Source organism: Miscanthus floridulus, chromosome 17 (genome assembly GCF_019320115.1).
Source record: "Miscanthus floridulus cultivar M001 chromosome 17, ASM1932011v1, whole genome shotgun sequence".
Lineage (NCBI taxonomy): Eukaryota > Viridiplantae > Streptophyta > Magnoliopsida > Poales > Poaceae > Miscanthus > Miscanthus floridulus.
The window spans coordinates 8,400,399-8,472,487 of NC_089596.1; the positions used below are offsets into that span (position 1 = coordinate 8,400,399).

The 72,089-nt window shown below is 44.9% G+C and overlaps 1 long non-coding RNA gene and 3 pseudogenes across 1 annotated transcript; 3 read left to right on the forward strand and 1 right to left on the reverse strand.

Annotated features, from left to right (window-relative positions):
- Nucleotides 1-17,833: 17,833 nt before the first annotated feature.
- On the forward strand, nt 17,834-22,778 carry LOC136515167 (phosphoribosylformylglycinamidine cyclo-ligase, chloroplastic/mitochondrial-like; annotated as a pseudogene).
- A 1,121-nt stretch (nt 22,779-23,899) lies between these two features.
- Nucleotides 23,900-26,991, reverse strand: LOC136515168 (replication protein A 70 kDa DNA-binding subunit E-like; annotated as a pseudogene).
- Nucleotides 26,992-28,947: 1,956 nt separating this feature from the next.
- LOC136515169 (uncharacterized) lies at nt 28,948-30,316 on the forward strand (annotated as a pseudogene).
- A 12,562-nt stretch (nt 30,317-42,878) lies between these two features.
- LOC136516256 (uncharacterized) lies at nt 42,879-44,110 on the forward strand. Its single transcript, XR_010773978.1, has 4 exons — nt 42,879-42,922; nt 43,082-43,174; nt 43,529-43,631; nt 43,714-44,110. It is a non-coding gene; the product is annotated as an uncharacterized lncRNA (long non-coding RNA).
- Nucleotides 44,111-72,089: the final 27,979 nt, after the last annotated feature.

Consider the following 72,089-nt stretch of genomic DNA (forward strand, 5'->3'; position numbering starts at 1 on the left):
AGAGTGGATTTAATTTCAATTTGATTTCCAAGCTTCCCAAAAATACTAGCTGACATTATTATTCTTCAAGATTTAAAATTGCATGTCCATCTACATAACTTGCTCTCAAATCTTTATTTCCACACTATACTCCAGTTATATTTGGTCGTCGTTTATAGAAATTGTTTTCATGCCAACAATTAACACAACTCATTCTATTTGTTATGCTAGGATTTTTTTATTACCACCTCTTTACGCTAAGTAAACAAACTCACTATATTATTAGATATTCTCTTAGGCCTTAATCTTGGTGCTAAGCGAGCTCGTAATGCCAGAGGTGTTACATACATCCTCGTTGATGGGAAATTATTCCAAAAAAACACCAAAGGTGAGCTCCTTCATAAATGTGTATCCACAGAAGAAGGCGAGCGAATACTTAAAGAAATTCATGTAGGCACATGTGGCAACCATGCAACCTCTAGAACGCTAGTCAAAAAAGCTTTCTGAGCTGGTTTCTATTGGCCATCTGCTGTAGCCGACGCCAAAGCCCTGGTTCGCCGATTCGAGAACTACCAGTTCTTCGCCAAACAAACCCACATCCCAACGCAAGTTTTGCAAACAATACCTGCCTCATGGCCTTTTGCATGCTGGGGACTGGACATGATCGGACCATTTAGGCCTACGCTATGAGGTTTTTACTGGGTCTACGTCTGCATTAACAATTCTCCAAATGGACCGAGTACAAACCTCTAGTCCAAGCCACAACCAAGAAAGCCGCCGAATTGCTTGATGATGTCATCCATCGTTTCGGCCTACCCAACAACATCATCACCGACTTGGGTTCTACTTTCATCGGCAGCGACTTCTAGGGTTTCTGCCACGAAAGGTGCATTATAGTTAAGTATTTCTCCGTCGCCCACCCAAGGGCGAATAGACAGGTCGAGCGCGCCAATGGCATGATCTTAGTGCGCCAATGACTTTTCTGCGCAGATCAAAAGCGGCGATCGCATCGGCTGCTCGATGGCCTGCCACCGAACCCGCTTGGGGTCTCCTCCATGGTCGTCGAAGTCGGCCACGTAGCCTTCGGGGCCACTAGTATCCCCCCTCCGGCCGCTACATGGGGGTACACTAGCAGCCTCGGGGACTTCGATGACCAGTCGAGCTGCCCTACCTAGAGTCACGCCTGTTGATGCCCCCTATTGGGCCTAAGCCTCCATAGGCTGTGCCTCTATAACCTGTCCTCCTCGCTGCACCCCACAAGCCTCTGCCCTAGTGGGCATAGAGGCCGGTGGCATCGTTCCTCTCGGAGATGGCGGTGCTCCTAGCCCATCATCGTCCGATGAGCTAGAGACCACCATTTGGCGTCTCCGTGGTTGTGCCGGAGCATCGATGCTCACCGGCCGCTCCTCCCGGTGGAATAAGCTCGTCATTCTTCTTCTCTTTGGGGTTAGCTCCTCGTCTATGGGCTACTTCCCTAAAACCTTCTCATGAGTAGGAGACATTTCCTCATCCCCACCATCACTATTGTCGCTCGAGCTCTCCCCAGCAGCTTCTGAGCTGGCTCAAAGCTAGGGACTGCTCGGACATGTGTCGACGCCTCTCGGCCAATCTGCCATTGGCATAGTAGAAAAGTATGCTGCTCGGTCCTAGAAAAGGATGTTCAAAAGCATAAATAAGTACAACACAAATGGAAATAACCTAAGCTACCAAATGGTTACTTACTCATGGTGGGAGATGCTCGACGCTAAAGGCCCTCTGCTACCTATCCAACCCCCACCGCCTGGTCACATGGAATAGTGTGACAATTCACTCTTTGACCTCCTCATGGTCAATGTGCTTGGGCACCTCTCAGGTCCCATCGGTTTCGCCCCAAAACTCGTATGCAGGATGTGCCCTCTCCTTGCTGGGCTGGCAACACCAAAAAATAAAATTCGTGGCAACCATGATCCCGTCAAGTCTCCTCCAATCAATTGGCACCAGAAGCTCCCTCACCTGCTCCATCCCACTGGCGTTGGGTCTCTCTAACCACCTAACACTACTAATCGGGATCCTATCAATGTCACAGGCAACCGAGTGCTCCTCCTACGGCATACAGAACCACCGCTATGCCTAGTACTTCATATTCATGATCAACAGGGTCGTAATGTATTGCCCAACCATCCCATCCTGCAGTTGCAAGTAAACACTACCCATGACTCTAGATCTAGCCCCCCGCGAGACTTCAGACAGAAGAAATAGCGGAACAGATCAAAGTGGGGATAAATGCCAAGATAGGCTTCACAAAAGTGGATGAAGATCGCAACATGGAGGATGGAGTTCGGATCGAGGTTGCAAAGACTAATGGCATAATATTCAATCAATCTCTAGAGGAACGGATGGATCAGCAGACCAAACCCGCGATAAAAATAATCCTCGAAAACAATAGTTCATCACCGCGGGGAGTAGGAAAGCTCTCACCGTGGGAAGGACACCACCCTGTCGTGACCCGATCCAGCAGCACCCCATCAATCACCAGCTGGTTGATGGCCACCTAATTGCAAACGGAGGTCGCCCACTCATCCGCGCGATTGGGCTCGCGCGACACCCTGCTCAAAGCGCTGTGGCTCCTCTTGGGAGCCATCCCTTGGATCTAGAAGCTAGCGCGAAAGTGGTGGCGGATGATGGCTACAGTGGTGGCGCACCCCTAGGGTGCTTTGACACAAGCGTAGCAAGGAAGACGAAGCAGCGGAAATGGGGTGAGGAGCGCCCCGCTCCCGCGGCAATTTATAAGCCCACACCCCCGCCCCTTCGGCTTCTAGGGATTTTGGGAAGTTGCACCGGCGCACCGCAAACTGCTCCGAAACAGCCGCGCGATGATGGGCCGCCAAATCCGTGATATGGGCCATAGTGGAAGATCACGATGGCACGATACGACGGAACCCCCCGGCTCCGTGCCGTTTTAGCGGGATTCGTTACCTATTGGCTACAAGATATGCTTCCTGTGACCCTACTACAAGATCACTTCAGCATCTTCCAGCAGGCTCGGGGACTAAGTGTGTACACTTCACCTCACGATGAAGGCAAGGGTTTTTCGACATAACCAATTTGCCTCCGGGCAAAGGGATGGCTTAGTTTTTCTATCTTGACCCTCCTACAAGATCACTTTGTCATCTTTCAGTAGGCCCAAGGACTACATTGTGTACAATGCACCTCGCGGTGCATGCATTTTTCTTGTGGCCTTGGAGAAATCGCTAAATGCTCGACACTATAGTTGTTAGCATAAACCATCGCAACTGGCGTATATGTGTGTGCACTTCACTGATTAAGATTTCAAAACTTTTTTGGGGCTCCCAACATCCTTACGGCAGACCACGAGCTCAGGAATACTTCCTGGCCAGCAGAGCTCAGAGCTGCCCTGTAGTAGCTCGGAAGCACACTGCAACAGCTCGGAGGCACATCGCAACGGCTCGGAGTCAGGCTGCAATGGCTCGGAGGCACGCCGTGGTAGCTCGGATGCTCCTGTAACAGCTCGGACGCGCGTCTCTGCGGTACAGGTGACACTCCAATTGCTCAGAGATTCATTTCGTTGGACTATTGCAGGATATCCGGTTCAAAAAGCTTCAAGGTGGCGCCGCTCGACAGATGTAAGGAGCTCGGGGACTAGCTGTGGGGGTCATAACCTCTAGTACCCACAGGTCTACACTTAGGCTGAGCCGCCAGGAGAGGCCCAGCGCACAAAGCCACACGTGGGCCGAGCTGCCTAGGGAGGCCCAGCATGTGAGGCTAAGTATGGGTGACATTGGTTGCTGGAGTCCTGCTCGTACGCCGCATTCTACAAGGCAACCGATCGATCTTCAGATAGCCTGCCAAATCTGCTCGGTTGCAACAGACCGCAAGTAATCTGTAACTTTCTATCTTGTAATCTTACCAGAAAGGAACTACCGATCTGTAACCCTACCCCCAGCTATATAAGGCGGGTAGGGACCCCCTCGTTTCAATCCAATCTCAAGCAATACAATACACAAAGACATAGGACGTAGGGTATTACGTCGAGTTGACGGCCGGAACCTGTCTAAATCACTGTCTCTTGCGTTCTGTGTCACCATCCAGTTTCCTCATGCGCCCTCTACCGATTCATATACTGCCGTGGGCATACCTCTCGATAGACTGCCGACTGGCTTTCATCGACAATTATAGATATGGGTCTGCTTGGTGGTACATTTTAGCCAAAAAAAAGTAGTTACAGTGCTAATTGAGAAAAAAATACAGTTTCTGGCACTGCAAATAAGCTAAAGTTCTTGAAGTGGAACAAGTCCATACAATTAATGTTGGATTGTTTGGAAACATTTTTTTCCCATCAAATCAAACTAGGTGCCAATGTGCCATGCTCCAAAGTGAATCCCTACAAAAAAAAAGTTACCATGGCCTTGTTTAGATTGCAAGTTTTTTCACCCTCTCTCCATCACATTAAATCTTTGGACACATGCATGGAGTATTAAATATAGATAAAAAAAATAACTAATTATACAGTTTGATTGTAAATTACGAGACGAATCTTTTGAGTCTAGTTAGACCATGATTGGACAATAATTGTCAAATACAAACGAAAGTGCTACAGTGCCAAATACTGATTCCTAACCTCAATCTAAACAAGGTCCATGCTGCAAAGACCACGCGGCGCGAGCGCACAGGAGCAGCACTAGCCATGCCTGGGCGGCTCTGACTTTGCCCATGTTTAGTTCCAACCCAAAATCCTAAAAAGTGCTACAGTGGCCATCACATCGAATGTTTGCGGCCCGTGCATGGAGCATTAAATGTAGACGAAAAAAACTAATTGCACAGTTTGGTGGAAAATTGCGAGACGAACGTTTTGAGCCTAATTAGTCCATGTTTGAACACTAATTGTCAAATAAAAACGAAAGTGCTACAATAGCCCAAAATTCCAACTTCCTGAAACTAAACACGGCGGTTACGATACCTGAGACACTGGGCAAGAAAAAGCTAACTTCTGCGATTGCTTATTGCAGAAAAAATCAAAATACTACCTTCGTCCGTAAAAAAATGTAATTATGTAACTTAACTTTTTTATAACAAATATTATTAGTATTTATGTCTCTAAATAAATTTATTATAAAAATATATTCTATAACTAATCTAATGATACTTACTTTATATTATAAATGTTTGTATTTTTTTATATAAATTTAGTCAAAGTTTAAACTGTTTGATTTATCGAAAAACGAGAATTATATTATTTCATGGACGGAGAGAGTAGACTTTAGATTTTTTTTTCTAAACTCATAGAGTTGGCTCTATGCATCCTTGGGCTCCGTGGGCTAACAGATGATGATCGCTTGCAGAACCTGAACCTGGCACTGCTGCTATGAAACATCAGAAACTTCATGCATAATAGAGTGTCAATGTCGAGATGAAATCGTTGCCTCCCAGATTAAGGGGTGTTTGGTTCCAACTTCTAAACTTTTGTCGTCGTCCCATTAGATGTTGGACACATGCATTGAGTATTAAATATAGACTAATTACGAAACTTAATGCACAGATTGAAACTATTTTGCGAGATGAAAATTTTAAGCCTAATTAGACCATGATTTGACAATTTGGTGCTACAGTAACATGTGCTAATGACAGATTAATTAGGCTTAATAAATTTATTTCGTGGATTACTCATGGATTCTATAATTTATTTTTTTATTAGTATCCGAACATCCCATGCGACAACCCTATATAACACCTCCTAAACTTTAGTCACCGGATCTAAACAACCCTAACATGGAGCGGCTGGGCATTCCAGCAAGATAACAAGCAATTTAATGTTAAGATTCATTCCAGCAGATTAGGGCCTGTTTGGAACGCAGGAATCGAAAACACGGGAATAGGAAAAAACATAGGAATGGAGTAAGTGTGTAGTAGTAAAACAGAGGAAAGGAAAAACGCGGGAAATAACTAGAGGGGTGTTTGGAACGCAGGAATCCATAACACAGGAAAAACGTAGGAATCTATAACACAGCGTGAGTGCAAGCACCGTAGGAAATTTTCCCTTGAGTTCGACTGGATGTTTTTTTCCCTGCGTTTTATACAGCATAGGAATCCTTTCCTTTGGAAATGGATGTATCTTTCCTTCAATCCAAACAGCAATCTTCAAAACATTTTCACAGGAATGCATTCCTTTAATAGGAATCCTTTCCTTTGGAAATGGATGTATCTTTCCTTCAATCCAAACAGCAATCTTCAAAACATTTTCACAGGAATGCATTCCTTTAAAATTCCTGTAGACCCCTTAGCATGCACCGACCGAACACGTACTAACACAAGGCCCTTGCAAGATAATAATAAACATACACCGATTCATGACATGCCGAAGCCATACGAACATAATACTGACTGGAGTAGTAAAACATTTTGTCGTCAGACTCCAAGCCATACACACCTGAACCTTATTTAGTTTCTCCTCAAAACTTTACGCTCTATCCCATCAAATATTTAGAGATATATATAAAATATTAAATATTAAAAAATAATTACTATATAACACCTGACGTGACCTAAAACTTTACCTACAACATCTCGATGTAACACCCGATGTGACATCTAAAACTTTACATCCGAATATCTCGTACAACATCCCCATGTAACACACACCTAAAGCTGAGTACTACAACAGTCCCGGCATTGCTAACGCACCATCCTGATACAACCAACCACCATGCACCCAACAGCAGCTTCACCTACGAATCGCCTAGCGGCTCCTGCACGATCACGGCTCGTCTGCTGAAACAGCACATCCGCAGAGTTGCTGCTCTGAAACAGCACATCCGCGGAGTCGCTGCTGAATCATAAGGGCCCTCAGCTGTGGTGAATCTGCGCAGTCACTGCTTATGGAGTTGGAGGATCGCCGCACGCTTGAACAGACCCGTGACCGTGAATCCAGCGAACCAGTGTAGGTGGGCATGGTGGGGCTGTGATTGTGAAGCTCCAAACCTGAACCTGAACCCTCCTGCAGAAGCGTGTCGATCTGCCCCAGGAGGCGGTGGCACTCAGCTGATGGATTCACCTTCTCTGCCTTGAGAACAATGCACTCCACTATGCCCACTTTAGGGCGCGTTTAGGTAGTAAATTTTTTTTTGGTTTTAACTACTGTAGCACTTTCGTTTGTATTTAGCAATTAGTGTCTAATTATGGACTAATTAGGTTCGAAAGTTTTGTTTCGCGATTTCTCACTTAACTGTGTAATTAGTTTTATTTTTCGTCTATATTTAATACTCCATGCATATACCGCAAGATTATATGACACTTTGGGGACAGAACGCCGTCTGGGGCGACCGTCCTTCGACCTTCAGCTGGAACACATGCTGCTTACACACGGCGCCCAGCAAGATATCGTGCAGCTGTGCAAAACCTTGCTCATTGTACTTCAGCGACTTGAGGTCCCTTCCCCTGCAGCTAAATATCTCCTCCGCAGCCTCTTCACACATCATGCCCGTGTAATCCTGGATCTGAATGCGAACCGACCGCCCGTACTCAGAGGGCTGGAGAAAGCTGTACTCGCAACTCTTACAGCGCCACATCCCGTCAGCTCTAGTTGCCTTAGCATTGCATCGCTTACCATTGACCACTAGCGGGCAGGCAACATAGTATAAGAGCACGGGATTTACAGATGAGAGAGTAGCCTTGACAGTGATGAGGTCTGGCTTATTTGAGTACCCTAAGTTTTCTATCCTTTATCTGTCCAACCAGTTTCCAGACAGGTGGTTTTTCCGATAGAGCAACAGAAGATAGCCTGTCAAAGTTCATATTGTTAGATTGATCTCTCAACCAATAAGCCTAACGGTCTATTGGGCCTTGGTCACGCGTCCTGATCGGGGGCGCCCAACCCTACATGGTTGGTGGGCCCCTGTCGCACTGCGCTATATAATGAGGTGGGGGCCGGCGGCTCAAAGCACGAGGTTCGCCGTGAGCCGCAAACCCCATCGACAAACCCTAGACCGATCTAAGAGGGCGCGCAGCCAGTGACGAGAAGCGCCGCCACGCTACACCGACGACCGCTACACCGACGTCTTCCCCAACCATCGCTGCCCGTGAGCAGACTTCACCGACGAAGCTGATAGAGGCCTCTGGATCCACTCCCTCTGGGATCTCAGGTTCGACACCTTCTCCTTCCTCTAGATAACATTCTAGGTCTACATCGTTATCGTTGTCTACTGCTCTTGATATCTACCCTCTAGACCGACTGCTAGATGATTCTAGAAAGATAACAATGGTACCGGAGCCTACTAGCACGTAGATCTAGATAGGGGTAGAGAAAGAATGAGATCACGATCTCGGATCGGATCTGAAAAAACCCTAACCCTAGATCGGGTTTTGGGGAAAGAAAAGGATGAAGAGGATCACGATCTCGGATCGGATCTGAAAGAACCCTAACCCTGGAAAATGAAACCCTAACCCTAGATCGGGTTTTGGGGAAGGAAAAGGATGAAGAGGGGAACCTACCCGGTCCTCCCGACACCGCCGTCGCGCGGAAAGCTACCACCGTGCGGGTGGTGATCACCGCCGCCATGGTTGGCGCGCGGACAGAGGCCCGGCTCGGCCGTGGCTCAGGGTAGCGGTCCAAAGCCGCTCGACGGCGGCGCGCTCAGCTATGGGCGAGCGCGCGCACCAGCGAGGGGCTTGGCACCGGTGTCGTCCTCTCTTCTTCTCCGGTGACGAGGTGGCCGCGCGCTCCCTTCGTCTTCACTAGCGTCGCCGTGGGAGAGGAGAGGAGAAAGAGGAAATGCAGCTAGGGTTCAGGGAAAAGAACGGCCGGCCGGGGGCTCAGCTCGCCAAGATCTGGCCAACAGGGCATCGTCGAAAGGCTACTCGACGGCGGCATGCTCAGCCATGGGCGAGCACGCGCGCCGACGAGGAACTTCACGGCGGCGCCATCTCCATCTTCTTCACTGCTGCTCGTTCTTGGGTGGTGCAGGCACAAGAAGAAGGGGGAGAAGGGAGAAAGAGAAAGAGGGGCCGGGGGGAGCAACCGTGGAACAGCTACGGCGGCCGGCGTCCTCCGCGGTCGCCACCGCCGCTGCCGTTCTCGGCACTGAGAGAGAAAGCAAGCAGAGAAATGGTCTAGGGTTTCGGGGGGGCGTGGCCGGCCGGGGTTTTGATGCCCCGAGCTGTGCGCTCCACCGCTCGATCTGGATCAACGGCCAGGAGCGCTTGGGCCAAAATTGGCCCAGGCGGGATAGGGCGCGAGGCCGAATTCCCGGCCCAGGCCCAGGTTGCGGCCTGGGCGCGGGGGAGCACTGGCGCGCGCGGCTGGGCCGCGGGTAGCTGGGCCGGTCGTGCTGCTATGGGCCGAAATTGCCGAACAGTGAAATTGAATTCTTTTTTTTTATTTTCCAGAAACTGTTCATTCATATTTGATGAATTCGAACTGAATTATGATGTTGAAATCTATACAATTTTGATCTAACGTCAATTTTGTTCAGAGAATAGTAAAGTGCAGTAACAGTTTCTGGAAAATAAAATTAAAAGATTTATTAAAGTTTCCGCTGCGTACTTAAAAATTGTTGCTTTCATTATTAAATTCGAACCAACAGGAGAATTTAATTTTGAAACATAGATAATTTTTACAGTTATTATAATGTTGTTATTATTCTGACCAACGTTGATTAATAGCAATATTATAATATTGATGTTATTATGGTTTTTTTATTATGCATTATTTCTATTTCTGCCCAACGGTGATATAGATTTAATGTATAAAATAATTGTATGTTTTAATTTTGACCAACGTTAAACTAAGGCATGCAATTATTGTTGTTATTATTTGTGTTCTCACACTATTTGAATTGTGTTTTTAGGAGGATACAACTTGATGAGTTGTATCAAAGAGATCCCCACTCTAAAAGGTGATAACTATATTGAGTGGAAGAAAAAGATAGACCTGGCTTTCATCCTCGCTGAGGTGGACTGGGTTGTCACCACACCGTGCCCCAGAGAACCTGTGGCACCGGTGAGGGAGACAGATGAGACTGATGCTGCATGGCAGAACAGAGAGCGGGATTTTGCTCCCGTAAAGATGTCCTATGACCTTGAGCATAGGAAATGGGTCACTGCCAACAAGAAGTGTTTGGCAGTGATAAAGAACACTATTGAGCCTGCTATTGTGGGCTCAATTCCAGACTGTGACACGATCACAGAGTACCTAGATAGAATAAAGAGTCAGTTCACTGGCTCTTCAAAGACATATGCAACCCAGCTGATCAAGCAGCTGGTTACAGAAAGGTACTCTGGTGGCGGCAGTGGCATTAGAGAGCACATACTGAGAATGAGCAATCTGGCATCTAAGCTCAAACCAATGGATTTGGCACTCAAGGATGAGTTTCTTATTCATTTGATTTTTGCTTCTTTGCCCAAAGAATTTGACACATTTGTTGTTAATTACAACATATAGCCTGAAAAATGGGATTTAGAGAAGCTCATAGCCATGTGTGTGCAAGAGGAGGAAAGGATAAAAGTTTCACAGGGTGGTACTGTCAACTACCTAAAAGATAAGAAAAAAAACTATAATAACAGCTCTTCCTCCAAGTCATCTGGAAAGGGTCCCATGCAACAGTCTCAGAACAAGCAGTTCCCAGTGGAAAAAGACCAGTGTCTCCATTGTAGAAAGACGGGACATTATAAGAAGAATTGTCCTAATTTCCTAAAGATGATAATGAAGAATAAAGGTGAGAACATTATTACGTTCGTAAATGAATCCTTGTATGTAAAGTTTTCAAAATCTACTTGGTGGATTGATTTAGGTGCAACTATTCATGTTGCTAATTCATTACAGGGATTCCGTTCGATGAGAACTTTGCAAAGAAGCGAAAGTTTCATTAAAATCGCAAATGGAGTACAAGCAGATGTTGAGGCCGTTGGAGATCTTCCTCTAGAGCTTCCAGATGGCTTCATACTTTTTCTTAGAGATGTTCTTTATGTACCTTCTTTGCAAAGAAACCTGATTAGTGTATCAAAGTTGGACCATGATGGTTATGATTGCCATTTTGGAAATGACAAATGTCAGATATTGTTTAATAATAAATATGTTGGTCTTGCCTTCCGACAAGACGAGCTTTATTTGTTATCACTTCGTGAAAATGTGAATTCCGTATGTGATGTGAATGAAAATGTATCCTCATTGAACAATGGAAATAGAAAACGAAAGAGAGCTCACGATGCGTTGTCGAAATTATGGCACTGTCGTTTAGGCCATATTTCGAGGAGGAGAATAGAAAGACTAGTTAAGAATAATATTTTTCCTCCATTAGAGCTCTCAGATTTAGAACAATGTAGAGATTGCATAAAAGGAAAGTATGTAAAGAAAATTAAGAAAGATACCAAACGAAGCGCAGGAATTCTACAGATTATTCACACAGACATATGTGGTCATTTTCCTGTGAAAAGTGTGGATGGTTATGATTCATTCATAACATTCACAGACGATTACTCTCGCTTTGGCTATATTTATCCAATTAAAGAAAGAACAGAAGCGTTGGATAAATTCAAAATATTTAAAGCAGAAGTTGAAAATCAGCATGATTTAAAGATTAAGATAGTCAGGTCTGACCGTGGGGGAGAGTACTATGGTCGGCATACCCCATATGGATAAGTTCCTAGATCTTTTGCAAGGTTCTTACAGGAGAATGGTATAGTCGCCCAGTATTCAACACCGGGCGAACCTCAGCAGAATGGAGTAGCTGAAAGGCATAACCGTACCCTGATGGATATGGTGCGTAGTATGATAAGTTACTCCACTTTACCGATGAGTCTGTGGATGGAGGCGTTAAAAACCGCTATTCATATTCTCAATAGAGTACCAAGTAAGTCGGTGCCCAAAACACCGTATGAGTTGTGGACAGGAAGAGTACCCTCACTTAACCACTTGCGTGTGTGGGGGAGCCCTGCTGAGGCTAAAGTTTTTAACCCAAACATTGGGAAGCTAGATCCCAAAACAGTGAGTTGCTATTTCATTGGCTACCCAGAAAAGTCAAAAGGTTTTCGTTTCTACTGTCCTAACAGACATACAAAGTTTGTGGAAACGAGACACGCTGTCTTCCTAGAGGATGAAATGATTAGGGGGAGCATGGTAGCTCAAGAAATTGACCTCGAAGAGAAGCGGGTGTATGCACCCACTCCAATAATTCATGAGCCATTTTTCTCACTACCTGCTGTTGCTGCACCGATAGTACAAGACACTATGGTGCCAGCACCTGTTGTTATCCCGCTTGTGGCAACAATGAATGATGATAAGGAACCTGTGCCTCAGGATCCTATAGAACCTATTGCCACACATGAGGGGGAGCAACAACAGCCTCAAACAGAAAATGTGCCAAATGAGGAGGCCCCTAGAAGGTCTCAAAGAGTTAGAAAATCAGCTATTCCTGCTGATTATGAAGTGTACAACACTGAAGAATTTCAAATGGAGGATGATTCCACCTCATTTGAAGAAGCCATGAAAAGTGATCATTCATCAAAGTGGCTTGAGGCCATAGAAGATGAAATGAGATCAATAAATGCAAATAAAGTTTGGGATTTGGAGATAATTCCTAAAGGAGCCAAAACAGTAGGCTGTAAATGGGTCTACAAAACAAAACTTGACTCTCAAGGGAATATAGAGAGATATAAAGCCCGACTTGTGGCAAAAGGCTTTACACAAAGAGAAGGGATTGATTACAATGAGACCTTTTTTCCAGTCTCATGTAAGGATTCCTTCAGAATCATAATGGCATTAGTGGCACATTACGATTTGGAATTACATCAGATGGATGTAAAGACGTCATTTCTCAATGGAGACTTAGAAGAAAATGTTTACATGGCACAACCAAAAGGTTTTGTTATGGAAGGAAAAGAACGTTTGGGATGCCGCCTAAAGAAATCCATTTATGGATTAAAACAAGCTTCAAGACAGTGGTACTTGAAGTTTGATCAGACAATAAAGAATTTTAGGTTTAAAGATAATGTTGAGGACAATTGTGTCTACGCAAAGTTTAAGAATGGGAAGTTTATCTTCCTTGTCCTGTATGTGGATGATATCTTACTTGCTAGTAGTGATGTCAGTCTACTACTGGAAACAAAGAAGTTTTTGTCCTCAAAGTTTGATATGAAAGATCTTAGTGAAGCTTCGTTCGTTCTAGGGATCGAGATTCACCGAGATAGAAGTAAAGGGGTATTAGGACTGTCACAAAAGGCATACATAGAAAAAGTCTTAAAGAAATTCAGTATGCACAAATATAGTCCCTCACCTGCTCCTATAGTCAAGGGCGACAGATATGGGGATTTTCAATGTCCTAGGAACCAATATGAGATCGATCAAATGAAAGTGGTTCCATATGCTTCAGCTGTCGGAAGCTTGCAATATGCTCAAATGTGTATGCGCCCTGACTTGGCATTTGTTACCGGGTTACTTGGCAGATTCCAGAGCAATCCTGGAATAGAACACTGAAAATTGGTAAAGAAAGTCTTGCGTTATTTGCAAGGAACGAAAAGCCTCATGATGACGTATAGAAGATATGATTCACTCCATATAGTGGGATATTCAGATTCTGATTATGTGGAAGATAATAAAAAATCCACGTCTGGATATGTGTTTACTCTCGCAGGGGGAGCTATTTCATGGAAAAGCTCAAAGCAAACCGTCACTACATCGTCAACAATGTATGCCGAGTTTGTAGCATGTTATGAGGCAACGGGGCAGGTGAACTGGCTAAAGAAATTCATACCCGGTTTGAAGGTGGTTGACGACATCAATAGACCACTGAAGTTATACTGCGATAATAATCCAGCAGTACAGTATGCTCACAACAATAGGTCAAGTGGTGCTGCCAAACACATTGACATAAAGTATTATGTTGTGAAGGATAAAGTCCGGGATCAAATGATAAGTCTTGAGCATATAAGTACCGAAAAGATGCTCGCGGATCCGCTTACAAAAGGCTTACCACCCAACGTGTTCAGAGAACATGTAGCCGGCATGGGTTTAAGGAAAAGCCTATGATTCCTGGACTATAAAAGGCCCAAAAGTTAAAGTAACTATTTCAGATCAGAGACGTGCATTGTAGCTGTTAAATCTATCGGCGATTGACCGTAACGATGAGACATGCTCTATGCATCATCTGTGAAGAAATGAGTAAGGATAAAAGGATTGAAGTTTAAAGTTTAAAGATAAAAGTAATAGTGAGATCAAGGGGGAGAATGTTAGATTGATCTCTCAACCAATAAGCCCAACGGCCTATTGGGCCTTGGTCACGCGCCCTGATCGGGGGCGCCCAACCCTACATGGTTGGTGGGCCCCCGTCGCACTGCGCTATATAAAGAGGTGGGGGCCGGCGGCTTAAAGCACGAGGTTCGCCGTGAGCCGCAAACCCCACCGACAAACCCTAGACCGATCTAAGAGGGCGCGCAGCCAGTGACGGGAAGCGCCACCAGCCGCGCCGCCACGCTACACCGACGACCGCTACACCGACGTCTTCCCCAACCATCGCTGCCCGTGAGCAGACTTCACCGACGAAGCTGATGGAGGCCTCTGGATCCACTCCCTCTGAGATCTCAGGTTCGACACCTTCTCCTTCCTCTAGATAGCATTCTAGGTCTACATCGTTATCGTTGTCTACTGCTCTTGATGTCTACCCTCTAGACCGACTGCTAGATGATTCTAGAAAGATAACACATATCGAAAGTGTTGGGGTTGGACTCCAAAACAAGGTACACCATCAGACCTAAGACCATAACTCATTGATCTACTAGTGCTGAACACCCCAGAGTTCCTTGGCGGCTTGTAGAGCATGAGACTCCCGATCAGTGCGCACTCTGTTTGCAGTATTTTTAACCATGGTCCTGAAAAAGAAAATACAATATATAATAGGGAGACAGGAATGATCAACATAACTTCCAAGCAGTGAGCCACTAGGAAATGTAGACACTGTAGATAAACGCCGTTAGGTTATTGCAAGACATATTCAAGGAAGGGGCACTTTTTTCTCAACTGAATGAGCTGAAGTAAGATTTAGGATGCCCCAACAGTGCCACTCCTTCAGATGCCAGTACCCTGGGCATTCGGTCAGACCGAACCGATCGGTTCGGTTCCTCGGTCATTCGGTCAGTTCGGTCATCAGAAACCTAGGACCGATCGGTCTTTGCAAAAAACGAAGACCGAGGAAGTTCGGTCTCGGTTAGTTCGGTTCGGTCTCGGTCACGACCGAACTAACCGGACCTGAGTAGCAGCCACAAACAATAGCAGAATCTATAGCAATTTTCAACAGCATGCTTGCTATTTGAAGGCAAAAAAATAACAACACAATATATAAAACAAACCACACATTATTATGATAAGTTCTAGCACACAACTTTCTCAGTTCTCACAAATCACAATCACACATTACGAACGAAGTCTACAGAACTACGGTCAGTTCGGTCACTTCGGTTAACCGACACATATGACCGAACTTCTATCGGTTACTTCGGTTAGTTGGGAGCCAGGACCGAACTCATGACCGAACTTTTCGGTCTCGGTCTTTTCGGTCTCGGTCTCGGTCTTTTCGGTTCGGTCTTCGGTCTTCGGTTAATTATGCCCAAAGTGAGATGCCACCATGCTGAGCTGCTCGGCTTGGGAACAATGCCAACATTTAGCTGACTACTCAAGTTGTATTAATATATTAAAAGAATAGAGGGACATCGATGTAAGCCAAGTACTAGAATAGTACAGTAACTGTTGAAATCCATAAGGGGACTAAATGTTGGTATAATTTTTTGTAAGGAACCGTAGAGCACCTGTGGTTCTATATACTCTCCGATAGAAACTAAGCTACACATTTAGTACAGATGCTGCAATTCAATTAACAATAACAGAAAATCGCAGCTCCTGAAAAGACTCGAATCAAAACCTACGGGTCTGTTTGTAACACATGTATTTGACATGCATCCTTGCCTCGTTTAGATTGAGGTTAGGAATCAGTATTTAGCACGGTAGCATTTTCGTTTGTATTTGATAATTATTATCTAATCATGGCTTAACTAGGCTCAAAAAATTCGTCTTATAATTTATAATTAAACTGTATAATTAGTTATTTTTTTATCTATATTTAATACTACATGTATGTATCTAAAAATTTGATGTGATGAAAAAAAATGAAAAAACTTACAATCTAAACAAGGCCTGCTAGAACTTTACAGGAATGGGGAGCCGGGAGGTGATGGAGTGGGGGTGGAGGATTCATGTGTGAGCGAAGTGTTTGTCAGGTGAGGCCCCTGTCTCCTCTTCTGTGACAGGACAAGACGCGGCGGTGTCGCGGATCCCGAGGCGGCGTGGTGAGACGAGGACTTGGGGGACTCCAGCCGGAGAGAACGCGTGCCGTTGCGTGGCGTGTGATGGAAGGGGAGATTCCTTTGACACGCAGTGACCAAAATGACCCTGCTGTTGGTAGAGCAATATCGATGTTGCCATCTCTAGTCTCAAGTGACATATGAAAGCGATTTTCTTTTTTTTTAAAAAAAAACATGAAAGCGATTTCTCGTAACAAAAACTTACAACAAAATCTATTTCACACTTTTATCGGTATATACTAGGCCCTACGTGTTTCGGGCACTAAAAGATAAGCTCGACTAAAATAGAATGGACCGAGCTTGCGAAGACAGAGACCAAACTAGATGAGGTGTATTCGTGCATTGAGCGTGTGTTTAGTTTCACCCTAAAATTTTAAAAAATGCTACAGTACCTATCACATTGAATGTTTGCGGTCCGTACATGGAGTATTAAATGTAGACGAAAAAAAACTAATTGCACAGTTTGGTGGGAAATTGCGAGACGAATGTTTTGAGCCTAATTAGTCTATGTTTGAACACTAATTGCCAAATAAAAACGAAAATGTTACAGTAACCCAAATATCCAACTTTGGGGAACTAACACGGGGTGACTACTTGAAAGATACGATATCAGCTAGATAAGCTTAGGCTGTGTTTACTTGAAAGATACAATATCGGCTAGATAAGCTTAGGCTGTGTTCAGTTCGTGAAATTTGGAAATTTAGTTACCGTAGTACTTTCGTTTCTATTTGATAATTAGTGTTCAATCATGGACTAATTAGACTCAAAATATTCGTCTCGTGATTTCCAACCAAACTGTGCAATTAGTTTTTTTTCGTCTACATTTAATGCTCCATGCACGTATCGCAAGATTCGATGTGATGACTACTGTAGCACTTTTTAGGAACTAAACAAGCACTTAGAAGCCTGAGTCATCCGTAGTTATAGGCCTAGCTCCCTCATTGTTCTCATCCCGCTAATCCTTAATAACCATGTTGTGCATGATCACCACAGCTATCATTCTGTACCAAATGCTCTCTCCATATCCTTCGTTGAAGCTTCTTGAGCTATCGTGAAATAAAATTTCTTCCTCGAAGCCCTTGATTAGCCATGTTTATTGTAGCACCATACAAGCTAATCTTGGCCTAATTATGATTAAAAGTTTCGTCTCACCAATTATTCACTGTTTATGAAATTAGTTTTAAAATTAGTACGGCTTGGTCCTTCTAATTATCATCTAGACATAGTGCTAATTTTTAGCAGGTTGGATAACACAGGTCCTTATATTAGCATAAAAAAATAAAAAAAACTGTACAGCAGGGGGCTAATATAAATATTTTTTGACTGCTATAAACCTTACTAATCCGGCCGACTCTAAACAGGCCGACGCTAAACCTACACGCGTCGCACTTGCCACCTGGCCGATTAGGGCAGGGGCGCTGCGCCGCCGCTCGCTTGGCTGCCCGGAGCCGCGCTCTTGGCCGCCGCCCGTCGCCTCTAGCAAAGCTCTTCCGGACGCCCATCCCCTCCCATACCCATGGCCGCCGCCGATCGTGTCCTCCACTCAGGGGCGGATCTACAGGGTATGCCAGGTCTAGCATGTATAGAGTATATATACATGTATATTTATTTGTAGTAAAACAGAAAAACTTGCAAAATAACTAATTGAGGCTGCGCCGTGCGGCGTGAGGCCTTTTCACTTTAGAGGCTCACGACCTCACCCAGTGACATGGCCTATACCAGCTACGGGCCGGCCTACGGCCACACGATGTCACTTGGAAGGACCCCATACGACAGGACTTTATGGTAGGAGTCCATCGATCCAATGCCGCTGGGTCTCAGATCGCCGCCGTCTCTGATCATCGAAGCCGTACACGCGCTCAGGCGAGGCTCCGAGGACACGACGTCACCACTAATCATGATTAAGATGGTCAAATTGAGGATCCGCCCCAGCTACTTCGCTGCTGCTGGTCGGCTGCTGTGCGTGCACGACTAACGTGCTAGGCATAGATCTCGACTGTTAGCTACCGAGGTATTCCATCTCTGCTTTTGTCTCTTCTCTTTTATTTTATGTAAAAACACAACGACTATTGATATTGCTAGGCAATGGCAATTGTTGATAGGGTATTTTCTACAATGATTTAGTGAAAGCAAAATTAAGAATTTGTTAAGAGGCATTTTTAAGTGAATAAAGATAATATAATCGAAACATTCACATCCCTTAGAAAATAGTTTAAAAAGTCAGATAAGTAGTATGATAAGTCTCTTACTCTCTTTTATGTTTATATTTAGAACTGTTAATATGATGTTCGAACTATTTATATTAAAATTTATATCTTTCAGTTTCATACTTATTATGTAATTTAGTGTGTATATCAAATTACGTTTAATTTTATAATTATTACTGAATTGATAAATAATTTTACCGAATTATATATAAAAAATTTTGAACGGCGTACCTGAGTTCAAATCCTGGATCCGCAGCTGCCTCCGCTTCCTCCGCGGGCCAACAGGCTCTCCGGCCGCCGCTGCCCCCGCCCGCGCGGCTCGCCGGGGTCTTCCACAGACGCGTCGCCTCCACTTCGAGCAGGCTTCTGCGGGGACGCGGCGCGCGTCCGTGTCCTGCCGCAGCTCGAGCACCAGCAGCAGCTCTGGCGGGGAGGGGAGACTGACGTACAAGCATGCTGGCGTGAACGTCGACGCCGGCAACGAGTTTGTGCGCCGCATCGCCAGGATGACACCCGGCCGGGATTGGCGGCTTCAGCGGTCTCTTCGCTTTGGGTAATGCACTGGCATGGCATCACTTCAACTTCAGTAACTTAATTATCCACCTTTTTGGGGGTAAAAGAAGAAGCAGCCTTTTTCTGAGGGTTCTTACTTTCTACATGTGGCACAATTTGCAATTGCAACTCGAGTAGGGAGTAGGCAAAAATATGTTGGGTGAAGACTGAAGAACGGTTGTGGTGATGATGAACACCTTGTTGGGTGCATAGGTGTAAGTTAATTCTCAGTTTTAGCTGGTGAAAGGTGCAAATTTAATGTACTTGTTGTTTGCTCAAGATATGTCAGTGCGACAATTGTAGATGTGTGCAATGCAACATGAAGTTGGATGTTTTTTTGGTTGTGTTGAAACAAACATGTAGTTGGATGGTTCATTTGCTGCTGCTTACTCGATGATCCTTCCTTGCGCTCACTTTCTGAAATTTTGCTTTCCTGTTCCTTTGGCCCCGTTCGCTTCGCTGAAAAAACAAACCGAAACATTATTCCGGCTGATTTGTTGTGAGAGAAAAACACTGTTCCGGCTGAAAAAACAAGCTGAAAAAGATGGATTATAAGAGAAGCGAAATTCTGAACAGGGGACGACTACCTTGCTGCTAGCGCTGACAGAGCGGGACAAACAGCCTGTTCGTTTCGGCTTATTCGCTCGAATCTGGCTTATAATCTACGGCTTGAACAATATTTTTCTCTCACGCCAAACTAGCCAGCAGTACTTTCAGCCGAAGCTTATAAGCCAATTCAACCGAAACGAACAGGCTGAAAGCTGAAGCTTGCTTTCGAAACTGGTATTCATGATACAGTTGGCATTGACCTGGTACGAGAGATTAGCTTCGATGCACGCTGTTTTCCTTATCTCTGTTGTAAGTTGACTGAATGGATTTAGGTCATTATGACAGGTGGCAATGTGCGTCAATGACATCATAACTTCAGGTGCAAGACCGCTGTTCTTCCTAGATTACTATGCAACGAGTAGGCTTGATGTTGATGTTGCAGAGAAGGTACTGAAACTTTATTAAAGTAAATTTTGTCCTTCTCATACTTATTTTCTTGGTCTTTGGCTCATGGAACATTTCAATTATGCCCATAAGCACTTTACAAATTATTTAGGTTATCAAGGGGATTAAGGTTGGGTGCCAACAGTCAGGTTGTCCTGAATACAAAAAGCAAAAAAAGCTATCAGGTTTTGCTCTCCTAAGAGGGGAGGTAAGATTCTTGATTAAATTACCATGACTTAGCAATTCAACCCTGCAGTATTATTGTCATAAGTCATAGTAGCTGTATATGTGTCAGTGCGGAAAATGACCAACACGTAAATATTTGTAGTTTTGTCGTACGTTGTGATCGGATGTGGCCTAACACTCAATGACACAGGGTCGATGATTTTATTTCTGAGCCCAGGTACTCTAAGTTTGTTGTGGGGTTATAAACGAGAGGGAGAAAGATGGGAGTGCAAGAGGTGCGCTAAGTATTCGAGCGTGTGCTCTGTGTAGCTTTAGAGTGTCTAAAGCTAACAGAGGGTGAATCGATCGTTTGTTGTTTGGAGAGTCGTTGGAGTTGTTTTTCTTGGGAGAGAGCACATCCCCTTTTATAGATGAAGGGGATGGTCTTACAAGTGAGATAGGGAGAGAGAGAGAGAGTGTACGTATGCTACTAAGTCTTGTTGCTCACACCGTCAGGTACAAGATGATTGTAGGCGTCCACAATACTGTTTATGTCAGACGCATGTGGGAGGTTTTACCGTATTCACCATGTATGGCAGATGACAGCGCCCACAACACTGTTGACGCTCAGAGGCATGTGGGGGGTTTTACCATGTTCACCTTGTATGAGAATTGATGGCGCCCACAACACTATAGGACAAACGTCGACGCTCACAACACTGCTTGGGTTCTGATATGCCTGGAAGGTGGCAGGGCACCCTTCTGACATGTCCTGTTGGTACTGTCCTGCAGGTGTACAGGGTACGGTCCTTGGTATTGCGATTGACTTGAGCGCCCTGCCTTACTTGCTCTGCCCGTTTTTTGGGTCCTCACCGAGCGGGCGTTCCCGGTCGGTTGGTCCCAGTCGGCTCCGATTGCGCCAGTCGGAGAAGAGATGTAAGCAGAGGTTCGGTGCATCCCCGGTCGGAGACGCGAGTCGGAGTCGGAAGTGGCATTGGCCAGGCCTTCCGGTCGGTGAGGCGGGCCGGAGTCGGAAGCGAGCGCCGTTCCTTCTTGGCCAGGCCTTCCGGTCGGAGAGGCGGGCCAGAGTCGAAAGCGAGTGTCGTTCCTCCTTGGCTAGGCCTTTCGGTCGGATATTGGATCGCCCTTCTGGCCTGTCGTTAGGTTTTTAGGCCGGCAAAGGAGTTGCGTGTCGTTCACAACGTCGCCTGCTGGACCGATCTTTTGCTGGGAAGCAGGTCCATGATGGACCCCGGGTTTATAAACCCGACAATATGAATGGATCAAATGTCTTGCACTGCCGGACTGTCTTTGATTGCTGCATATTATTATCTTGTAATTGTTCACTCGATTATTTATCTGGATTCTTTGGGATAACTCGCTTTACTAAGAAGCAAAATTTTTAATGTTTGTGCTTGCTACATGATTAATAATATCAGTGTAACAATTTTTTTTTGCTTTTTATACTTTTATAATTCCATACAAATTTAAATGAATCCACATTGAAGCATTACACATATGCATTAATTTTATGAAAAGCCAAAAACAGTCGAACTGATTACTGAATAATTGATCATTACAGACAGTAGAAATGCCTGGTTTCTATGCAGAGGGTGAATATGATCTATGTGGTTTTGCTTTGGGTATTGTGGAAAAGGATAAAGTCATTGATGGAAATAACATTGTTAAGGGAGATGTCCTTATAGGTCTTCCTTCCAGCGGGGTTCATTCTAACGGATTCTCTCTTGTTAGAAGGTATTACACCTTCTTGAATTCCACTTGTTTCAAATCTGTAATAGTAAATTTATCTATATATTTTTTTTATCTCTTCCTATTGTTGAACATTATATGTATCTTGTTAACGATGGCTGAAAATCCTTAATTTTCTAGAGTATTGGAGAAAAGTGGACTTTCCTTGAGTGACCAGCTCCCAAGAAATGATGGCATAACCGCATAACAACCACTGTTGGTGAAGCTCTAGTGGCTCCAACTGTTATCTATGTTAAGCAGGTTGGGTTTGCTTATCTATATCTCATATTTCCTTCAGACTTTTACTGATGAACTTTTAATCTAAATTGTTTGAAATGGAAAAAGGTGCTTGAGATTATTAGCAAGGGTGGTGTTAAAGGACTAGCCCACATTACTGGTGGTGGCTTTACTGAAAATATTCCAAGAGTGTTTCCTTCTGGACTCGGTGCCAAAATTTTTACTGGGTCATGGGAAGTGCCTCCTGTCTTCAGCTGGCTTCAACAGGTAAGAACAAATGATCCACGAGATCCAACTACGACTTTCAGCATCTGCATGCGCTGCATATGTACTCTCTGCCTAGGTCTAGATACCTTTTAACATATACAATCATTATGTATTTTGCAGGCTGGGAACATTGATGATGCAGAGATGCGGCGAACATTCAATATGGGCATCGGAATGGTTCTTGTGGTAGGAAGAGAGTCTGCGGACAGAACTATTGAAGAGACCCGTGGAGCAAATCCTGCTTATCGCATTGGAGAGGTGATCCAGGGTGAAGGGGTTCAGTATGTCTGACCCTTTATGCCTTGGCTGCTTGCTTGCAGTGGCTTGAGACTTGTTGGTCGGCTGGGCAAAGCCCAGTTTTGTAACAACATAATATGAGATTTGAGTGGCTCCACGGTAACTTGCCTGTAAACGGTTGATACTGTTATTTGGATCAAAATTACTAGCCACTAATAACAATTGCCATATCAGAGCTTGCTTGTCTTATGTATGTGCTGGTTTTAATGAGGAAATGTATATTAAAAAACCACATTCCACACATATATATGCATAGCTGAACGCCTAAACAGATCCGTGAACTTTGGATGAGTAATAACAGATCCGTGAACAGTGAAACGTTCAGCTCATCGAAGATGATCAGTGAACGTTTGATCTGTGAACAGTGAAACGTTCAGCTCATCGAAGATGTCCAAAATGCAGAACCAATCCACAAGACTGATTTTTCTGGTGCAGACACCACAAAAATGCAGCATTCACCACCAAAAGAGATTTGGTTCAGGAATTAACACCAAAAGTCCAGATCAAAATGGAACATTTTTTTTATCCAGAAAAGTATAGGTGGTTCAGGGAGCCGGCGAGCATGGTGGAGCTGAGGCCGCTACCGACCCTGCTGACTCAGCATCAATGATATAACTAGTTCACACAAGCAGCGTCCTGCATCCATACATACACAATCACTGAAATACAAGACAAGGATTGCACAAATAAATGGCACACGATGTAATCGTTACATAACGTTAAACGGAGACCTTGCAACAATTATCATTACAATTCGAGGACTTGGCATGATATCAGGTAATCCATGGCCCCAAGGAGAACTTGGCACCAGCAATAATGCCGAGTAGAATACTAGCCAATGCATTGTCCTGACGACACACACTGACACACACACGAGTACATGACACAGATTGGATCGTTCATGCAACTAGAGCACATTCAGTGTTTGAGACACCCTACCCTGGATCACACAAAAATGTTAACCCCACATAAACAACTGCCTCCAATCGAGTGTAGGTAGGATTGCCCTTTGCACGTGTGCAGTCTCTAGTTCAGTACCCTGTCTCATCACATTCTGAGCGGCAAATGAACAGCTTCAGTTGAAGCCCTCTTCCCTCCTACAGGGTCTGTCTCTTCTAGTTGCTGTCTGTCTCTTCTGATAGCAGATACGGCACAAGCACACCAGCAGCGTTGATAGCATTGCCAGTGCTGAAGCTCTGCACGCCCTGCCGTAGCCGGGCTTCCAAATCTGAGAAACCAGTTCTCATGCCCACAGAGGTGCGGCACACAAGACGGCGATTTTCAGCTGAAGGATTCAGGGATTCAACCTTGACAATGATGAACATTGGAAGGGTTTCACTTTCATCACTGAATGCCTCCAGGTTCAGTTTTACCTCCAGTAGATATTCACAGTTCTGAACACCCATCACGATCTTGTTATACTGGGCATGATCTTGCTTTTCATATTTCACTAAGTACAGCTCCCTTGCTGTCTGACCAAATATCTCCTCCCCAACCTCTTGCGAGGTAGTAGCATAAATCTCACCTGTTGAATCCGCTAGCTGAACGAAGATCTTGTACCTATAATCACAAGCTACAAAGGTCATGTTGCATCCGTCGCAGTTCCACCACTCATATCCATCGATAGTGATTGCCCCGTTGCATTGATTACCATTCACCACCAATGGGCATGCTGCATAACACAAACTCTCGCTGTTCATAACTGAGAAAGTAGCTTTAACAGTGAACCAAGGAATTTCTGATTTCAGTAACCGTTTTCCAAGGAATTTCTGCTACCATGCCTTGATTAACAGAGGTTGTTCCTGGACACTGCTCCTTGGGTACATTTTTCATCTCAAAGGGTTTAGAATTTCCAATTATGTCGTGCTCACTTTGCAGAATATCGAGTTTGAGAACGACAATGATCCTGAATAAAAGACAAAGACATGCATGGTGAGCTCAACTGATAAGTAAGCCATGAAAAGGTATAAACAAACAAATGTTCAAATAGTATACTCCTCTCCTTTCATAAGATAGATGCCTAGTCAGCTCTACTAGAATAGGTATTTCGATGAATTAACCAAAGAAGTTAGGCAAACATCGATTCTTGCAAATACTCAGGAAATAACAGTGACCCACTTGAGATCTTGAAATAATTCATCCTATCTGCAGTACGGTCATGTTCTATTGTTAAGATACTTTATTAGAATTCTATAATTGCGCATACTTAGTAACGGCCACAAGAATTAAGAATATACACAAGGTTTAGACTTGTTTCAATTTTAGAAAAGCTACTGGTACGACTCATTAGAATTAGAATGCTGGTGACAACAGCATGTGCTGTGACATGTTTCACTGATTTGATATGGGTGTCAACATACATGGAAAATTGCCGATATGTAAGCACTGCCTTACAAATACTAAGGATCATAAATAGCATATGTTATTTATACAAGTATATATAATAATAAAAGGATTAATAACTAATCCTCACCTGCGGTTCTGGATGGTGCTGCAGGTGAACTCGAGGAGGCGGATGATTGAGCCCTTCCGGATGGAGCCGTCCCGGACGCGCGGGTTATCGGCGGTGCCGAGCATGGACTGGAGCGTGTAGACGCCGTCGGAGAGCACCAACCGGAAGCGTGAGGCGGTGCCGAGCATGGACTGCACGTCCACCACCTGCAGCACTGGCTGCAGCGTCCCCATGCCGTCGATTTGCTCCGCGATCGCCGCCACCGCTCCGGGTGTCAGCTGCGCAGCCGCCGCCATCATTCTCAGGATCGCAACCTTCTCGATCTGACTGGATTTGGGCTGGGGACGGTTTCTCAGCGAAATTTGGGGGTTTAGCCGTCTGGGTATCTCCGAAACCCAAACCTACATACTCAAGACTCCAAATCGGATCCCATATGGCCGGACTTTTGAGTTTTTATTTACAGTTTTCCCCTAATTTTAAGTACTTTATTTGTTAGGAGAGACGCACTCTAGTAGTAGCCATATTTTTCTTGGAAATAAAATTGTGTGTCCAAATCTCTCATATGGACCTGTATCCTCGTCCTCGATGAGCGACATGAGACATCTTAAACAAATCATACGGTTAACAAACCCAACAATTACATGCACAAATCAGTCGTGTGATTAATTTCCACAACACGTGTCATTCAAGGCGTATAATAACTACATGATCATAATAACTGCTACATGATCGATTCTGTGGTTTAATGAGGAGACTCGGTTTGCGGGCAGGGATATAAGATAGAGGTCACGTTCGCCTTACCTTATAATCCGCAGTATTCAGCTTGTTTTTTCAGTCAGAATAGTATTTTTCTCTCACAATAATTCAGTCAGAACAATGTTTTTCAGCCAATTCAGTCAAGTTTCAGCAAGCCGAACGGGGCCAGAATAGTGTTGCTAGCGTCTGGACGTTGGGTGCCAGCGTCTCCTGCTCCATTTTCACGCGCGTCCGTGCGCACGCGGGAACCTCTGCGCCTTGCGTCCGGACACCCACGCCCCCTTTGCTTCCCGCGCCCGACGCATGCACGCGGGGCCACGCGCCCCTGCCTCCATCCCCCTCTGCTTCCCGCGCCCGACGCATGCATGGCGCCGCAGCAGCTCTCGTTTCACGCGCTCAGGACTGCTCGTGCCCCTGCCTCCATCCGCCTCCGCTTCCCACACGCATGCACGACACCCTAGCAGCTGCACCAAGTGGATCCCGTTGCAACATGTACCAATACTAGATCTACTTTTGCAACATCAAGATGAACACACTAGCAATATAAGTCCGAAACAGCTGAAATACTCGCAACATACGTCTAAAACACTTTAAAACACACAAGTATAGCCATTACAAAACATATGCAACATCCAGATGAAACACTTCCAACATACGTACAAAACACCTGAAACACTTGAAATATACTCTTGCAACATGCATGTACGTGCAACATCCAGATCTACTTTTGCAACATTCATATGAAACACTTGAAACATACTCCTAAAACACCTGAAGCACTTAAAAACATATGCTTGCAACATGCGTATATTGTCATTGCAACATCATAGATATACTTTTGCAACAACTTGATGAAACACTTAAACCTAGAATGCTTAAAACACCTGCGACACGGCGTCCCCGACGCCCACGACCTACCTGATGGGGAATTGCTGTAGCTGGGAAGCTCAGGTCGGAGGGATGTCGCTCCGCGCGCTCACGTCCGTCGGCGTGGCTCATCGCTCGTCTTGCAATTCTCCCGCGCCTGTTCACGGCATAGGCTCACGCCCGTCGACGTGGCCCCACTACTATCAGCGTCGCTGCTGCTCGGCCACTGTCGTCTAGCGTCGTCCGCATGCGAGGGATGGGGCATGGCTATAACACATTATAAAACAATTGCTTGGAAGAGGGCTAAGGCCCAACGAGCCCACCCCTTCCCTTGGCCCAAGTCGCCCCTCTTTCATTCATCTCCTCCAGACCAGCCCCTTCTCCCTTCTCACGCTACTTCCTCGTTCCTTCTCTCCCATGGCTTCCTTCCCCTAGATCCCCTCTCGACGGGAGCAAACCCTTGGGGGAACTAGCAAAACAGATCGATGACAACAAGAGGAGCAAGAAGAGGTGCATCTTCTATGTAGATCAGCCTCTCCCATTCTCTTCCCACTGCCCTAGGGTTTGTGGGTGACCAAGGTGAATTAGATTCCATCCTTCCCTGCACAAATTAGATGTCTATGATGGGTTTTGCCTTGGGTATAAGTGAATTGGAGGGGAAGAAAAATTGTTGGGATGTCATTCCTTGGATTTCAGTTGTGCAGTTCATGTAACTTTTATTGGGGGAGCGATTAGGGCCAATTGGAATCTGAATTGAATGTTGTAGATGAACTACAAAGTTGTAGAGTACCTTACGATCTGTTAGCTTGTGAAATTTCATGATTTTAGCCCAAATGTTTCGAGAGATATGATTTTTCTAAGCTAGCTGTCATTCTCTGACAAAGTTCTGGATAGAACTGGATCTATAAGGTTTTTGAGAACCTTAGAGGCATGATAGGACTTCATAAATTGTAAGATACTTGTAGTACTTTTTGTTAGCTTTCTAGATTGGTAAAGCTCATGATTTTTGGATAATGGAAACTCAAGGTATAGTTTTTTAAAGTTCAATGTACTGTTTGCTATGTAGGATTTTCACTTAAGATTTGGTCATGCTGAGGGACATTTAATTGGCTCTTTTTGTAAAAGTGCATATATTAAAGTTGTAGGTTATGAAATTATCTTCTCCATCGTTAAATTTCATTAATTTTGGACTTAAAGGATTTCGAGATATGAAAATATGAATTTTAATGTCTCAATTGTCGAGTAGATTCTGAACTCTGTTTTTAACTATGGATTAGGCCATCTTAATATCATGGTTAAAATATAGCTCCTTTGTGAAAGTTGTAGATTATGAAAGCAGTGCGGCACAGGGAGAGGAGCAGTTGCATGTATACACTATAAGAATTGTGTTGATCCGTGATAGTTTTTCTGTGACTAATTTTATTTCCGTCACAGATTGCCCAAACCAGACCTTGGCTCTCTTGAAGCCCAACACTGGGCCCAGAATCTGTGACCAAATTTAAGAACCGTCAAAGATTAGCAACTGAAGCAAATCCGTGACAGTTTGGTTTGGTCATGATGTGTCATTGCCACGTTGGATGCCAGCGTGTCATGCTGACGTGGCCTTGAGCCATTTGTTTGTTAAATGGCTGGTTCAAAAAATTGTGCGGCGCTTGAGAGTCGAACCTAAGACCTCCCACTTCCGTACCGCACGCCTCACCACTGCACTACTTCGTTCTATTGTGTTAGAAGCTAGATTACATATCTCATATTGAAACATTGTTGACTTCAGCAAATATAATCCCTAATCCCTGAATCCCTCCGACAACAGACACACACACCACGCCGTGCCGCCCCAATCCTCGCCGTGCCGCACCAAACCTCGCCGCACCGCACCGACACACACTTCCCCGCCCCACGACGCACCGACAGCACACCTCACCGTGCTGCTCCGACAGCAGACCACGCCGCTGCAAGGTGACTTCCCGCCGCCGGCTGCCTTCCTCCAAACTTGCCATGTACGCCATCTTCTCTTTGATTTTCTTATACTGCAGCATATGAATTGTGTGCACGCTTATTAAAATTTATGCTTCCGCGATGCATTGTCAGATGGATAGAAGTTGCGTGCACAACACATTATTTTCCACTTAATATGTCAATGGTGTCAAACAATTTATGGATTTCATTAAAGAAAAATTTGGTGAGGATGATGAGATTTTCTGCCCATGTACTAGATGCCTTAATCAGAAGTACCTGCACCAGCCCACTGTGAAGAATCACATTTTGATGAATGGCATGGACTGTACATATACTCAGTGGGTACATCATGGAGAGGACATTAGTGTACATGTTAATTAAGTCCCTGCTTCTATTCCTGTTTTTGACATTGATGAGGGTTCCATTGGTGTGGCTGAGAATGACAACAATGGTGTTGATCAGTTAGATATTTTGCTTAGGGAGCTACAAACTGCACAAGGACATGGTAGTCATGACTCTAAAACTGAAAATGGAAACAATGATGGAAACCGCCAATCCTCTTTTTTGAAAAATCTGATAAAGGAGGCTAAGCGTCAACTTTATCCTGGTTGTACCAAATTTTCAAAGTTCTCCTTTGTGGCAAAGCTACTTCATATGAAGTCATTTTATAGGATCACCAATAGTGCACTTTCTGCTTTTATGAAGCTACTAGCTGATGCATTCCCAGAGTTTAATACACTACCAACCTCATACCATGAAGCAAAGAACATTATAAAGGAATTAGGTCTTGGATATGAATCGATCCATGTGTGCAACAACAACTGCATTCTGTTTCAAAAGGATTATTCTAATCATGACAATTGCCCAGTTTGTGGTTTGTCAAGATGGAAAGACCCACAGAGGAAGAAGATTCCACAGAAAGTGTTGAGGCATTTTCCATTGGTGCCTAGGCTACAGAGGCTGTTTGTAACCAAGGAGGGTTCAGAACAAGCACAATGGCACAAGTTAAAGAGGCAGCCTAGTGAGAAGGAAATGAGTCATCCAGCTGATGGTGAGGCTTGGCAAGATTTACACACGGGAATATCCAGATTTTGCTGAAGAAGCTAGAAACCTCAGACTTGGGCTAGCTACTGATGGATTCAATCCCTTTGGCAATTTTAACACGAAGTACATCATGTGGCCTGTATTTGTTGTGCCATACAACCTTCCACCTTGGGCATGCATGGATCAGTCCAATGTAATGATGGCTCTGTTGATTCCAGGTCCGTGTTCCCCTGGGAAAGACTTTGATTTATTTCTATAGTCTCTTGTTGAAGAATTGATTGACCTTTGGAAGGGTGTGCATACTTATGATGCTATTATTGACAAATAGTTCAAACTTCATGCGGTAGTGTTATGGTGCATTCATGATTACCCAGCTCTGGCTACTTTGTCTGGGCGTACCACGAAAGGCTATTTTGCTTGTATTCATCAATGCATGGAACATCGAACAGCTATGTAGCTTTACCCCCAATCCATGCATATACTTACAAAAATTAAGAATGTTGTTTCTGAAATGAAAAACGATTTCTCTTACTGGTTTCGCTACCGCCTCCTCGATCTTTGGTGACAACCGATTGCAAGGGGTTGGGCCTCACTCGAGGGATGATAAGGGTATATATATACCTATTCAAAAACAACCGCTTTGCCCAACCCTTTCTCACATTAAGAATCTAGAGCAAGGTGTACGGAAACAAACGCTAAGTAAAACTGGTCGGAATGTAAGAAACCTACGCTCCAGTGACTACGCCACTCTTGCTCACCAGCGTGATCAGAGTTTTTCACCCGCACCTTGGGCTCTACAGTCTTAACAACAAAAAGGGTCGAAACGCATTAACCTTTTTACACATAAAAAGGGAGAAAGAACAAGTTTGTTTAAACGAAATGAAAGGGCTAGAACTTGTCCGCTCATTACAAATATGCCACCGGACCTATCTGACGAAACTAACCCCTCGAGGGGATGATTTCATCTTCTATCTTTGCAGAAAGGTCATGCGCTAGGGGGGCCACCGCCTCCTCGATGTCGTCTAACTCGGCGTCGGTGTAGATGATCACGAAGCCTTGGCTCATTGTCGCCAAATCAATGTTCTCATAACAAGAACGGGCAATCATGAACGATCAGTAAACACCAAAGTGAAGCCCGTCCCTTGCCATATCACGGTTCACCCGATCGATGGGCCAAGAACCATCGTAGGTAAGTAGGGATACGGACCTAACAAAGCTCCCATGGCCCATTCAGGCCCAGGAGTTCGAAGGTTGGCCCATCGACAGGTTGACAACCGCTCCAAGGCACCTTTAGAGTGAGGGGTGGAAAGGGATGGGCCTACAAGCGGCTAGTACCCGGGTGCACGAGCGCCATGGGCATCCTGGCCCACGTTCGAGTCTCGGTCGGTTTACAATCCATGGTTTTTCCTCGAAGAAAGGCAGAGAGCCCTTGGGACCAGTGGAATGGACTCGAGAACTATATGGATTGGCCATTGAGAATCTAGAGTCAGTCACCAGCTGACCCAAGCCGGACCCCCACGAACGGGAAGCCGGGGCCCCACTCAGACTAGCCCATTAATAGCTCACCGAGCACCATGTTTTGTTCATCGAGGAAAAACGTGGCATGGCTCAGCCCCTCTGGTTTATCGAAAAAACGCTTGAGGGATGACGATCACAAAGACGAGCTGACCCCTCGACCAGACCCCTACAATGCGCGGGGGCTCGAGGGAAGTTGGACTCACAAGGACACTGAATACATGGTCACAGGACAATGGCTTGGATCCTAGGGGAGGGTTGGAATCAAGAGAAATCTTTTCCAACCCCCCTAATCCTACGGTCACATACCCCCAAGAAGTCCGATCGTGACAAAAGGGAAGTGCCATCCTACCAAGACACGCCGTGGGCAACAAAAGAAGGCTAAGGCCCTCAGAGTCCTCCCATCTAGAAAAGCCTCCAAAGGAGTATTCTACTCCACAGGCTTAGGGGTACACTCGCCGGGTGCGCTCGCGCGCACCCACTATCAAGTCGAAAAATCCCCCAGCGATTCTACCCGAATCGTTCGGGGGCTCGGGGGCTACTGTCGGGGACCAATATTAGGGTACCCGAAGAGGAGGAGCTAATGGTCATCAACACTAATTCACCCAAGCAATAAAGTGTGCGAATACGGCTTCAACCGGCCCCTAGGTGCGCAGGCTCCACCTCACTCGAACCGCTGAGATGCGAGCTCCGCCTTGCCCAATGGCTGGAGTACGGGCTTCGCCTCGCCCGATAGCTAGAGTGCAGGCTCTGCTTTGCCTGACCCCTTAAAAGGGATTATGCCTCGTGGGACCCCTAAGGGTCCGGGCTCTGTCTTGCCCGACCCCTGAGGGTCTGGGCTCCGTCTCACTCGATCCCTGGGGCGCGGGCTCTGTCTCGCCCGACGAGGGCCCACACCGCCTCCAACCACTATGGGTCAGAAGGTACGACCCCAAGGTCAAACTTCTGACATCGGGTAGGAAGTAGGCACGTCTCGACGTGACCCATGGCCATGACAGACTCCCAGGAGTTCACATCGCCAACAGTGATGGGTGCGAGGTCATTGTGCTGCCTACTCCCCGTACGGCCGCTGACCAGCACGTCGGTTCACCGCGTCATCCGCCAGGACGGGATGGGACGCCACGACCAGCTAATGATGCCGGGGCATGGCACCAGTGGTGAACAGAAGCCCAACGTGGGGCCATCCCCATCACCATCTACAGTGTCGGCAGGACTCGCATAAAGGATGCCTTCTTCTCCTTGGCTTTTCTCCTTCTCTCTCTGTAACCGGTGCCTTCCCCTTCACCTATAAAAGGGGGAGCCGGATGCCCCAAGGAAAAGAAGGCGAACACACAGCACAATGAGCACATAGCTGAACAAGCTCAGCAAGACTCTACGCCATTCGTTCTTTTCACCAGAGACTTGGGAACTTCTCCCTCTCTCGCCCGTTTGTAACCCCTACTACAAACTAGTGTCGGTAACATGAGCAGCAACACACTAGACGTAGGGACATTCTGCCCAAACCAGTATAAATCTTTGTGTCCTCTAAGCACACCATCTGGGCCAGATGCGCAATTTAGAAATTTATTAGTTGGTGACTCAAAACACTGACACTTGGAATGTAGTTGTGCACAATGTCTTGTGAACTTTTCTGGAACTCCTATCATGCCTAGAATTGAATTTGCTAGTTAACTATGTATGAGACCAATTTGTGAACTATGTGGTTCTTGTCAACTGTAATATGTGATCTTGTGAACTATATATGATATGTGAAAACTATGTATTTCAACACATATATGTCCCAGACCACATATATTTGCAAAAGTGTTGTTGAAACTTGAAACACCACATATAATTGCAATAGTGCACAATGTCACATTAACTTACAATCTGCAGTCACAGAGAACACACACTAAGCACTACAACCATTACACACTACCATCACTTCCAAATGAGGGCACAAAAGACACCAATCAGAAGACCTACAACCAATTTCGCCAGAACAAAAAAATCCACTACAATCTGCCACTTCCTGTTCTCTATTTCCTTCCTATTCTCTACTTCCTACATTGGCACACCTTTTCCCATCTTCATGTTCCAAACTTCAAGTACAAGACTATCAACCAATTGCTTCAGTGTGTTCACTTCATGCCTCAAATCAGCGTCTCCTTCACCAGACATTTGCATTAGTTTGGGTGGAGCACCAATGGCGGCCGCCTCCGCCAATTCCTGGTGTCACTTCACTGCCCACACTGCATACTCCTCCTCAGACTAGATGAATCTATAGGTAGTAGCATCATCCTGCACTAAATCATAGCTACGTCAATCACAAAGCAAGCCTCCATGATCAAGCAACCAATGCAAAGAATTTTTACCTTGACACTATAGGGGCACTTGACGAAGGTCTAATCCATGGTTAATGGCTGCTTGCTCTTGATCGAACCAAAGGGACGAAGCAATATGGGCAATCTAGGAGGTCGAACTGCTCCTCCAATCTGCTGGCGCTCGCCGTCGAGCTCGTCGCCGTCACAGCACCCTTCATCTTACTTCCTCTGAGCATGAGGTCACCACCGAGATGGATGAGCGGGCCATAGTAGTGCTGCGCCGCCGAATCACCACCGCCGCCTAGGGTCTATAGAGAATGGGGTAGGGAAGGAGACGGAATGGAGAGTGGAGACGGCATCCACGCGCTGGGTCACAGTCGGGGTCAAATGCCCCCTTTTGCAGGTGGCTGACAGTGGGCCTACAGTGTCAGTACGAGCAAAAAAAATGGGCTAAAAATGACCAAAAACAATGGCAATTTTTTTTAAAAAAATTGGTGACAAAGGACAGGAGTTAGGGACAAATGAACAAATAAAAGTTTCAAATCTCGATGAGTTGTACAACTTTGTTGTTGCTCACTTTTTCATTTGACATTATTTTACTATGTCAAAATTTTAATCGAACTTATCAAAATTTGAAATTTAAATTTTAAATTACCCAAACAAATTCGGATGAAGAAATGACCAAATCCCAAAATTGTAGGTCTCAATGAGTTCTACAACTTTGTTGTTTACAACTTTTGATTTGAAATCATTTACTCCCCCAAAATTCTGTTCAAAGTTCTTATATATAGAAGTTTTCACAAATCATATGAACAAAGATAGTTTTTCTTTTTAATCTTTGCATAAAACTTGTAACTAGTCTTTCTCCCTCATACGAACTTCAAATTAGACGATTCGTTTTCCTAAAAATTCTAAAATCATGCTCTATCAAGTTCTTATGCTCTTACTACTATTATTTTGAAAAATCTTTTCATGTGATAAAGTTTGAACAATTCAAATTTTGAATTTCAAGAAATAACAACTAGAAGCAAGATTTTTTAACACTAAATGATGTCAACTGAAAAAGTCATGAATACCAAAGTTGAATAACTCATCAAGATCTACAACTTTTATTTAGGTCATTTTGTCATCCGACAAAGTGATAATAACACTGTGGTACCATTTTGACAAGTCTCTCATATAGTTTCTTAAACTATGTGAGTCATTCTAGGATTCATGAATAATGTATACTACCACTTTCTCGAATGAAGAAATGAGCCTAAATAAAATTTGTAGATCTTGATGAGTTATGCAATGTTGGTATTCATGACTTTTTCAGCTGAAATCATTTAGTGTTACAAAATCTTGCTTGAATTTGTCATTTCTTTAAATTCAAATTTGAATTATTCAAATTTGTCACATGGAGTAATGATCAAACAAAAGTTGTACATATCGATGAGTTCTACACTTCTGTTGATGAATTTTTCATTTGAAACCAGTTCTTGTACCCAAAATTAATTTTGAAAGTTCTCATATTGTGAAATTCAAATTTCGATTCAATCAAATGAACTCCTATGGACAAAGGACCAATACAAAAGTTCTAGATCTCGATGAGTCTTACAATCTTTTGTGTTGATGACTTTTTCATAAACATCATATTTATTATGATTTATATTTTCAAATGAAATGTATCTATGATAGTAAAAGAAAAAAGAAAAACATATATCCTTAACTAGGCCTAAAATGAGGCCAAGCCCAACTCCAATTTGCACGGTGGCGCGCAAAATGTCGCCAGTTTCGCATGGTGGTGCGCCTACAATAGGATTTTCACTGGCTGCAAAAGATGCTTATACCCTCGCTTGTTGACCCCGACAGTGTACCTCCTGAGGGGTAGATAGTAATTTTGCATTCCAGGACCCATATCCATCCAAACCCACCCATCCCCTCCCCTCTTGGCGCCGCACTTCCCCCAATCCATCCAAACCCTAGGCCTCTCCTTTGCCACTGTCGTTCACCTCCCCTTCCACCACTGTCGCCCTCCTCCCTACCGCCGCCATCCAAACTACCACCACCATCCCTGCCTCCGCCATCCGCTTCCCCCCAAATCCATCCAAACCCTAGGCCATTCCTTTGCCGCCTTTGTCCACCTCCCTGTTGCTGCCATCCTACCACCGTCGTCCACCTTGCCTTCCACCACCATCGTCCACCTCCCTGCTGCTACCATCCCTGCCTCCCCCATTAGTCCCCTACCACCATCCTAGCCGGTGCAGAAAATCATTGACGAGCAGTACGCAACAAAGCCGACCACCGATTCCGATGGCGCTGGGCGATGGAAGGAAGGGAGGAAAGAGACACAAGACACTAGGTAGTTGGTTTCTTCTTTGGAGCACTTGCCGCTTATTAGCGCCCATATTTTGGTAGCTTTTTCTAGGTAAAATAGGTCATGGTGATGGGTACCAAGATTGATAGGATTTGACCTTGGGCTTCAATCCCTTTTTGTGTGGTGAACGCTGACACAAGACTTTTAGGGTTTAGGGTTTATGATTGATAGGATTTGTACTTTGGTCATTGTGCTTTAATCCATTCCTCCATGTTTCACATGAATAGATGCAAAATTTTGTTGCTGGGATGAGGTGATGGTTTTGTAGATTTATGTTGGAGAGGGCGGTTGTGATATAATTCCTTGTTCTCCTTGTTCTGTGCATGTGGTGCTTTATTCCCTTTGTGTTTCACACAGCTAATGATTCCACTACCTTTTTTTAGAAATGCAAATGCATCCATATGAGCTTTTGAAGCTAAGAAAATGTATGCAAAATAGTGCAAGGATGCAGGAGCTAGGAATTCCTGCATTCGTAACAGCGCTTTGAAATAAAAGTGTGATCCCGCAACATGATGCTACAGCTGACCATAGAAATGATAGAGATTGTGATCCAGACTACCATCTAGTGGCAGAACCACCCAAAATAACACACTTACGGCGGCGCTTGTCTTCCACTAGACACTAAGCACCCCAAAGGTGAGCTATATCAGGCAAGTTCCGTCGAGCACACCCCATGGGAGAACCCTAAAAATCCACATTTTTCCATCAGGATCACAAATGAGAGAATAAAGCTTACAATATTTTAGCCATTTCTTACATCACTTTTCATGCAACATCAGAGTATAATATTTATTGTTTATAACAGCGGAATACAATCATGTTATCAGAGTCTCAGCAGAAATAAAATTATTTAATGACAAGTTAAACATTAACATGATGATCCGTTATATACATCATAGCAGGTTATAAGTTTTTCCATTGTAAAACATTTTGGGTGAAAGTTTCAAATAAACTCTATGTCCGCAACGTTAAGGAAATCCTCGCTGAGCCCACCAGGAGGTTTCCACACACAAGTGCCAGCTCCACATGTTCCTGTCACCTACAATAGGGTAGAACAAACCTTGAGTACTCAATTGTACTCACAAGGCTTACCCGTCAGGAGGAAAGAAAAGACTCCAAGGATATGCAAGGCTATCTAGCTCGTGGGTTATTGCATCTGCAGGAAGCATTACTTAAAGTGCGTCCTTATATTTAATTTCATTAGCAGTCACCATTGGTTCATTAACTAACCATTCTATATAAGCATCTGTGCTACTTTCAAGTAGGTGGTAAGCAATCAGACCATTTTATCATCTTTCATATTCCAGTTCTTACTATGGTGCTAGATCGTAGACAAGTCGTTCCGGATTACTAGGCGATTCGTGAATCAATGTGCCTAGATGGGTACCTCGAAACACACACCCCGCTTGTACCCCAGGCACAAGCAGGACCAACCCACCACTCTCCTATCAAGGGGTCTAGGTCCCCGTCTAAACTTGGACTCCAAGCCCCCAAACCTGAGTCCCAGACTTAGTGTGGTGCTTAGACCTCCACCATCCCCGCCTCCAATTAGTCGGTCTAGAAAGAGTCAGAACCCACGACAAGAGAGCAATGAGTCTTCCCTGCTCCCATAAACAAGTATGTGCTTAGGATAATAAGTAGTGACCTGACTAGAATCCAATGTAATGGCCGGTCCTTAACCGACATGGGTGGAACAAGTGCAATCCGAGCCTCGCTCGAATGCCAAACCAAGTCCAGATCCAAAGTACCATTCTGCCCGGTCTCCAATTATCATTCATATATATATTCCGGGTGAGAATAATATAATAACAATAATAATATCTTCCCTATCTCTCGCGAGTGACAGGCAATCAGTCAACTTCTACCGGAGTCCTATAGCATAGCAATCTACACGATCCTAGGGAAGATATTATTACATATATATATATATATATATATATATATATATATATACAAGTGGGTTTCATTCAACTCCTTAAAACTTAATGCACAAGCATAAAATAAAGTGCAAAATAATATGGGTTATGCACCGGGGCTTGCCTGGGTAAAATATAACCAAGTTAGCTTTTCATCATGGTGGCACGATCATTAAGTCACCATCTGCTTCCGCTACTCCAGACGACTCCGCGATCCAACATCGCTCCTATCATGAAATATGTGGATGCAACGTAGGCACATAAATAATCCACGGCAACCGTAACTCTAAAATACGATTACGTCTCGCAAGCTAACAAGCTAGCTTAATGACTAACATACTAAGTCATGTATCCACATTGTCAAGTGAGACTCGTTTTCATAAAATGTTTTCATTCTACAAGCCCCCAATTATTTTGACATTTGATTGATTAAATATATATTTTCGTAGTAGGGCTCATTTAGTTACCTTAACAAACTAATCCCTATGGAGCTTCAAAAATTACGGTGAGCACCTAATAATGTTAGAAATCTACTATAAAAATTTTGGAGCCAACACTACTTACCAATTCATCACAATAATTCCTATAAATTTATGTTTTAACGATATTAAGTATCTCAATTAATTATATTACTCTTGAAAATTCTATGAAACTATGTGAATAAAACACACTAGAAGATAGATCATGATTTTAGGAACCTAACAAAATAAGTTTCACAATTTTTGGTTAGCTACACAAATTGGTATTGAATTTACAAGTTTGGCTTAGAAACTAAATTAGCAAATACTTGGAAAAAGAAAAGGGCCGACCTTAACCCATCTGGCCTGCCGGCCCAGCATGGGATGTGGGCGTGTGCGCGCCGCGGCGGCCCATTACGGCCCAAGGCAGGGAAAAACCTGCGTGCGCGGCACTTTGTAAAAGAGGACTCGATTTTTAGGATAATCAGGCAGAGCAATAGAGCACTATTACTGCAAACTCACATTTTGTATTAAAGTCCCTAAAATGTGTTGCCTTCGTAACGGGGCGGTCCTCGGCGCGCCTATGCACGGCGATGCGGCACACCAGCGGCGATAGCGGTTACGCCGAACGCGCTAGACCTACTGCAACGGCACTAATAGATCGACCACCATTTATGACTAAACCCATAGCGATGGGCGGCGGTTGGGCACTCGGCGACACCCTGTCGTGGTCTGCCATGGTGAGTGGCGATCTGCGTCGGCGATGAACCTATTCTGACGAAACTACGCATGTTCAGCAGAGTACAAAAGGTGGATGAGTAACAGTGGCTCACCATGGTGTTTGCTGCTCTAGTGATTGAAGTAGGGAAACACGGTGGTGATCTAGCCACGTGCGACCGAGCGGGACGGCGATGCTCCACCATAGACACCAGCGCGTCACCACGCCATCGATGAACGCTCTGGCCATAACAACACAGCACCGAATAGGGGAAGTCAAACCAAGTTTGGGATGGCAAGTAATTGAACCCTCGGGCCTTACCTACCTCTTACCGGCTATGGCGACGCTCATGGCTCGCGGTGAGCGAAGCACCAAATTGCTGACCGGTAGGGCTTACCAGCGTCAGGGATGGGGTCGGATTGCTAGCTGGTTGCTATATCTATCTACTAGAGTGCTGAAGCGGAGGGCGGGCTACGGATGGTGTGAAATCCTGAAAACAGCGTGGCTCCAATGGTGACAAGGCAGGCGACGATGGCTATACGTGGCTCGACCAGCCCTGGCCAAGGCTACGATAAATACGTGAGGACGTGCATGCGGCGCGACTCAGAGGGAGCAGTCGTGAGGTACCAGGATGGGACGGCTTGTCTAGGTGGACTCGGTCGGTGGCAGCAAAACAGAACCCACGCGCTAAGCTGCCGCATGGAGCCAAGGCACAACACGACGCGAGAGAGGGTAGTGACATCGTGACCAGGTCGTAAGTGCCACATGACTATGGAAGTAGGCAACGTCTCGGTGCGTAGGTGGTTCGAGTGGTAGAACGAGTGCCACGTCGGCTAGACGACGACTGCCATGGCGTCGGCTTGGCCCGCTCACGGCCTCACCGGCGGCGACCCCAGCCCAGTCCCACGGAGACGAGAACGGCCCACCCTAGCCCGATGTGTGGCCAGTTGCTTGTGAAGTTGGCCAGTGGAGCAGCGGCCATGGCCAGGAGCGGCCGGGCAGCCATGGCGCCATGCTCACGTGGTGACCGCAACCACGGAAGCCTAATGGCCAAAACGGACAACACGCATGAATTTTAAAGCTCAACAAAAATGACTAATTACCCCACCTAAGGCTCAACCGCTCACCCCATCCATAGTTCACGCTACCCAGTTCCTAGCGAAACCATGGTTATGATCAACGAGCCGCTGAGGAGGAAGATCAATGAGTGCCAAGATCCGTTCTTTGCGGAAACATCGGTTCACGAATAGAGCACCAAGCACATAGTTCACAGCACGTTCTTACGAAGTTTGAGCAATTTTTAAGAGAGCAACGTAACACCCAACACCACTATGACCTATACCATTCTCAAATGCTCACTTAGATGCAATCAACAATACCAAAACATGCGGCTAGTGTCTAAACATTTCTGTTAGAAATCAAATGTCAAGATTGCATTGTCTACCACCTTTCCATACTTAGAAAATCATATATTTCAGTTTTGAACTAACATCCACTAGCGCGTTTGCCTTAATTTTTAAAAGGTCTAAACCTTGTCGATTTCCACTAACAAGCATATCATGACATAGCCCATACTGCATATTAACCCATAGGAGCGAAATACTTAAGCACACTTTAACTATTTTGCTCAATATAACTCATCAAAATAGTATTCTAGCTATAATTTCAACTTCCTGCCGATTCATGAAAAGTTCGAGTTAGAATTTCGGATGATTCAATTTCTGAGCTATCAAATATACTATTGAACAATTTCTACTCACCAAAACAAAAGTTGCATTTTCCTCTACTAAACTTGCACTTCAATTTAGTAATAAATACGAGTTATACTTTAAATTTTTTATAAAAAATGTTTTTCATGCTTAATCTAATAGAACAAGTCCATTCGCTATTTATTTGCTAGAATCGTTATCGGACGTTTTTAAATACTTCACGCACTAAGTGAGTTACCCTGGATGTTTATTTGAGTCCACAAAAGTGAGTCACATAGGATTCACTTATTACTTCATGTGCGTATTAGGTTTTCAAAACCCGAAAATTTTGTTGACTAATTTCTCTTAGGTCCTTAACCTTGGTGCTAAGCGAGCTCATAACACCAGAGGTGTTACACCATCTTGAGCTTGATGAAACCATTGATGGAGATTTGTTGCTACTAACAACGCTAAGGTGCTAATTCCATCAATCTTGTGATCCTTGTCATGTGACTTGTTTGCTAAGGCAATATAATACAATCCAAGCCTTATTGATTGATCTATATTTGCATTTGTGTTCAGGAAGCATTTAGTATCAAGAAAAGACATGCCAACATGGCTCCTGGTGGCTTCAAGGCGCGCAAAAAGACAAGCGCTTGCAGTTCCGCCAGTGAGTAGAGTAACAAGGGGAAGAAAAAGTTTGCCACCAAGTGAAGTCACCTCCACTGGCCCTAGCTAATGAAAGTGTTGGCAACTGTGACGAGCACACTCATCCACTTCATGAAGGTAAGTTTTTATGACAACTAAATTGTTACTTACCATCTGTATGTTTGCTCATGTTAAATGATAGCACATTCTGACTATATCACTATTTCTAGGTGATGGCTTGGAGGAACAAAACATCCATGTGGCCAGCGGAGGTGATGGTATAGCCTAGGGTCATGGGGACAATCAGGTGGCCAGTGGAGGTGATGCTGATGGTATAGCCTAGGGTCATGGGGAAAATCAGGTGGACAGCGGAGGTGATGGTATAGCCCAAACTCATGGGGACAACCTAATGGCCTAGCGAAGATGATGGTAATGCCCAGCTTGAAGGTGAAGCTGAAATGGACATAGAGTGTGAAGGCATGTTATTGCACCCTAATCCTCTTAGCCCTGTTGTTTCAGTTCAATAGTTTACTGTATTATTAACTATCAAATCAAGTTTATTTTCAGCTCACTAGTTATAATTATTTGTACATGTACACCCTAGAAGAGGAATCATGGATCAGGGGGAATAATAAAGGAGCAGCTCTGCAAAGGATGTCCCGATCTCAGCGTGGGAAACTGCCAGTGGTCATCAAAGAAGGGGACATAAGCCTGCTACAGCCTGTTGTTGCTGCAAAGTTTGCAATTGAATGCAACATTATAGTGAGGAACCATGTGCCTGTGTTTCCCAAATGGAAGGACTACAAGAATCAGACTGCGATCCACAAAATGTTTAGGGGGGAAAGTAGCTGTAAGTCCCTATCCAATGCCATTGCAGCTTTAATGCCTACTGATCTGTTAATTTGTAGACATTCACATTCATTGTTATAGTAATCCTTGTTTACTATTATCTAGCTAAGTACTTCTACAATAGCTGCAATCTTACTAATACTCTTATGTTCCCTTACCAATCTGTTATTTGATTTGAATACTTATCTATGAAGATTTAAAATTAGGTTTGGTAGAGCAAGTTCATTTAATTCTGTTATTTGATTTGAATAGTTATCTATGAAGATTACAATAGCTGCAACATTACTAATAGTTATCTGTCCACCAAATTTTGTACCAAGCTCATTTAATTGTTTTAGAAACACCATGTACAGTGCCTAAGAGGACACCTACCCTATTTTTATGGACTATTAGCCTACTCCAAAATTTTCTTTGCTAGAGCTGCTCCCTTAACATTAACGAATAGGCTAGAGCTGCTCCCTTGCTAATACTCTTGTGTTCTTTGATTTGAATAGGCAAAGTTTGATATCGACCTAGAAGCTGCTCATGTTAAATTTGCTTGTGCCCAAATGATGAAGAAAGCAGTTATCATCTGAAGAGGATGTTCTTTAATCCTTTCCGCTCCATTTGGTGAGAAAAACTTCTCCTCTCAAAAGTATGACTGATACACAGTGGAGTGAACTTGTCAAATCATGGGCAACTGAAAAAATGGTATGTTTTGTGCTAAAAGTTTGCCTCCTATATGCTAGCTTAGATGCCTGTTTAACATGTATGTTGTTCATGGTGTAGGAGAACTCTGAACTGAACAAAACCAATCAAAGCAAGGTCAAGTACCATCATACAACTGGCTCACGCAGCTACATGGTGCATTTGGAAAATTTGGTAAGTTATTGCATCTTGCACATGTTTTGAGAATTATTATGCTACATGGTTTGTATTAAAGATTCCTAAAGCACATGTAAGTTGCAATAGAAACGCAAAAATGTAGGATACAAAGTGGGCTAATGGGATGTGTAATTATGCCTAGTTAATGTGATGGCACTTTGCTTCTATATGATCTTTGCTTCTATATGATATTTTCTGTATTACATGTTATTGATGATCACATGTGATGGCACTTTGCTTCTATATGATCTTTACTGTATTACATGTTATTACATGCTCATGCAAGTTGCTTGTTTTTTCACATTCAATTTAGTGTTGCATACATGTTAGTTAATAGTGACCATTCCACAGGGAGACAAGTACAAAGAATAGGAACCTGATGCAGTCGATATGTTCAAGGAGTGCCACTACAGTAAAAAAGAAAGGCTACACACTAGATGTCCAGCTTGCTATTGTAAGTTAATTTCCAAAAAAAACTCAGTCTTAATATTTGTTGTTGTATCTCATGAACCATGTGTTTTTACTTGTACTACTAGGATGAAATGGAAAACAAGCTGTCCGGACATGCAGAAGATGAAGGGACCCCTTCCGTGACTGAGGTAGTTGCTGGTGTGCTTGCTGAGAACACCAAGAAAAGCACATTTCTGCAGAATGTGGGGCTTCATAGCAAAAAAGAAAGGCACACTTAAAGAGCAACTAGCTGCAGAGAAGTTGGCAAAGGATGAGCTCAAATCGTAAATGGAAGAGTTGTCGAAGAAGCTACAAGCATCTAAGCAAGCAAGGGCGGCGGAACAACAGGATATGGCAAGGAAGCAAGCTGAGACTAATGCAAAACTTGACCTTCTGTTAAGTCAGATTGGACACACCTAGCCAACTGGGTAAGATGGTCTGGGTCTCTTGGCAACATTGTTGCTTTTTTGTTACATCATTTCTGTTGTTGCTGTTGCTGCTTGGCTACGGTGCTGTAGTGGGCAAAGTGTCATTTCTGCTGAGCTAGTTATCAGCTCCTTTTGTTGTGATGAAAACTTTGACGCTGGAGTGGCCAATGCCTTGGACATGTGCTGGATTGGCTGTTAATTACTGTCATGTGCTTATGGACAGGTCCTAATTATGTTGTATGAGATGTGAACAGTTGTAATTTGGTGACCTATAATATTTGTGTGATGAGTACATGTGTTAAGTAATGATGATGACAACGGGTGTTAATTAATGATGATTGGTAATTAGTTTTGCTGAAATTATGGATGAATTATTTGTATTTTGCTAAATCCGGAAGCAACCCAATTTGAGCTGGGCTGAAATCTGGTTGCTGCCCAATTTGAGCTAGGCTGAAATATGGAAGCAGCCTAATTTGAACTGGGTTGTATGTGCAGTAAAAGGCTGAAAAACACCGCTAAAAAAACTAAAAGCCGAAAAAGGCCAACAGAAAACAAGATCGGCCAAAAAAAAATTGGGCGTAAAAATGGGCCAAAAGCTCCTGGAAACCCGAATTGGTCCACAAATGACCTGGGCTAAATCCTATGTGGCACCGATGACACGTCAGCTTCCACCTTGGCGAACACATGGCACATACGTGGCAATGCAAATCCGTGACGGAAAAATATCCTATGTGGATCCTATGTGGCAGCCATCCGTGACGGAAAAAATCGTCACAGATTATCGGGCTCAGCCCGGCCCAGAGTGCGTTGAGTGGGCTTCTAGGCCATCCGTGACGGTCGAAATCGGCCGAAATCCATCACGGATGGCTCGCAGCCAATCCGTGACGCTCGATACATGATAGAAAAAAATTCTGTCACGGATGGCCTTTTGTGACGGATTTGATCTGTTACGGATCAACAGAATTTTTGTAGTGATAGCGTAGACAAGCGGCACTGGGGCCGAGTGGTGTGGCACGGGGAGCGGAGTGGCTGCGCGCAAGTGAGCGGCACAATGCGGGGAGTAGAGCAGCAGCGCTCGGTGAGCCGGTGGCGCGGCCAGCCAAAGCATTTATTTTTTTATTTGATTTCTAGGGACAGCAGATGCTATCAATCACATTTCTTTTAGGGAGCGGTTGATGGCATCGCCTGCCTAAAAAGGGATTTGCAGAGACGGCTTCGCAATCACGATATTTCTACCTATGAAAGCAGGAACGGTTCTCCCGTCCACCTCTACCAGGCAAAGGATAAATTGCACTCGGCAAAGAACACACGACAAAAAATTGATCGGCAAAGCCCTCTTTGCCGAGTGTCTTTTATCGGGCACTCGGCACAGGCTTTGCCGAGAGCCCCGAGGACACTCAGCAAAGAAAAGCGACCGTCACGGCGCCGGCCCCGTTGATGGTCGCTTTGCCGAGTGCCAACCCTGCAGGCACTCGGCAAAGATTTTTTATTTTTTTTTTTAAAAAATTCTTAGCCGAGTGCCCTCTATCCGGCCCTCGGCAAAGATGTTTTATTTTTTTCTAAAAATTCTTTGCCGAGTGCCCCCTGGCCGGCGCTCGGCAAAGTTTGATTTTTTTTTAAAAAAAAATCTTTGCCGAGTGCCCCTCTGGCTGGCACTCGGCAAAGTTTGAATTTTTTTTAAAAAAAATTCTTTGCCGAGTACCATGGTCATGGCACTCGGCAAAGCTGGAAAAATGGTTTTTCGAGCGCCCATTTTTACAGCTTTGCCGAGTGCTATGACCATGGCACTCGGCAACGGGGTCCTTTGCCGATTTCAACACTCGGCAAAGTGACCAAAAACGGTAATTTTTAATTTTTTTTACATTCCATCATGACAAATAAATTCATACAAACATATATCACATATATATCTCATCCATATCTCATCCATCACATATATATCTCATCCATCCGCACATATCACATCCATCACAATATATATCACATATATAATAATAAGTGCTCAAGTCCATCCAAATAAATCCATAAGTCTATCAAAGTCCACAAGTGCATCACAAGTATATCACAAGTCCATCACCAAGTGAACAACAAATGAAAAAAATACAACGTGCACTCATCTCGGCCACTGCGACTGTGGTGAAGGCCCGGCTCCATCATTCGGAGGTGCATGAGGTGGATTATTCGAACCACCGTCAGATGGAGACTGCACAAAGGAGAAAAGATTGCATGTGAGACAAGATTATTTAGATAGCTAATCTAGGAAGGTAGAGGCCATACAAGCAAAGCACAAGCGAAAATAAAAAAACTTTCATACTCACAGGAGTAGCTATAGCTGCAGGACACGGAGGCGGAGGTGGAACAAACAGCCCAGCTGGCAGAGAGAAGCCCACACGTTGCCCAAGCCCTTGTAGGAACTCCGTAATGTCCGTTAGCCTCTGCGCCTGGGCCTGCCGCTCGGCCCGCTTGGCCTCCAGCTGGGCCGCCATCCTCTGATGCTCGGCCTCCAGCTCCTGACGTTGCCTCATTTCTTATTCCAGCCGGTCCTGCAATATTTTACTCCAATATTTCAGTAATGCAAAGCTAATTAAGGTGTGTAAAGATCAATGTATGACGAGTAAAATAGGAATAACCTTGAGTGCGTCGACCCGGTGCTATGCAGCGGTCGGCCGTGTGCGAATGGCCGGGCTCTCGCTCATGCTCCATGCTCGGATCTAGGAGAGAGAGGGAGTAGAGGCCGTGTCGATGACGCCGTCGCCAAGCCAGAACCGCCCATGCTTCTTGCCTTGCCCTGCCCTCATGACGGCCTCTCCATCGAAGTCTTGGGTGCTCGGATCGTGGTCTGGCCCATGGAGCGACCTTGTCATCTCAGTATACTCACTAATGCGGGAGTGGACGCTCAGGTTCGTGTATGCCTCGGGTGGGTCCTCCAGGTTGAAGGAGACATCGGACGTCGCCTTGCCCTTGTGGGCCATACACCATGCCTAGAAGTCCGAGCAAGCCTGGCCACTATGTGACGCCGACTACGAGAAAGACAGCACGATGATTAGAAATCAGGTAGAACTGAGCGTCACAATAGATAAATGAATTCGCGTACCCATGCTTGTTTGTATCCGGTGAGGCTGTGGCTGCCTTGATGGTGTGCTGGACCTTGCATCTGCAAATGACGGTCCTGGGCATCCCTATGCATCTTGAGGTACTCCTCCGTGAACCACCTCTCCACCATCATTGCCCAGCACTCGGGATACGCTTGGCACCACCAGGGAATCATCTACATGTCATCAAGTATTGGATATATAAGAAGATCAAATTAAACCAACTTAATCTTAAAATGAATCAATATTGATGTTCTTCATTTACCTCAAGGTACTGCTCCCGGGTCAGCTGCATCTCTCTTGCATCTTTCTTGGTTTTCCTCTCTCCAAGCTTCGACCCGTAGTAGGTTACGATGGCCTGGATGCGCACATCGTGATGCATGTCGGTGACGAGTTTTTTATAGGCTTTGGTAGTCACCTGCTCTGCCTTGGCCTCAAATCCCTCCTTGCGTCTATAATAAGTCTACATACAAAAGCGATGTATCCATTCATTATTTCAAGAAAAGTCCAATGAATGCGACATATTGAGCAATGTTGTGCGAGAGAGACTTACCCAAAACTCTGCCTTCAACCGCGCCGCCTTGTTGGGGTACTCCGCATCGAGGGCGATGGCGTAGTGGTCAAACGAGTAGGCCGGCTCTGTCTTTGATGCATACATGACAATGCCGGGGAAGTGTTGCCTGCATAGAAGACCCAGGATGTCGTTGACTAGCCATGCGCTACCACCCGACACAACCACCCAGTTCCTGTACAAGTGATTAAGAAAAATTATTAGTTTTTTTTCATCATATCATATGAAGTAGTGGTGATAACATATAAAGTTACTTACTTTTGCCCTTCGGGGCAAATCACTAGGCGTTGGTGAGGAAGCGAAACCTGTGGGAGGCTCGCGGGACCTCGCAAGTAGACACTCGAAGAGGAGTCAGAGGAAGCAAAACTCATGCCTGCCGCCTCCCAATCGTCGTCCTTGTGCGGCCCCTCCTCCTCGTTCATCTGCCGAACCAGCTCCTCGTCCGACTCATCCACGGGCGCCACCTCCTCCTCCAGCTCCTCCTCATGCGGCGTGGGAGGAGATGGCCCCCTCCTGCGGCTGGCGGTCCTCCTCCTCCTGTCCGATCCCTCCGCCGCCCCCTCCGCCTCCTCCTGCAGCCGGCGTGGTCTTTAGTAAATTGAGTTCACAGACCTATGATGGTCGCCCGCCATCTTTGTTCAATCACCTACAATAAAAAAGAAAAACAAGACGTAATTAGAAATAGGTGCAAAAATGAACAAAACATAATTACAAAAAACATAGTAATACATGTATTAGAAATATATGAAAAAATGAACAAAACATAATTACAAAAAACATGGTATTACATGTATTAGAAATAATCTTCATGATTGAGATTAGCTGATTCATAGGTCTCGTCATCACTATCAACATTGTCCAACTCATCAACACTATCCGAAGGAGGAATGTTATCTTCATTGTCATTGCCTAAACGTAATCGCTCAAGCATTTGTATGTCCTTCAGATTTCGCACCTCATCTCCAGTGTCCTCGTCATCATCCCTTTCATTGTCTACTTCCATTCCTATCTCTTCGGTTAAGTCTATGTCAAACCTCCCTTGTAGCCCCTCTTCTTGATAGAACTCTCCATCATATGTGTTTGGGTTGAAGTTGTAATCTTCATCATTTGGGATAGGTAGTTTACCGTGTGGCGATACCTTGTCCACAATAGACCAACCCTTAAGATGCTCAGCGTCTTTGCACGTGTATGACGTATAATAAACTTGGACGGCCTGTTGAGCCACAATCTAGACAACTTTCCCTGGATAGATAGAATCTTGTCGAATCTCGGCTAGTCCAAGCTTAGGGGTCCGTCTCGTTACTCCAGGATGAAACTAGTGGCATTTGAATATGACAGGAGTAAGAGGTTTGGAACCATAGAATGATAGTTCGTAGATTTCTTTAATTCTTCCATAATAGTCGAGTCCATCAGTGTCGGGCGTAACAACTCCGTTGTTTGTGGTTTTTCGATTGGGCCGACTCTGCTCGTAGCTTGCTGTGTGAAAACGATATCCATTCACGTCATAACCGGTAAATGACTTGACCCTAACGGCACAACCGTTTGCAACCTGTCTTAGCTCGTCACTTATAGGCGCATCAGTTTGGGCTTTCTGTTTGAACCAACAAATGAAATCGGGGCTCTCTGGTCCCGCGCCCTGTGAAAGAAGGGTATCATTTTCTTGCGGGTAGGTTGCCTTGATCCATGCCAGGATTGACGAAGAAATTTTCTGTACCAACGAGAAACAAGGGGGTTGGACGAAGAAACAAGGACATACGGCGAAATGAAACAAGTTCATTCAGAACTTGCCCAATGAACGGCTGCACCTCGACAAGGTTGGTCAACACATATAGCATGATACTACGCCACTCTTCATTTTTCAATTGCTTAGTGGTCGATGCACTTGCGCTTCCGAGTTGCCCTTGGAAAAGGCTGAGGTTCGATTCATTTTCGCCAACATTGTAATGAGGGGTGGATTATAAATGCTAGGAAGGTTCTCAGTGTAGTATTTCTTTGTGAAGTTCGACACCTCCTCTAGAATGTATGCCTCTACAATGGAAGCCTCAATTTTGGCTTTATTTCTACATTTTTTGCGAAGAGTCTTTAGACATCTCTTGATTGGATAGCACCAACGGTCCTACACGGCCCCCCCCATCCGTGCCTCATACGGGAGGTGCACAATCAAATGCTACATCGGCAAGAAGTAGCCGGGTGAAAAGATCTTCTCCAACTAACAGAGCAACACGGGTGCCGCTTTTTTCAAGTCATCAATGATGGTCTGAGAGAGCTCCTTGGCACAAAGCTGGCGGAATAAGTAGCTCAACTTTGCCAGCACTTGCTAGACATGCTCCGAGACATAGCCTCGAACCATCGCCGGAAGAAGCCGCTCAATCCATATGTGGTAGTCATGACTCTTCATCTCGTTGACTCACAGAGTGCCTAAGTTCACTCCCCTCTTTAGATTCGCTGCATACCCATCAAGGAACATTAGCGTCTGGATCCATTCAAGTACTTCCCTCCTTTGGTCCTTTTTCAAGACGAAATCGGCCTTAGGCCTTCTCCAGGTCTTGCCACGACTAGGAGGTTGCATCTCTTGATTTGGTCTATCGCACAACGTTGCCAGGTCCACTCTAGCCTTAGGGTTGTCCTTAGACTTTTCAGTGTCCATGAGTGTTGTCCAAAGTGCCTCGGCGATATTCTTTTTAGTGTGCATTACATCAATGTTATGTGGCAGAAGAAGGTCATCAAAATAGGGGAGCCTCGTCATGCCCGAGATATGAGTCCACATATGTTGCTCACCATATCCCACAAAACCACCTTCTTCATTAGGCACGAGAGCATCTATCTGAGCATGAACCTCAGCACCAGTCATCATCCGCGGTGTAGGGTTTGTCACTTTGACACATTTCATAAAGTTCTTGATGTCTTGTCTGAATGGATGGTCAAGAGGTAGGAATTGACGATGTCTGTCGAACGACGAATACTTGCCACCCTTCTGCAACCAAATAAACCTCACACCTTCCTTGCATATTGGGCATGGGAACTTCCCGTGAACACACCAGGCGCAGAATATCCTATACGCCAGGAAGTCATGCAGGGAGTAGTGGTACCAAACGTGCATTTTGAAGGTTGTCTTTGTAGCTCGATCGTATGTCCATACCCCTTTGTCCCAAGCACGGACCAATTCATCAAACACAGGCTCCATGAACACACCCATATTACTCCCTGGGTGTCCAGGAATTATCAACGACAAGAATACGTTATGTCGTTGAAAGGAGACACCGAGGGGGAGATCAAGGGGGATAACAAAGACGGGCCAACATGTGTATGGGGCAGCCATCATTCCATAAGGATTGAACCCATCTGTTGTCAGCGCGACACGTACATTACGAGCCTCGTCTGCTTTGTCATGATGTTTGTAATTAAAGCGGATCTAAGCTTCACCATCGGATGGATGTACCATCTTGTCAGGATTGTACCATTTGCCATTTTTGTGCCATGTCATCTGTTTTGCGGATTCCTCGGTCATGTATAGCCATTGGATCCTCGGTAGGAACAGAAGGTACCGTAGGATTTTCATGGGGATCGTAAGTTGCCTCTTCTGGCCATCATCAGAGTCTACCCCCAGGTACCTAGAGGATTTACACTTTGGACAGAACTTTGCATGCTCGTGTTCTTTCCTAAATAGGACGCACCCCATCAGACAAGCATGTATCTGCTCATACGGCATCTTAAGTGCACGAAGGAGTTTCTGTGACTCGTACATGCTCTTTGGCAGAATGTGGCCCTCCGAAAGCAGGGTGCCAATCATGGCCAACATCTTATCGATGCCTTCTTGACTCAAGTTTAACTTGGACTTCAACCCCATTAAGCGTCCAATGGCATCTAGTTGAGACACCGTTGACCGATCGTGAAGGGGTTTCCATACCGAGTCCATCATGTCGTAGAACGCCTATGCGGCTATCTCCATCTCCTCCTTCTCACGTCCCTCATCGAACTGTCCTTGGTGAAAGTCATCTAACATGTCTGCTACCCCGACATCAGCATCAAAAGCCTCCACCCGTGGTCTCACCACCTCCTCTCTCATACGATGGGCTTCACCATGGTGGACCCACTGGGTGTAGTCCGGCGTAAATCCATTCTTCACAAGATGTTTACCCATTTCCACCTTGTTTACCCTTCTCCTGTTTCCACATTTGCTAAAGGGACACAAAACTAGGCAATGTCCTTTAGCAGCCTTGCCAAATGCACTGTTCAAGAAAGCATCGGTCTTGTTCATCCGTTCCGTGGTGTAATCACTTTGACTTCTCCAGCCTGTGTACATCCACTGACGGTCATCCATCCTCTAACATATGTATTAGCGAGTAATGTAACCATCAATTGCATCTAATGGTGTTCCTACTGTCTAATAGGTGAGGATAGGTCCTAATCCCACCCGCGGATGCGTAGATGAGGTTAGTTTCCATGCTCTACTCCTATCCGAGATAGAATTTCGGCAGCACCTCCTCGCTGTTCTCTAGATACACGTCCTGCCAAAGAAGAGTGCGTATCCGGAGAACAATAGGGAGGTGATGCTGAAACTCTATCTCAGACCGGAGCAGACCATGGAAACTAACCCATCTACGCATCCGCGGGCTGTCCAAAAAACATGGATAATCCGAATCAGATACGGTCATAGATATGCAAAGATCTGCATACCTCCAACCGTATCTCTTTCAAACGGGAGACGACTAACTAGGTTACACGATCTACGACCATGATACGGAAAGAGGGGTTATACCTAGGATGGCGGCGGAGTCAGGCTAGCGGGGCCATGGCGGGTTGGTGCAGTGGTGAGGCGACGCGGTGCAGGCAGACCGGCATAGCGACGGGAACTCTGACTCGGCTCCAACGGGCTCTTCTCTACAAAAATGGAACAAACTACTGTCATTTTTAAAAAAATTCGGCAGAACCTCCCCTACACGGTGAGGTTTCCAAAACCTACAAAAAACAACGACACGATGGCCGACAAGCACATATGTCTCAAGAGAAGCCATGTAGTTTGGATATCAATCCATGCAGAAGAATATATCCAAGTAGTACCACTACTACTACTTCCACTATTGCTACTACTACTACCACTAGTTCTACTACTACTACCACTAGTTCTACTACTACTACTACCACTACTTCTAATACTACTACCACTAGTTCTACTACTACTACTACCACTAGTTCTACTACTACTACCACTACTTCTAATACTACTACTACCACTAGCACTACTACTACAACTAATACTACTACAACTATCACTACCACGACAACAACAAGAGAGAGGGCATACCTGACGGGCGCCGGGGGTAGGGGCGGGCGGCGTCGGGGTCGGGGTTAGGGCGCCGGAGTTGGGAACGGGGTCGGGCACGGGCGGCGTCAGGGCGGGCGGTCCACGGGGCACGGCCGGGGGCAGGGCCGGCCCCTCCTCCTCCTCCTCCTCCTCCCCTCCTCCCCCTCCTCCTCCTCCTCCTCCTCGCCTCCTCCCCTCCTCCTCCTCCTCCTCCCCTCCTCCACCCGCCGGTGTTGGCGGGCCGGCGTGGGCGAGTTGGCCACGCTCGGCCACACGCGGGGGCGGGGGCGGGGGCGAGGGTTGGCGGGGGCGGGGGCAGGCGCCGGCGCGCGGCGCGGGGAGGGGCTGTGGCGGGCTTCGTTTGCTTTTTATTATAGCCTCCACATACGATATCACAACATTTCGACAAGTTTCATGATTTTCGGACTTCGTTTGCTTTTTATAGAATTTAAAAACACTTCGCACGCAAGTTCACGGTCATGTTTCGTGAACAAGATGTCCGAAATTTCGGGTCTGTTTCTGGATACGGCCTTACACTACACTCAGTAACATGACTATCATTTTTTGAATCATTAAATTTCATTATTCGTACCACGTGCAGTTCAAATTTATATTTTTCGAAAAAATTCAAGTAAACGAAATAAAGTAACTAAATATATCAAAAAGCCACAAAAAATCCACAAATTCTAACAAGGAGTTTCTGGTACTTTAAAAGGGCTGCACAAAAAATTTGGAGACCAAAAACAAAAAAAAACTTTGCCGAGCGCCGGGGCATGGCACTCGGCAAAGGGGGTCTTTGCCGAGTGCCAAGAATAAAGCGCTCGACAAAGAGAATTTTTGAATTTTTTTAGAAATTTCCTCTTTTGGCGAGTGCCTTCACATGGGCACTCGGCAAAGGTATTTCAAAAAAATAGTAATTTTTTTAATTCCTCTCTTTGCCGAGTGCCGAATCAGTAAGCACTCGGCAAAGACATTTCAAAAAAAATATTGAATCTTTGCCGAGCGTCGTGTCAGGGGCATTCGGCAAAGTATTTTCAAAAAAAAAATCTTTGCCGAGTGCCTAACAGCAGGCACTCGGTAAAGAAGGACGTGGCCGAACACCGTTACGTGGGGCAGCCTATGCCGAGTGCTGCACTTTTGCCGAGAGCCTGGCACTCGGCAAAGAAGTCCTTTGCCGAGTGCCCTTTTTGCCGAGTGGCCGGCTCTTTGCCGAGTGCAATTCTTTGCCGAATGCGGCACTCGGCAAAGAAGGTCTTTACCGAGTGCTCGATTTTTGATACTCGACAAAGCAGTTTGCACTCGGCAAAGACCTGTTTCCAGTAGCGTACAGACATCATTTTAACCATACCTTAAAATATTTTCTGTAGTAGCGGCAGTGAATGTGGCGACTCTTGTTAGTCAGGGAGTACCCGTTGATGGTTAGCACGGGCGACCCGGACACTTCTTCCTTGGCGACCAGATCCGACGTGCTGCGCTCTGGCGCGGCGCCGGAGCGGCCGTTTCCAACGCCCGGCGCTGAAAAGCCTAGGGCAGCCAACATGCATGTTCGCAAGCAGTAGGGTTTATCATGGTTGACTCCGAATAGACAGCGCTGCCATCATGTCCGGACAGGCCGGGACGGAATTTGCAAGAGATAGCTAGGTTTTGTGCAACAACATAACCAAATTACCGAAACGGAGACTTCATATAGATATGCTCGGTCTTCATCTGTCCGAAACGGCAACCAGGCCAATCTTGGAGTTTATATATCATCGATCGATCGCTTCCAGCAGCAACAGGGCAACAAACACGGACATCATATCTGCACTGAATCTCTCGTATCGCTCCAACATTGATCATGCAGGCAGCCGCCGCAAGGGTAGCAGGGAGATCCCGGCTGCAACCGGTGCTGCGCGGCCTCGCTTTCGCCGCCGGCCTGGTCGCGCGCGCCGCCACGCGGGCGGTGGAGCACTTCGCACGCCGCCAGGCCCTCGTCTATGCCACCGGCGAGATAACGCTCGCCGACATCCTGACATCCTTGACGGCAACCTTTGAGGACGTGGACGTCCCGCCAGAGCCGGAGCCGGGGCCGGGGACAGACATAGATGAGCGCGTCGTCACCGCCGTCTTCGGCGGCATGGTCGTCATCGCCGGGGCGTTCTTCGTCGGCATGTCCATCGCCGACGCGGTCGCCGAGCGCAGCCGCACAAGGAAGCAGAAGAGGCGCTGCCACCCTTACGCACTTATGGGGCAGTGGCATCGCACATCATCATCCCGTGAGGACGCGCCAGCGCCGGCTGCTCCGCCGCCGCGTAGGGAGCCTTTTCCTCCGCCGCTGCGTAGGGCCATTGAGCCTTTTCCTCCGCCGCTGCGTAGGGCCATTGAGCCTTTTGACGCCAGTCGTGCCATTGCGGCTTGGCTCCAGGAGTGTGAGGCGGCCGGGATCAAGCACCGCATGCACCAAAGGAAATACCAGCTTGGAATTAATGGTGGAAGGAGTTCATCGTCAGTAGCTTTGTTCTTATAGATAGATACAGTATATATGCATATGATCAGATGCAAATTATAGGACACAACATCGATGGCCATGCATGTTGGCTACATCCCGTTCCTTTTGCTATTTTCGACACTTGAAAATTGCCCATTTTTAATTGGGAAATTTTGCTGTGGGCATTATATCGTGCAGTTTCTGTCAACCCGGCCCGGCTAATCACCTCCTCGGCATGTAGTATTTTCTATAGTTTTTAGCAGTATTTTAACACATCGGTTGAAAAAATTGGGACCCACCAATATATTTCGGTAATTCGGATATATAACAGAAATATACCTATTTTATTGAACAAAAATTTCAAAAAAATTGAAAAATATCAACCGAATTCTCAAACAGTGGCCGAGGTTTTCTAGAATCCACAGTGGCCGAGGTTTTCTAGAATCCACAGTGCCTACATAAGGGCTCGATTAGGGATTGATGCTGGTCCTTCGGTCCTTCCTCAAAGCCCTCAACTATATATGCGTATAGAAGGTTCTAAAAGCCACCCAGCTTTGATTTCATGATCTCTGCAGTGATCAAGGAAATTAAGCATGTTATTTTATTTTGTACAATTCTTATTTAGTACAGTTCTATTCGACTAAAATGTTATTTTATCATGTAGTTCCTTTTTCCTAAACATACTAGTAGAGAACAGACTTTTCATCTTTGGCTTTAGTCTCGGCCAGGATTGGACCCGAAAGTAATAGGAGAATTAGTTCAGTTGGTGGCTCCAACCAGGGCTAAAATCATGTGCCCAACGGCTAGCGCAGCAGAGTTTTGCAGGAGGGACCTTAAGTCCCGATTTGTTGCTTAAACCAGGACTAAACACTACCGGAAACAGCAGATTTGCTGAGTGCAAAAATATTTGCCGAGTGTATTCTATCGGGCACTCGGCAAACAAGCTCTTTGCCGAGTGCTGCAAAAAACATACACAGCAAAATAATGGCACTCGGCAAACAAACTCTTTGCCGAGTGTTGAAAAAAAACACTCAGCAAACTAAGAAAAAACACTCAGCAAAACAGAGACACTCAGCAAAAAACCACCACGTGGACATCCGTCAGCTAGTGTGTCGGCCGTTAGGAGTTTGCCGAATGTCCGTTAGTGGCACTCGACAAAAAAATAAGTTTGCCAAGTGTTTTCTTCCAGCACTCGGCAAAGAAATAAGTTTGCCGATTGTTTTTTTTTTTGCACTCGGCAAATAAATAAGTTTTTTTTCTCTTCTAGCCTTGAAACATTTTCTACTCTCTACATACAACATGTGGTACTCCATGTTAAGATTTGGTATATTTCTGGATCTGTTTGCTATATTTAATTAATTTATTATATTTTCAAGGAATTTTTTTGTTTAAGTCAAATTTGAACTGCAAGTGATTCAAATAATAGAATAAAATGAGTAGAAAAATGATATTCATGTTATTGAGTCTAGTGTGAGGCCTTATCCAGGAAATGAAAAGAAATTTCGAACATCTTGTTTAGGAAACACGACCACGAACGTGTCGCCGAATGATTTTTAAATTCTAAAAAAAACAAACAAAGTCTAAAAATCATGAGATTTGTCAAGATCTCATGATATCATACGTGGAGGCTGTGGTAAAAAAATTGAGAAGGTTTCGCACAATCTGTCATGTACGATGTTTATAAACCGAAGTATCTCACAAGAAGAATCGTAACGTTGAGAAAGATTCGGTAAGATTTGAAGTCAAAGTGGCGATCGAATTGGGGTTTCACTTCAAAACTTTTTGTATAGGCAATAGAGAACATAGATTGATTCACGTGTAATTTTGGTAATTTTTTTGATCCGTTTAATAATTTTAATTTATTAAGTGCAATTATATGATTTTAATTGATATAAATTGAATTTGAGCCATAACTGCATGAAATAATAAGTTTTTTTCTCTTCTGACCTTGAAACTTTTTCTACTCTCCACATACAACATGTGGTACTCCATGTTAGAATTTGGTATATTTCTGGATCTAATTGCTTTATTTAATTAATTTATTGCATTTCAAGAATTTTTTTGGTATTAGTCAAATTTGAACTGCAAGTGATTCAAATAATAGAATAAAATAAGTAGAAAAATGATATTCATGTTATTGAGTCCAATGTGAGGCCTTATCCAAGAAATGAAAAGAAATTTTGCATATCTTGTTCAGGAAACACGACCACGAACGTGTGGCTGAATGATTTTTAAATTCTAAAAAAAGCAAACGAAGTATGAAAATCATGAGATTTGTCAAGATCTCATAATATCATACGTGGTGGCTGTGGTAAAAAATTAAGAAGGTTTCGCACAATCTGTCATGTATGATGTTTACAAACCGAAGTATCTCAGAAGAAGAATTGTAGCGTTGAGAAGGATTCGGTAAGATTTGGAGTCAAAGTGACGATCAAATTGGGGTTTGACTTCAAAACTTTTTGTATAGGCAATAGAGAATATAGATTGATTCATGTGTAATTTTGATAATTTTTTGGATCTGTTTGATAATTTTAATTTATTAAGTACAATTATAGAATTTTAATTGATACAAATTGAATTTGAGCCATAACAGCATGAAATAATAAGTTTTTTTCTCTTCTGACCTTGAAACTTTTTCTACTCTCCACATACAACATGTGGTACTCCATGTTAGGATTTGGTATATTTCTGGATCTATTTGCTATATTTAATTAATTTATTGTATTTCAAGGATTTTTTTGGTATAAGTCAAATTTGAACTGCAAGTGATTCAAATAATAGAATAAAATGAGTAGAAAAATGAAATTCATGTTATTGAGTCTAGTGTGAGGCCTTACCTGGGAAATGAAAAAAAAATTTGAACATCTTGTTCAGGAAACACGACCATAAACGTGTGGCCGAATGGTTTTTTAATTCTAAAAAAAACAAATGAAGTCTGAAAATCATGAGATTTGTCAAGATCTCATGATATCATACATGGAGGCTGTGGTAAAAAATTAAGAAGGTTGCGCACAATCTGTCATGTACGATGTTTACAAACCGAAGTATCTCAGAAGAAGAATCGTAGCGTTGAAAAGGATTCGGTAAGATTTGGAGTCAAAGTGACGATCGAATTGGGGTTTGACTTCAAAACTTTTTGTATAAGCAATAGAGAACATAGATTAATTCACGTGTAATTTTGGTGATTTTTTGGATCCATTTGATTCATGTGGGTTTGCCGAGTGTCTAGGGTTTGGGCACTCGGTAAAGTGGGTTTGCCGAGTGTCTAGGGTTTGGGCACTCGACAAACTGGCTTTGCCGACTGTCAGATCGGGGCACTCGGCAAAGCGTCATAATATGTAGTCAACCAGTGCCACTCACACATGCACTCACACACACACTCACCCGCACCGACCCCTGCGCCCGCGCCTACGCCCGCGCCGTGCCACCGCTGCTGCCGCAAGCCCCTGCACTGCCCCCTGCCCTTGCGTCGTGGCTGGCCCCTGCCTCGCACTGTCTCTAGCAGGTCCCCCGCCTCCCCGTCAAACTCCAACACCCAGGCAAGTCCCCGCCGCCCTGTGCGCCTTTGTCCGCCCCGGTCGACCCGGATCTCGCCGTGCATGCGCCTCTAGCAGCCTAGGCAACATCTGTCCCCCACCCGACGTCGTCTGCCCAGGCACCGTGCAACTCCATCCGCCCCTGTCCAGCCTAGACCCCGCCCGACGCCGACTGCCCTGTGGTGCCGCCGACCCGTCCAACGCCGACGCAGTAGGTTGAACCTCCTTCTCTGTCTTCTACATGCGAACTGTATTATGCAATTTTCTATGCAAATTTATATGCTTTTCAATTTCATGTTTTAATAGGTTACACGGCCACCGCTCCCTGCCCCATCCTACCGCCGCCGTACGCCGCTCCGTGCCTCGCCCTCCCACCGCCCCCACCTTCTACCCATCATGGTTTTGCATGGTATAAGCTGTGTATGTGGTTGTCGGCCATCGTGCCATTGGTTTGCTATGAATTTGGTTATCGGCTATCATGCCGTTGGTTTGTTGTAGGTTGTGGTTACCTCACCGTGCAGGGAGGTGTTGCCGAAATTTATAATTGACACTATTATGTTCCTTTGTTGCAGGAGAGTCTATTGCAAAGATCATTCCCCACCGTTTCCTCGACTCGTCACTTTGCAGGACAGCAAGGTTAGGCATCCTACACCCTCTTTCCATATGATGTGAAACATAGGATGTTCATATATCATGTAACCTAGCTAGGCGTCTCCCGTTCGAAAGAGATACGGTTGCAAATATGCACATCTTTTCATATCTATAACCATATCTGTTTCGAATTGTCTATGTTTTTTGGACAGCCTGAGGATGTGTAGATGGGTTAGTTTCCATGCTCTACTCTAACCCGAGATAGAGTTTTGACAGCATCTCCCTGTTGTTCTCTGGATACACAATCTCCCTGCCAGGACGTGTATTTGGAGAACAGCGGGGAGGTGCTACCGAAATTCTATCTTGGATAGGAGTAGAGCATGGAAACTAACCCCATCTACACATCCTCGGATGGGATTAAGACCTATCTTCACCTATTAGACCGCCATGCAGGAACCTGTAGATGCAATTGATTTTTATATTACTTGCTAATATGTTAGAGGATGGATGACCATGAGTGGATGTACATGGGCCGCTCTAGTCAGGGTTCATTGATCAATGAATGGATTGAGAAGACTGATGCTTTCTTGGAACTAGCATTTGCAAGGGTTAAAGGAGCGTGTGCCACTTGGTGTCCCTACAGCATTTGTGCAAACACGCATTGACAAACAAAGGTGGTCATGGGTAAATATCTTTGCAAGAATGGATTTACGGTGGACTATACCCGGTGGATCTACCATGGTGAATTCGATCGTGTGAGAGACGAGGTCATGAGACAACTCATCGAGGATTATGATGCTGATGCCGGGGTAGGAGACATGTTAAATGACTATCGTGAAGCACACTTCGATGAAGGATGTATGAAGGAGGAGCTAGAGCCAACCATAAAGGCGTATTATGATATGTTGTCTGTGGCACAGCAACCCCTTCACGGGCATACCAAGGTTTCTCAACTTGATGCCATTGCACGCCTAATGGCCGTAAAGTCCCAATTTAGCTTGAGTCAAGAAGCCTTCGATGTTATGCTGACAGTTGTTGGTAGCCTGCTCTTGGATGGTCACATCCTGCTAAAGAGCATGTATGAGGCACAGAAACTCCTTCATGCACTTAAGATGCCATATGAGCAGATACATGCTTGTCCGAAGGGATGCATCTTATTTAGGAAAGAACATGCGGAAGCAAAGTACTATGTGAAGTGTAAATCATCTAAGTTCCTGGAGGTAGACTCTAGTGATGGTCAGAAGAGGTAGCTCACCATCCCCATGAAGATCCTACGGTACCTTCCATTCATACCAAGGATCCAATAGCTTTATATGACTGAGGAATCCGCGAAACAGATGGCATGGCACAAATATAGACGTCGATACAATCCTGAGAAGCTGGTGCATCCATCCGATGGTGAAGCATGGACAAGGTTTGATATGATTCATCATGAGAAAGCTCTAGAGGCTCATAATGTATATGTTGCGCTAGCAACAGATGGATTCAATCCTTATGGAATGGCAGCTACCCCATACACTTGTTGGCCCATGTTTGTTATCCCTCTCAATCTCCCCCCTGGTGTCCTCTTTCAATGACAAAATATATTCTTGACATTGATAATTCCTGAACACCCGGGGAATAATATGAGTGTGTATATGGAGCCTCTGATTGATGATTTGGTTCATGCTTGGGAGGAAAGGGTATGGACATATGACTGAGCTACAAAGACAAACTTCAAAATGCATGTTTGGTACCAGTACTCCCTGTATGACTTTTTGGCGTATGGGATATTCTGCGGCTGGTGTGTTCACAGGAAGTTCTCATGCCTAGTATGCAAGGCGTCTCTGATGTTCATTTGGTTGATGAAGGGTGGCAAGTATTCTTCATTCGACAAACATCGACAATTCCTCCCTCTTGACCATCCATTCAGACGAGACATCAAGAACTTTATGAAAGATGTAGTAGTTGAAGGCCCTGCACCCCAGATGATGATTGGTGTCGCGGTTTGTGCTCAGTTAGACACTCTTGAGGTCAATGACCAAGGAGATCATTTTCTAGGATATGGTGAGCAACATGCATGGACTCACAAGTCATGCTTGTGGAACCTCCCCTATTTTGATGACCTTCTACTTCCACATAACATTGATGTAATGCACACTGAAAAGAATGTCGTCGAGGCAATTTTTGGTACAATCATGGACATTCCTAATAAGACAAAGGATAATGTTAAGGCTAGAGTGGATCAAGCGAGGTTATGCAATAGACCAAAGCTAGACATGGCGCCTCCCAGAGGCGAGAAGTCATGGAGAAAGCCTAAGGCCAATTTCGTTCTGACGAGGGCCCAAAAGAGGGAAGTACTAGAATGGTTCCAAACGTTAATGTTCCCTGATAGGTATGCAGCGAATCTGAAGAGGGGAGTGAACTTAGCTACTTTGCGAATCAACGGGCTCAAGAGTCATGACTACCACATATGGCTTGAGCGGCTACTACCGGTGATGGTTCGAGGCTATGTCCCTGAGCATGTCTGGATAGTGCTGGTGGAGTTGAGCAATTCCTTCCGCTAGCTTTGTGCTAAGGAGTTATCTCGTACCGTGGTTATAGACATGGAAAGAATGGCGTCTGTGTTGCTCTGCAGGTTGGAGAAGATCTTTCCACCTAGCTTCTTCAATCCGATGCAGCATTTGATTTTGCACCTCCTGTATGAGGCACGAATAGGGGGGCCTGTGTAGGGCCGTTGGTGCTTTTCAATTAAGAGATTTCAAAAGGTTTTTTGAACTAAATGTAAAAATAAATGCAAAATTGAAGCATCCATAGTAGAGGCACACATTCTGGAGGAGGTATCAAACTTCACAACAAAATACTATGCTGACAATCTTCCTAGCGTGCATAATCCACCCCCTCATTACAATGCTGGCAAAGACGAATCGAACCTTAGCATTTTTCGAGGGCAACTAGGAAGTGCAAGTGGTGCGGCTAACAAGACCTTGAAATATGAAGAGTGTCGCACTATTATGCTATATGTGTTGACCAACCTATCCAAAGTGGAGCCATACATGCTATAAGTTCTCAATAAACTTTTTCTCAAGTAGTCACAATTCTATGTCTAACTCCCTTATTTCTCGTTGGTACAGGGAATTTCAAGAACAATTTTGGCGTGAATCAAGGGAACCTACCCCGTAGGAAACTTTGACCCTTCTTAGAGAGGGTGCGGGAAATGGAATGTCGGATTTCATTTCTTGGTTCAAACAGAAGGTACTGTCCAATTTGGCTCGTACTTAGTTTGACATTACAAGTTGCTCATACGTGTGGCTAATATAACGAACTACCATGCTTGAACTTGTAGGGACAAACCAATGCGTCTATGAGTGCCGAGTTGAGACAGGTTGTCGATGGTTGTGCCTATAGGGTCAGGTCATTTACCGGTTATGACGTGAATGGATATCACTTTCACACAACAAGCCACGAGCAGAGTCGGCCCAATCGAAGAACCACAAATACCAAAGTTTTTATGCAAGGCTTAGATGGGGTTGAGCATTATGGAAGAATGGAAGAAATATATGAACTCATGTTTCATGATTGCAAACCTCTTAATCTTGTTATATTCAAATGCCATTGGTTTGATCCTAAAGTAGTGAGGCGGACCCCTAATCTTAGGCTAGTCAAAATTCGACAATCATCTATCTTACCAGGAGATGATGTCTATATTGTGGCTCAACAGGCCACGCAAGTTTATTATCTCTCGTACCCGTGCCAAACTGTAGACCGTCTTAAGGGTTGGGATGTTGTGTACAAGGTATCGCCATGCGGTAAACTACCTGTCCCAAACAATCAAGATTACAACATAGACCCCAACACATCTGACGGAGAGTTCTTTCAAGAAGATGGTCTCAAAGGGAGTTTTGAGATAGACTTAACCGAAGCTCAGGGTATGGAAGTAGACAATGAAAGTGGTGCTGACGAGGACACCAGAGACGAGGTTCAGAATGTAAAGGACTTAGAATTACTTCAGCGATTACATCTAAGCAATGACGGTGATGATGGCATTCCTCCTTCGAAGCACGAGGATGATTATATCGACATGCATGATAGTGATGATGAGACTTATGATCCAGCTAATCCCGATCATGATGATTATTTCTAATACATGTATGATCTGTGCTAATTGATTTATTATTTGTCATACCATGTTATTTTCTAAGTATGTTTTGTTTATTTTGCATCTATTTTGATGTATTATCTGTGCTAATTGGTTTACACTTTTTATTGCAGGTGATTAAACAATGGTGGGCGGTATGAAGAGGATAATGTTGCTTTACTAAAAAGCGGCAGCGACGCGTAAAGGGTCCAATGCAGCTGAGGGGTCCGGGAAAAGACCTCGAGGTAGACCCAAGGGTCGAGGGAAGGGTGGAGGCAAGATGAGGCCACCGTCGCCTGTACCTTCATCACCGTCTGAGTTACCTTCCGCTCACTCATCCTCTGAGGAGGAGGAGGTACAGGTGGAGGAGGAGGTACAAGTGGAGGAGGAGGCAGGAGTGGAGGAGGAGACAGGGGGTACCTCTTCCTCTACTTCATCATGTGTGTGGTTGCAAGGTCCCTTGACCCTTTTGAGGCGACCGATACCTCTTGAGAGACGCCCGTTGATTCGACCCGATGGAGACAAGTAAGTAACTTTAGACGTTATCACTAATTTTTCATTTAATATGTTCAAAATTACAATAGAAACTAATAATTTATCTTAATCACTTGGGTAGGGGTTGGAGGAAGGTAGGTGGGGGTGATCACGCACTCCATGTGAACAGCATCCTTGGTCTTTTGATCAAGGAAAAGTTCCCTAGCCTGGTGCAGTTCGGCGGAACTATCGAGCCAGCCTACATGTGGGCCCATTATGCCACTGTCCCCGACACCCTTGATTGGGATGGCAGGGTATTCACCGACAAGGCGCAACGTGTCAAGGCCGAGCTTTGGGTAAGTCTTTCTCACACTACATTGCTCAATACATCGCATTGATTGGACATTCTTGAAATAATGACTGGATACATCGCGTCTATATGCAGGATTTCTTTAGATGTGAGGAGGGATACAAGGCCAAGGCAGATGTTGTGGCTGACAAAGCCGCCACGAAACTCGTCAAGGACATGCACTACGAGGTGCACATCCAGGCCGTGATCCAATACCACGCGGAAATTCTTAGAGTGAGGCTCCCTAAAAGTGAGGCAAGAACCATGAGGCTGACCCCGGAACAATACCTGAAGGTAAATATAGAACATTAATACTTATTATTTCTGAGATTAATTACGCTTAATTTCATCTTCTTATATGTCATATACTTGATGACATAGGTGCCTCCGTGGTGGTGCGCCTACGATCTGCAGTGCTAGGCCCAGATGGTGGACAGGTGGTGCGACCCCGCATGGGAGGAGAATCACAATGCTTGCCGAGAGCGGCATTTGCTGATGCCGGGTGCACCACACCATCAAGGCAACATCAACCTCTTAGAATATGCAGCTAGATGGGTACGCGAATTCATTTCTTTATTCTAGTACTTAACTCTGCATAATTTCTAATCATATTGCTTTTTTGCAGTCGGTGGCACATGGTGGTGAGCCTTGCTCCTAGGTCATGGCATATGCTTTGGCCCACAAGGGCAAGGCGACGGCCGACGTCGCCTACAACCCGGAGGACCCGCCCTCGACGTATAGCAACGAGTCCGTCCACAGCCGCCTCGATGGATACACATCGATGATAAGGGTGGTCCATGGCCCAGAGTATGATCCAAGCGCCCATGACCTTGATGGAGAAGTGGTTATGAGGGCGGGAGGAGGCAAGAAGCATGGCCGGTTCTGGATTGGTGATGGCACAATCGACACGGCCAGTACTCCCACTCTCTCCTAGATTCGAGCACGGAGCACTCGTTCCAGCCCGACGATACGCCTATGGTCGGACTCTACACGGTTCTAGATGAACGCACTCTAGGTTATTTCTATTTTATTCATCGTTCATTGATTTTTACATATTTTTACATTGCATTGTAACATTGGGATGAAATATTGTAGGCTCAGCTGGAACAAGAAACGAGGCATCGGGAGGAGCTAGAGGCGAAGATGGAGGCAGAGCGGCAGAGGCGGAGGCAAAGCAGTAGAGGATGGAGCCAGAGCGGCAGAGGATGGAGGCAGAGCGGCTATAGATGTCTGAATATATGAGGTGTGTTTACGCTGCAATTGGTCAACCTCCGCCACCGATGCCAGTCCCTCCTCCTCAACCTGCTCCAAATACTGTTTCAGGCACTGTGAGTCACTTTACAGCCTTATAATCACCATTTCTAGTTTATGCAGAATCAATCTTACAAAGATGCCCAGACACTAGAAACTTAGTGACTAATGCTATATGTTTGTTACCCACTAGTACTTAAGCAATCATACTAGAGCACAATGCAACTGAGAAGATATTGCTGATAGTTGCAAGGGTTATACTAGTTAGGCAGCACAGAGACCATACGTGTTGTTCAATCTTGTCTCACACATGCAATCTCTTCTCCTTTGTGCAAAATCAATCGGCGGCATCGAATGAGCCTCATGACCTAGCGTGGTCGCAGTGAAACTCATGGCCTAAGTGACTACTTGTGATTTTATTTGCATTTGCATTTGTGGATTACCTGTGACTACTTGTGACTATTTGTGGTTGTGAATGAACCTACTAGTGATTCTAAAGTTTATTTGCATTTATGTGTTGTCAATATATCTATATGAACTGTATGTGATGCTTATTGTGAACTATGTGTGATGCCTATAATGTTTATTTGAGTGGGGTACGTTATACGTGACCGAATGATAAAAACAGGGAATATATGGGCTTTGCCGAGTGTTACACTCGACAAAGAGGCATTTTACCAAGTGCCAGGGTAAAAACACTCGGCAAAGAGGACACGTGGCCAAAATCTGTGTATTCTGGGACTAAAATGACTTCTTTGCCGAGTGTCAGATACTGGACACTCGGCAAAGAAGCCAACATTTGTATGTTCCAGGCCAGTCTTTGCCGAGTGTCCAGTATTTGACACTCGACAAAGAATTTAGGTTTGCTGAGTGCCCGGGATTTGACACTCGGCAAAGATGGCAGGTTTGCCGAGTGTCAAGTGGGACACTCGGCAAAGGCGCCGTGACCATCTCCGCGCCGTCGCGTTACTTTTTTTCGCCGAGCATCGGTTTTCAGCTCTCGGCAAAGTATTTGCCGAGTGCCCGATAGAAAACACTCGGCAAAGAGACGTTTGCCGGCACGGTAGATGCCGTGTGCTATTTGTCGAGTGTTACACTCGGCAAATCCTTTGCCGTGTTTTGTGGGCTTTGTCGAGTGCCTGTGGCACACGGCAAAGCCACTATTTCCGGTAGTGAAATGTCGCCCTTTAATCCCGGTTGGAGCCACCAAACCGGGACTACAACTTTTTTATCCCGGTTGGTGGGTCCAGCCGGGACTAAATGTCCCCACTATATATACTGCTTTATTCCAGGATAGTCTTGCCTTGCGCGTGTGTTCTTGGCTTCTTGCTTGAAGTTCTTGCTCCCCGCCGCCGGCTAGCAACTTTATCCATTCTTGCTATTGGCTTCTTTTGAAGATCTTCAATCTAATCCATTCTTACTTTTCAAAGGTTAGCAACTTCATCTTCTGATCTTTCATTGTTAATAATGTAGCTGATTTCATGGTTCAGAAATAAGCAGAGAAATATGTGGGTTTTTAGATTAAGAATAATAATGATGGATTTTATTTTTGTTTATACATCATTTCCATGTAACCTTAAACATTTGTAATTTTCTAGACCTTTGTTAGCAATATTTGTTCTTGATGAGAGTTAATAATCCTTAAAAAATTATGTGCCAACAAGTAGGGTGCAAAATGGTTGCAAAATGTTTAAGTTTACTTAGCATATATATGTATCTTGACACATTTTATATATGTTTCTCTAATATATTGCATGGCATATTTATATAGGAGTTCTATATTTATTTGGAGACATGTGCATGGTACATCATTTCTATATATATTATATAATGGGGGGAAAACAATTATTTCATTAAGCATGTGCAGACATGTATATATATTGCATCATCGGGCAGGGCTTTCACCCGGTTTCCATCATCCACGTCCGCTAGCCCTCGACGACTGCACGGCCACGACGACACAGAGGCCCCACTCGCGCGGCCTTGCGCCTTCCTTGCAGCCAGCTGGCGCGGCAGGGCACGCACGCGCGGTCAATGCGGCCCTGCGGCCAGCCACCGCCCACCTCGTCTACGATCCCAAGCAGGGGGGGCGCCTACTACACCCGGCTCCTCCACGTCTATGAGTGACCTCGCCTCATTCGACCACGACGAGGAGTGTGAGTAATCCGTGCCCTCTTGCCATGCTCTTCGTCCCGGCCCGCCCCTATTTGCATTATGTGTGGTTAGGACGAGGTCCGAAACAACATCATACCAGTCGAAAAGTTCAGTTACATTCGGGTTTTTTTTGTGTGTGTGTCTAAGCCCAAACATGCCTACAAGTTCTTTTCTTCAATATATAAGTGCAAACTTACCAAGCTATATTCTTTTTTCAATATATAAGTGCAAACTTACCAAGCCATATTTCATTTGTTTAAACTTCATGCCTTTTGATCAAATTTTGGCTAAAAATCAGTCAAATATTAACTAAATCTGAAATGACGGGTCAAAACAAGTGAATCCCAGTCTGAAATTATCTAAGTTTCTGAGTTTGGCCCATTTCAGCCAGGTCCAATTTTCTGTGTCATTTGAATTCCAGAACCCAGGTAGCATATACTGTTAGCTTGCTTGCTTGTTCGATCATTTTGTACATAGATTCATTTAGTCTATCCGTGCCATGTCATGGCAACCCCAGTTCTAGTTCTTGGCAGCAAAAGTTAAGTGGTTAATAATTTTTTAACAGGCTAACCATTCCACTTCATTAGAATGTGTCACTGCGGTTCAAATCATCATGTATTATGTACTGTGCCTACAATTTGTATTTGGCTAAGTTTATTGCCAGAATTTAAACTCCCGACGATGATGAAACGTGCGCTAAAAGTTTAATGGGCGTGTGTGATTTGATTGAATACTAAAAAGAAAAGGAAATCCCTTAGCCTTCTGGCTTTTTCATTAGGAGCATTGCTTGATGATTCTGCAATCCTGTGGGGGAAAAAGAACAAAAAAATAAATTGCCGAGCATTAGGCCCTGAAGAAACTATTAATTTCCAGGTCAAGTAATGAAAAACTTACTATTTGCTTAAAAACATGGTAGATGACACCGATGCTAGCGGAACATTTAATGCATTTGCAGTCACTGCACAAAAGCATAGTCTTTTTTTGTCTGTCAATGTTTGGACAGCCAATGAACTACTGATATTCCACCAACTGGTGTTGACTCAGATCATTCACTGACCACTGCTATTGGAAGTGGTATGGTGAAACCACCCAACTAAAACGCTGTAACTAGCCACCTGTTTTTCTGTTCCCATAATGTGAGCAAATACCACAGCGTGTCATCAGTTAATCAGCCCTCGATGTAAAAGCACATCACTGCCTTTTTTTCTATTGTAAAATGCATATAACCTTTGTTTTTTCCCCCCGCATCGCAGCACCCCTTCCGCCGATGAGATTTACTGATGCGGTCTACAAAAGCAAGCATGACTATGAGCTGTGTGAGGCAGTAAACATCTTTTCTGTGAAGATGGGTTCCTTGGATATTCATGTCTATGGCACTGTCATTGGTAGAGACAGCCTTGACAAAAAGTGTGTTTACCTCTTCCGCCTGTGGTAGATAGGACTCCCAAACTATCAACTCTAAGGTTTGTAACTCCATTACCCCCCACCCCCCCACCACCACCACCACGCACACTACCAGAGAATAGACTTTAGAACGATGTCCCAATTTGGCATTAGCCTCGACATTTTTTTTGCCCCCGGGACTAAAGGTTTCTGCCCAACGGCTACTGCGGCAGACTTTTGCTGCAGAGGACCTTTAGTCCCGGTTGGAGCTACCAACCGGGACTAAAGGTTAACTTTTACTCCCGGTTGTTCCCTCCAACCGAGAGTAAAAGTCTACTCCCGGCTGGAGGCTACGTCCGAGACTAGAAAGGGACCTTTAGTCCCGGTTGCTGTCTCCAACCGGGACTAAAGCTTGAAACTGTAATAGGCAGTCTTTTGAGCCGGGACTGACAGCGTGCTGTCCCGGTTGTATTTATTGCCGTGCTCTAAGCTCTAAGCTCTAAGCTCTAAAGCTCTAAGTTTTAGTCCTGGTTGCATTTATTGCCGTGCTTTACTTGTACTAGAAAGCTTAGAGCTTGAAACTCCAACCGGGACCCCATATGCATGTTTCAAGCTTTTAGTCCCGGTTGTCGTGCTTGCATTTGTACGTAGGAATTGAAACTTCAACCGGGACTAAAGTAGCAATAAGAAACGAAGACGTACTTGATGGTGCTTTACTTGTACCTGCTTGCATTTACGAGCTTTAATCCCGGCTTGCATTTACCTGCTTGCATTTATGAGCTTTAGTCCCGGCTTGCATTTATTGCTGACACTAAAAACGAAGACCTTTAGTCCCGGCTGGTCCGATGCAACTGAACACGACCAAATCAATTAGTCCCGGCTGGTATTACGAGCCGGGACTAAAGGTATACCTTTAGTCCCGGCTGGTATTATCAGTCGGGACTAAAGGTCTTTTAGTCCCGGGCGTTTACAGGAGCCTCGATGGGCTGGCCCAGTACGCAATATGCTGGAATTGCTGGCCAGTCCCACCTATTAGCACCACCTCGCTTGCTCAGAAGAGTGAAAGCTAACTTAAAAGCTCAGCTCTCGAACCAAGCAGCACGAACTTGAACAGGATTGTACCGCTGATCCTTGACTAAAGGTCCTTCGTACTATAGTTTATACAAAATGTTGAACATTATAAACGTACGTATATTCTAGCAGCGTAGAATGCGTATTCAAAAACAAAAACGAATCATCAATTAAAAATAGGAAAAAAAGGAAAATAGAAATAGAAACAAAAAAAACCTGGTAGCAGCGTGAAAATAGAAAAAAAAGGAAAATAGAAATAGAAACAAAAAAAAAGGAAAAAAAACCTTTAGTCCCGATTGGGGTTACCAACCGGGACTAAAGGGTGCGGCCACGTTTGCTCGGCTGGAGGGCCTTTAGTCCCGGTTGGTAGGTCCCTCTTTAGTCCCGTCTCGATGACCCGGGACTGAAGGTTCCACCTTTAGTCCTGGGATCGTTGTCCCGGCGCGGTAACCGGGACTAAAGACCGTTACCGCCCGGGACAATAAGGCCATCCTGTAGTAGTGGCACGAGCCCCCCCCCCCCCCCCCCCCCCCGGCGCGCGCCTTGCCCATGTAGACAAGTGAATTGAGTGACAGTGCAACTTGTAGTGGCTGTCAAGTTGATACACATCTTCATTTCTTGTTCTGAGTTCGTATGGTATTGAAATGTTAGATGACCGCATAGTGATCTTATCAAAATGCACATTTCAGAATGAAATGTTTTTACCGTACTGGTGGAATTATATGATGGAACTTTTCCTTTGTTCAATTATTATCATACAATAGGTATATATATTGAAATTGCTGTTTTCCTTTTGGAGATGGTAATATCATGTGGTTTGAATATGGCATCAAACATGACAACACTCTAGCTTCTGATCGGTCTAATCATACCACTCTTACGAGGCCTACATTCGTATACCGTGTGTGTGTGAGGTATGCGTGTGTGTGGTGGTGTGTGTCTGTATTCGAACAGATTCTACAACTGTACTTAAGATGAGAGACCATTCACAGTTTCATCTGTGGTAGCAGCTTTCTTATGCTTTGTGGCTCGAATTTTATTCAACTTGGATTGCAGCGCTATTTATTTTCTATATCTGGAGGAATATAGCACTAGCTTACCAAGCAATCTTGTGTAGGATGAATCGCTGATCTTAACAGTGTGAAAATGGTTGGAACGTGATGCCCTCTCAGGCTCACGGCTTCGTGTTAATATAGTCAGGAAGAGCCCGGTGGTACAACTTGTACAACAAGAAGAAGCTAATTACTTTGGTAACTCTAGATTACATCACAAGATTATATCAATCAGGAGATACCTATCCTATCTAACCTAAGCCGTGATACTTGCCTTCACCCGCAATCCAAGCCTGAGCGCACAACCAATCTTCAGAAGATATCAATCAACCAGATATTACGGTCATGTGATCATATTGGATATTCTTAACATCCTCCCTCAATCACAACTTATCAGCGATGTTGAGATTGTCTCTGAACATGACCATTTGCTTATTTGGAAGAGGCTTAGTGAAGTCATCGGCGATCTGATCCGTAGTGTTGATGAATCTGATGTCCAGGCGCTTTGCTGCAACTTGTTCACGTACAAAATGAAAATCGATCTCTATATGCTTGGTGCGTGCATGAAATACAGGGTTAGCCGATAGGTACTTTGAGCCAAAATTATCACACCATAAACAT